We start from the raw sequence: 72089 nt of genomic DNA on the forward strand, positions 1-72089 counted from the left end.
GATCCCCACCTACCGCAGCCTACTGAATTTGTTCATTATAGGGAACACTGAGAAAGAAGAACAGGTACAAGAAAACAAAACAAAGCAGAAAGAAAAAACAGTTTAAAGTTTTATTGCTTGTGTCCACTTCAACTTTCTGAAACTTTCATTTTTGTTGATGGGGGAGTTGGCTTAGTTTGACTTCATTTGCCTTTGACTTCTGTCAAGCCTTTTATGTTCTTACTGTGGATTTTGGGTCACTGTCAGGGAGACTGGAAGAGAATGTGGAGGAAATTCAAATGTGGCTCTGTAAAAGGTAGAGGAGAATACTGATTGCCTGGTTTACCATTTGGGGAAATACAGCTGTGTCCTGAGCACTAGAGTTCAACTCAGCCTCTGGTGCCTAAGGAAACAATGTGAGTATATACTTTTATATCCATGTTAAGACCATAAATCATAAGAAACTGTTTGTTTTTCTTCCCACTTGCTTAATTTTAATTTTGTACTGTAATTTTGTATAGTACTACAGAGATACTTTGGTATTGATACAGAAATATTTAGAGTCATTTTAGTGCAATAGTGTCCTTTCTCTATTTGTCAATATTTAAAGTAATTGGAGAAATCCTTTAGTTGGCCATTGATTGGGCACCCATCGCTGCCTTAAGTTGGCACATTTTCCCCCCTTGAGGATTAAAATCTGTCAATGGACCCCACTGCTCCACATGCACACTCATACGCTTCACATACACTGCAGTAGCATCTCAAATCTCTAGTTCTTAGAGTACTCTGTATGATAGTGACTGGGCAAGCTTGGGGCTTGATTAGTGCAGTTAGCCCTTCTAAGGCTCTGGCTGTTTACAGTGGATTACAGGGAGGGAGGCAGGGGTTAAGTCTACCCAGGCACAATGCCCCCCCACCTGCCTCCACCCCACACCCCTACGGGAGCCACTGCAGCAGGGCTGGCAGCTCGTCTGGGCTCCACATCGCAAGGCCAGGCTGACAGGTAGTGGGATTTGGCAGAGCACTTTGCATGAGAGCCAACAAGAAAAACTGAACATGCCGGATTAGCTCGGGATTATGTTGTCAGAGTTAGCCTTGATGGACAAACTGCAGAGGAATAAATTGCAATCTGTTTGAGGAGAGCGCTGCCACGCAAACAGGAGAGGCATGGGCTTGTTTCACAGCCTGTCCAAAATGACAGGGAGGGAAGAAAATCATTAATAATTTATAAACAAAGTCCACTGCCATTACTGACATCTTCCAACTCTGGCTGGACAAGACGTCTGGTTGTCTAACCTCTAACATCAGGAGCTGGTTCATGTTAAATCTTAAAACCAAAAGTGACACGGGCACGTATGAAGATAACAAAAGGTCATACCGAGACAGGCTTCTAAGATGAACTGGCTACCACTGTGATTTGAATACTATCATTGTTTCTGATAAGGCAGTATGTGAGCAGCAGGCAGGGAGATGCACATTTACCCAATGCAGTCTCTAAGTTTAATATTCATTAGCTTACAATGACAGGTTCTGCCACCTGCCGTCCTAGCACAAAGTTTTGTCCAAGTAGCTTTTTTTCACAAAACCAGAAAAAGCTACTTGAAGCAAGTCCAGTATTTAGTTTCTCATCAGTTAATTATAAATGCATTTAGATAAATTTGATGGGTGGGTTTGGCATGCAGTCAAATATGGTCAAAGGCAACTTTTAGAGTGTTGTTTATGAACTGGACAGTTCTGCCAATTGTTGCTTTACTTTTTTATTTATTAATTGCATTCAGCATTCCTTGGAGAAAAGAAATTTTAAGCATTTGTGAGATTTTCATGCCAGATAAGACTTACAATGACACTAAATAGCAGCGCCATCTGGAAATTAAATTGTGTTGTTTCACACAATACCTGAAAACGTAACAAGATATAAAAAAAGAAGGAAAAGTGACTTTTTAATTGTTAATGTTTCATGAGAAGATAAGACCAAACTTTACAGTTGAGGAGGTAATGAGATGATAAATGAGAAACTATCGAAATATGAATTTTTTAAAAAGTCCAAAATTTCCACTAAAAGAGTAATCACACAACTATGGCTTTGTTTAATTTCTTTTTGTTTTCATCTCACACTGGAGAAGCTCTTTGCTGGGGAATTGAATTAGCTCAATTTGACGCTGTGCAACACCCTTTTTGTGATGAGGACTGACTGGCATGGTAAAATGTATTAATGAGCTTTATTGTATTCCACTCTTTCCTACATCATTAGGAATGCATGTCTGTATGTTAAACATATGAATATGCATCGGCATAGAGCATTTGCTCTCAGAGTTAGCAGTGAGCCAGTGTTGTGCCTTGAATAATAATCTAGCAGGGAAATGAAATTTCTTTGCCTTTGCTTCCTAATTGAAAAAAAGATAATATCAACAATTTTTTATTTTTTATTCTTAATGTCAAATTACATTTTGATTAAGCAAACTGATAACTGTGTATGTACTAATGTTTGCTCATATGATAAAAGTAAATTTCACGTTTCATGTCAAGATTTAGCTTCATTCGTTTAACCAAACTGTATATTTGTGATCACGCTGTATCGTGCAATACATTAGCAAACAAGTAGACTGAATTACAATCTTTCACTGTGTTAATGGGAAATATAGCAAGTAACAATGTAACAAGTTAAACAGCGATATATATTAGAGATGTTTCATTCCTGTCTGTTTTACTAAACACATCCAGTCCAGTTTTCCTACACACACAGTCAGCCTGAGGGTGAATCTAAGGTCAGCAGAGATCACTGGATAAAGGTTAACAAATTACCACTATGCCTCTCACACGCTTGATTGATGTTGAGTGGGGGAGGAGATGTGTGTATAGAAGTTAGGTCAAGATAAGGTAAGTTTAAAGCAATGCCATAAAATGTGCTTTACAGAATAAAATAAATAAAAACAAGTAAAACTGAAAAGAGGCCAAACTTTTATTATACATATATATATATATATATATATACATATACATATACATATATTATTGTGTATGCTGTTGCATTTAATTGCTTCATTATCTTTTTTTCAACAACAGGACACAACAATTCAGCAGTGGTATGTGCCCACTCGACTAATGAATGGCAAAGATGGAAAGAGGCAGATTTCTTTAGTCAAAGCTGTATTTAATTGATACACTTGGAATGCTTTTACATCTACTCTGTGTTCCAATGATGTGCTGTCATCATATTTGACCCAAATATGATGACAGCACATCTGTACACATCAGGCAGCATGTCATAGGAATGGATGACATGAAGCAGTAAAGTGAGGGAGGAGCCAAAGTTACTAATTTACTGACAGGGCAATTAGAAGGGACTAATCTCCTATCTGAGCGAACTATTCCAGATAGGACGGGCATGCAGCAGGGTGACGAACTCTCCAGGGATTCGAAGGTGGGGGTCTGTTACCCAGTGGGGCGCCACGGGAGTGTTTGTGTTGACTGATTTATCAGGGTAAAGGTGAAATTCGGATGCATCAGACTTCCTGCTGTCACAACTGAGCTCTTGTTTTGCTTATTGTGCTCATTATGACTCAAGCAATCAGACAAGATTTTGCTCCAAAAATAGCAACAGTCCTGAAAATCAGTCCAGATTTAAAATCCAGGAAGTTAAGACCCAGACATCGAAATAGTTTCCAAGATCGTCATAAACCATTTCCAAAAGGAGACTAAAACAAAAGTAGCAAGTTAATCACACAGTATATGCTGCTCATCTTTTCCCAATCCCCACTGTAAATACATAGATTAGCTACATCTGTACATGCAGTTTCTGACCTGCGCTGACTTTATTCCTTGAAAATTACAGATTTCATTTTGCTTTTCTTTGCTTTTTTTTTCTTCCCTTTGATTTTCAAACATTATTATCTTTGCTCTCAAGTGCAAGAAGGGTAAACAGTAGCGGTGGAGAGTCATATGTCTCTTTAAATAAATCGTATTGTCTGATGATGTTTTAATGGGCAAACCTCGATCCCCTGGGCAGTGACCCTTGACTGTGTTTCTGCTATGTACTCTGCACAGGGTGCTGAGATGTAATTACTGTGTACATACCAGGCTTTTCTCTGGTTACTACACTGCAAAAAATATCCAACCCCTTTACTATTGCATTTTCACTTGTTTCAGGAAATTCCTTTAAATCTTTAGATGCTTCATAACCACTTCTGGAATAAATCCAGAAAGATTCAAATTGGAGATAATATGAATAACCCCAACTCACTGGCAGGTCGATTTCTTCATTTTTGTCCCATTCATCATGTTTTAGCTATTCACAACTGAAGTTTTGAAAATCACATCATTTATCATAACCATAACTGGATCCAAGAGAGCAGTGTTAGGATTCCTCCACTGTGTAATGCACTCAACAGATGTTAAAATAAATCAAAAGTAACGGGGTAGAAATGATAATAAGCAAGATTATAGATAGATATATATATAGATAGCCATGGAATATGAGCTTTGCAGTGTTGTGAATAACTTCCATCCAAATGGTACAAAAAGAGCTTGTGTAGTTTTGCAGTGTTTGTGTGATATATAGGATGTGTTCCAGTAGGCACACCACAATAGCAAAACATATGCACCAGATGCTGTTGTGGAAAACTTTTTAAACCCATTAGTTTGGATTTGTTTTGTGTATTTGTTTATTTATTGAATTATGTAACTATTATCTGGCTATCTGCATTTAATGTGTGCCACTGTTTAATACACACATGTAATGTGTGTCTTTTATTGTGAAGGGCTTTGTGAAAGATGCTATTTAGTGTGAATAAAGAAATTTATTACCTACTTTTTACCTACTCCATATGTCCAGGTTTGTTGTGCATCATGTCCTACCACTCTGGGACAATTCATATTCAGATCTTAAATATCTGAATCATATTTTTCAAGGAAATTATTTTTTGTAGTGTCTGCCTGTACAAAATGTTCCTCCCACCTTTACCCCCTGAAGTCTCTTTCCAGTCAAAACAGACAGGGTGTCCACAGAACAGGCAACACATAACTTTGGCTGCTATTTTAGTGATGTTTTCTTGGGAAGAAACAGAAACATGTGCAAGACTGAGGGCATGACAAAGAGGATGGGAAACTTGAATGAAGGAATGAGCAAGAGAGCAAACAATGAGACAAAGTACCTCAACTCACATGTGAACTATTCCCACATTTTCCTTTTCCAACTAGAACTAATGAATTTTTGCAGACAGAGGAAATGCTTTGGGAATAGGTAAAATTTCATCAAACACCGGATGTGTGCTTTTGATTAGTCATTCAGACCAAAGCTAACTTTCGTAAGACAATATTATAAGAGTGCTCGAGAAAATAGCTAATGAGCAGCTAAGCTAACTTTATCTTGTTCCAAAGCATACAGTCATCTAATTTTTTCAGCACTGAGACCTAATTGGATTGTGAAGAAGTGAATCAGACAAAGAACATTTGTCTTTCACAATTATCAGGAATCCATATCTTGCGCAAATTTGCTGGCTTGCATTAACATTCGATTAAATTAAGTATTGATGAGTAGCAGAAACCAGTGTCACTCCAGTCTTCCAAACCTTAACACTCAAGAGATTATTCTAAATTTTCATATTACAGAAAACTTCAAAAATCCAATGAATTCAGGTCATCTTTTTACTTTTATCGGCAATTCACCAGCTTTTTGGCCTCTTGCTTCCTAGCGCCTGTCTTCTATTAGAGCTCAGTGACCACCTATTGACTCAGTGTACAGAGGAAGCAATACAGTGACGTGGTGGACAGTCTAGCATAATTCACGAGCCGACACTGAGGAAGCAGCCTGATGAAGACGTAAAGTAATATCCCAGCAGCACATGAGGTCAGCGATCCCCCTTTTACAAGCAGCAGGGAAAGAGGTTCGAGCATCGGTCACGAGACAGGGCTGGGTCCTTTTGTTTCAACAAGAGTTCATCAGTTCAGATAATATAACAGGGTGAGGTGGCTGCTGCAGGGCATTTCTAATGTAATTAGATAATATCACATGCATGCACTAAAATTTGCAGACACAAACAATGTTCAAAAGTGAGTTACGTCATTCATTGCTTGTGAACTATTTTCCTTTTTTTTAAATTATAACATAAATTAAAATTGTTCCATTTTGAAAGGAAAAGAGTTGCTAATCTGAGATTGGATGTTTCATTTATTTATTATTTTTTACCTTTTTCTGATTTTTTTATTTATTTTTGCAAATAGCACTATAAGAAAAATACCAGCATGTCTGTCTTTTTAAATTATTTAATCATTATATATCTGTCGTCACCGTGATATTTTGTCTTGGTGCAAAATAAAGAATAAAACACAGTATAGATAACACTGTCTAGTCTGTACTAACATTGTCCACGCCAGGCCACCAGTTAACCTCAGACGGATGGAAATCGCCCACATATAAGGCGATGTGAGGTGAATCACCATAACTTTGGTATTAGTCCCATAATGCAAGCTGACGGTGGGGATTTCAGAAGCAGAGGAGGCAAGGCCAGAGGGTGGGACTGGGGTCCAAAGGGTTTGTGATCATGGATCTTCTGTGAATCATGCAGCCTAGCGTGCGATCGGCACACTGCCCTCCTCTTGACTCCCTCATAAGCTCTGTTACAATAACACACTTGCCTTCACTCTGGTCCTAACCCTGAACCTTTCTATCCTAAACTCCCCCCTCCTCCCACCACCACTAATACTCCACTTCCCTGAAAAACACGAGTGGAAGAAAAAAAAGAAACAGCCCCGTACCTAAAGTTTCAAGATAAAAGCTTGATGGTATTTATTTCGGCCGCTGGCTGCCCTCTGAATTCCATACTGTTGTTAGCATAACTGTGATGACAAAGATAATCTTTGTTATTATTATTATTATTCCCCACTTTAATTAATTTCACCCTGGGGCTGAGAATGGTAATGAAGAGCAGACATTGACTGCTTCAGCACCACTTGACTTCCTTAACACTGAAAGCCCAACCAAGTATAAGTCAAGGTTAACAGTGCCATCTACAGTAGAGAGAAAAGTCCATCATGTGCTCTGATGACATGAAAGGAACAATCGTGGACAGATATGAAGTATCAGCTATCCTGTACTGAAAGGAATTTACCCATTTTAATTTAGGGTGGATTCAGGGAAAGTGGGCCTCTTTATTGCAAATAAATTGTTTAAACATGTTTAAAGGGTTTAGACCCTTAAACTGTGACAGGCCTCCCCTTTAGACATGAGTTGTAGGCTGAGAGGGACAAGTTGACAACCTGTGGCTGTATATGTAGTAGTTTAAGTTAATTATACTAAATTTCACACTAAATTATAATAATTTATACTAAAACCAACTACTTGTCAGTGTACCTTTAAAACATTTTAATTAAAAAAAAAACTCTAACAAAAAGTATATTTTATGTTGAACCCTGAAAACTGTGAACTAAATACACACACACATAAAGTTGTTGTGACTTGAGGCTAAATAAATACAACTAAACTGAACATACAGAGCTGTATGATGAGCTTTTATATTGATTTAGAATTCAGAAATTATGGTGTAATATATACAACATGTAATTGTACCACATATTTTGTGTCCAATATTGAATAAAAAATGCCTAATGCCAAAAATGCTACAACTCACACAGAGATTAAAAACAGCTGAAACAAGCGCTGAAAACCACAAGAAAAGCAGGACATTGCGCATTCTTATTTTTGATTATGGTCAGTCATGGCTTTGGTTTTTGTTTGCTTTTTTATGTTTGCTGTAGTTGCTCAGTTTGTAGTTTGTTTGTGTAAAAGAATTATGTTTTTAATCATCTGAATTGCCTGCACCTTACTGTCCTCGAGCAAATATAAAATTGCCTCTCTTTAAATTTCCCCACAGCCATGATAATGTTGCAAAGATCCAAAAAAGACCGTGGTCCAAGTGTCTCAAAAGACAAATTCTTCTTGATAGAGAAACTCACTCTCAGTCATTGCCTACTTTGTTACAATTACGGTAATTATTTCACAGCTGACTAATTTAGTTCATCAGTTTAAGGGACTACCCGCAGGAATCCAGAGATTTAACCATTTGCCTTGGCAAGAGAAAGACAAAAATGAGGCAGAAGACGAACCATTGATGTTTATCCTCAGCCTTATCACTGCTGGCGATAGGCTTGTAAATATTATCCTATTCTCTTTAATCCACTGCACGACGTCGTGCTCACCCACTTACCGGAAGCTCCGACATTTACCTCGGGATTTGCCAGGGCTTGGGCTAGAGTGGCTGTGAGTGGGAAAGTGCTAATCTACAAGGCCGATTCCGGATTAGTCTGGTGAGCCAGGTGACCTGAGGCCCTGAGATCTTATTGGCCACAGGAGATGCAAGCCTGTGGTCCGTGGTCGGGGGGGTGAATAGCTAAAGGAAAACTAGGAAAATGAGGAAGGGATCTCACTGACTCTAAAGTCTCTTTTTTTCCCTTTTCTCTCACTCTTCTTTTTTTCTCCTTTTTTCTCTCCTTGTCTCTCCTCCACACTCTTTCTTGCTTACTCTGTCTCTCAAGGAGCCTTGATGAGAATTCCACTAATCAGCTGAGGATTAACAGGGACTCAGACAACACTACAACTAATTCCCCCTTCACCGCCACTGGGGCGGCATGAGGCCTCACAGAACACTGCTGTACATCAGCACACTAGCACAGAATAAATCATTATGCATGCATATGAATTTTTCTGCTAGGCTCAGATATAATAGATATTCACCTGTTGATTTCAACATTGCTTTAAACACGAGCCTGGATTATGTTCAGCTACATCATTTTAGAAGAAAAAAAACTGTTGAATTGTCAACATGTTTAATAATACATTGAATAACTGTACTATACTAAACAATATGGAAAGTTTTGTTTTATTGTTTAATAAACAAAATTATATTTTTAGTCATTTTTTTTTTTGTTTCATATTTGGGAAAATGCATTTCACATTTCTGGCCATTTTTTAATCCACATAGCATTTTGAAAATTTGAAATGAAGATAATTAACTGCAATTTTAGAAGACTTTAAGCCACGAAGTAGTAGTTCCTTCCTTAAATCTGTGCAGCTGTGCTTTTGTTGAGCACAAATATGATGAAATATGCAATAAAAACATTTAACAAAGGAAAGTAAAAAAAAATATGTTACTACATATATGACTCATCTTGTCTAAAATACCAAAAATTGGCAAAGAATGTGTTGTACAAACACAGCACAGCTCGATGTTTTAATCGTAATGTTTTCTTATATCATTCATATTTGGTGGTGGGGATCTGTCTAAGACAAGTGTGTAAGCCTGCATGACTGCTTTGAGGGTAATCCTGTAGGCTTGGATAGGAACACGATGGTCAGCTTGGGTTTTTCAAAGTGACACTGGCATCAGGAGCTCATTCATTTTAATGTCAAGACTCATTCACTTGCTAGGTCATGCAGGCCCACCCACAAAGCAATTCTCATTACAAAAAAAATTGAAAATCAAAAGTGTAAAGTTTAACACCATAGAAGGCGAGATATGGTACATATTTTGTCACGATTTTTCGATTTGCTTAATTTCAGTGATGCAAACTGCATTTTGACCAGTCCGGAGTTCATGATAATAAATTAGAGGCACTGACGGTAATTCGGTTGCATTTTCAGTCTGGTTAAGTATATTTTGGCAGCAGTTCCATGCTATCTCAGAGACAGGTTGGCTTCTCAGCCTCCCACAGTTTTGCAGTAATGAAGGAGCTGTCTTACCCAAACAAACAGGCTCTCTGGAGATGTACCTCAACTACCTCCTTAATCCAGGAAGTCTCCTTATCTCCCCACAAATGGCCCCATAGTGAGCCACAGCACACTACAGTGTCATTCATCAGTTAAACCCCAGAGCGACGAGCAGGTACGATTGCTTCATGTTCGGAAAAGGAAAAGTGACAGTTCTGAATATGGTAGCATAAATCAGGGCTTCACCATTAGTTTTGTCAATATTGCCTCAGTCTATTTGTCACTATATTGAATCCTCACCGAATGATGTGCTGTTATAGTTCACTGGCAGACTATTAACGATCATCTAACCAAAGTCTACCTGGTGTGATGGTGCTGTTGTGTTCTTTCTTTTCAAAACATCACATCTTGGGCAATGAAATTCAGTTCAGTTTTTGCAGGTCTAATTCAGTTTAGCATTAAAAACTTTTTTTTAAATTAATAATAAATTAAATCAGTACATCCCTTTGTTCACATGTTCTTCATGTTAGATGAAGAATAATACAACAACTGTTGGACTGCTTTGATTTGTTGAACATATCAAGAAAAGCAGTATTTTTTAATAAAGGACCTGTCGATACTAGAACATCATGAGCCTTACTGAAACATACAATATATCTTAGCCTCACTCACTCCCATGCAATTATTTTCTTTGCTGGTTTTGGAAATAAATTAAACAAACAAACAAAAAAGGAAAAGAAAGGAAAGAAAGATCAGATTTCTGTAAGACTGCATAGGATAAAACTTCTATCTCGATATATTTGAGCAGTTTTGTTCACGAGCTCCAGAATTATGTTGACACTGAAAAATATATGGTTTACAGCCCTTAAAAAGTTAAATGTTCAAATTTGCAAATTTGCAAAGTGTATGACATCTGATAGAAATACACTGAAAGGGCTTGTCAAAAGAAAAAGGAGGGCCTGGAGGTGTTGACATGGAGAAAAGGGGGCACAAAAACAGAGGAGGGAGGACTGGAAGCAGAGTAAAGTAATTTGTGGAGGAGTGGTGATACTTGGCGCCACTCATTAAACAACTTCATAAAGAGTTAAAAGCTTTGCTTCTTGGACTGAATACACTCCCACACAAAGCTTACTGGACCATGTCAGAAACAGAGCTGTCAAATAACAAAAAAAGGAACTTAAAAATGTATATCTATGTATACATAAATATGCAGTATTTTAAGAAGCATTAAGAACTTGTTGTAAGGTTTTAAGAAAACAATAACATAGCTGGAAACTAAACTGACAAATTACATTTGATTGTATATAAATATGGATGAATATGGCATGATGGTTTGGTAACATTATAATTTCATATATTTATTCAGAAATGACACAAAATTAAAAAAACACTTTTTTTCAGTTAAACTGCTTTTCTGTTACCAATAACTACACAGTTAAACAATTAAATGCTGAAAATAAGTAAAATATAAATAGACTAAAAATATAAAATTGGTTATGATTTTGTTATTATTATCATTTTAATTCACTATAATGTCCCCAGGTTTGCTCTTTGTAATTTAGATGATTAAAAATGTCTGATTTCTTTTTCTTTTAACAGCTGTCAAATTTACCTAGAAAGTTAAATCAATGTAATACGAGACTGACTGTTTTTATTTCAACTGACCTACATAAAAAGTATTAGGTTTAAGTCTTATCAGTCTTTTTGCTTTTAGTTTGCTAACAAGACTTTAAGGTTGCTTTGTTATTTTGTCATGTATTAACTATAACTGCTGTATAATTTGTAAATCTTCTAATTTAATAAATTGCATCTGTGCAGTTCTCTCTTATGATTGAATTGTTGTCTGTGTTAATATGTGTATGTGTTAAATAGCCGAGCAGTTTCCCATTAATATCAATTACTCTGAGGCAGGTTTTGAGCTAGTTGCCACTTGCCAGTTGCCAGAGCTTTCATCCAGCAGTGTTGATCGTTAATACTGATGTGTACATTTTTCCAACTAAAGCTCTTATAAAGAGCTAAGACCATAAGACGGTGTTTGCGAGTTTAGTGACTACGCCAACAAGGCAACAAGGAGCTGGAGAGAATTGGAAACCGAGTACGCAGCCGGTTCAGAAAGCTGAAAACAGCTGTGTTTTTACAACCGCTGAAATACAACGCTAGAAAGGATTTTTTTTTTTTCCTCAGCTACCCATACTGCACCTGCCATTTCCATCACAGCCATGTGGTCACAAAGGGAGCAGTATATCTGTCAACAGGATCAAGTCCTCAATAGACCCCGCAAGCCACTCAATCCTTCAAGACACCCCCTCCACAGGCCTCAACAAAGCCTCAAAAACCCTCAACCTGGCCATGTTGGCCAAATTCATTCAGGATATCCTTCAGTTTTCTACAAGGAAGATACTTCCATCACCTGTCGAACTTGTCCAAACTACCTGGGGAGCTGTTTATTACCATTCCAGAGACCAGGTCAGAAGTTAGTAACCTGTTTCTGAGCTTACTTTGCACAATTTTGCACAGCAAAAATGTCTGTATTAGCAACATTATTTAGTGTAGGAAGAACAAGGACATGGAAAAATAAAAACTCACTAACCCTCATAAAGACACCTGTCATCATGGCTCAGCTCTGAACTCTCCATAAGCATTAAATAGTATGGGTCCTCAGTTATCCCCACAGCTAACCCAAGCGGTAGTGTGGGGTAGGCACCCTCCAAGGTAAAGCCCAAAAGAAGACGAAGAAAACGGGGATACTGGTTCGACCTGCTGGGGATTAGGAAGGGGTCACAGTGGATTGGCTGGGTTTTCCTCTCCCACCGAGGAGGGAAAACAAATATTAATCACCTCTAGCACTTCACACACAAAGGGCCCCAAGACACAAGGGCAGGAGGGCTAGCTGAGAAGAAGACACAGGCCCCGACAACTAATGAAACTCCCCCCTTAGTGGCTTTGCCATGGTGGGTCTTGATCTCAAGACACCGTGGAGTGTAGAGTATGTGTGTTTGCAATGTTTGGAGGCAAATGTAGTTGTCCTTCTACATGCATGTGATTACTGTTATTACTGAGTTATTAACGTAAAGGTAATAACTCAGTATTAAGTACATGTTTACATCTATGACCTGTATATGTTTTACATATTCCGTGTACTTAGAAAAGTAACAGAGTGATCAAGACAGAGAAGGAAAATGAGCGTGTGTGATAACATAGATAGCAGAAAATGTGTGTTTGTTTACTCTGTTCCTACTTGGCAACACGTTCCTCTTCCTCCCACACCTCCCAAAACTCCCCCGTCCTTCGTCCACGAGGCATCTCACAAGTGGTAACGACGAACCCCACCTGGCATACTGGTGATGGTGCCATCTGGTTGTGGCCAAAGCTCGCCATCGGGCCCACAGTCAGTACCCACAAGCCAGTGTGGTGTTGTTTAATGAGCGCATATGAGCAAACATTTGACTGCCAGGTGGCGTTGCAGCCACGCCATGCAGACCAGGCGCGGTTCTGCCATTGCCGTTCAAACCCGGGGGCATCAAAGAGGGGCCTTGGATTTCTAAAGTAACTAAGACATAATCCACCCCCTTATTGGTCCCATTCATATTGAAATACATGATCAGAGGAGCTGCAGAGGCCTTAATCTTGCCAATGAGCGGTCCGGCACAGCTGCAGGGATAAAGTCAGAGTATGAGACTGCCAGTATATTAGAAAAACTCAGGCCTTGCTGATTGGATTAGGGGAGACGAAGAAGGGGGGGTGTCTCGGGGGTGAGGAAATGTCATCTTCCAGCGTTATGTGTGGCGTGGTGGTCTCAGTGTTGGCGACCAAGGATCAGGAGGTGGGGCAGACACACTTTGTCCCAGGGTTCAGTGACCCACAAAATAGAAATTGGAGGGGGTGAGATGAAGAATAACGACAAAATGGAAAGCAAAGGCAAAGGCTGAGTGTGTGTAGTCAGGCCTTGATAGCACCACCCAGCCACCCAGCGTGAGCTCGTCTGGTATTAAGTTGTAGCATGGCAGTTTTGAGGAGGAAAAGAAAAAGAGAGTCAGAAAGAGGGAGAGGACTAAACCGGGCATTAGCTGTCGACTTAAAGGTTTGTTCTGGTTCCTCTGGTAGGAAGAGCCGCCCCGTTTAAGTGTGATTGAGCATGGCTTAGATGGGGATCAATGGTTATCCTCTTGACTGTTTTGTTTTGAGGTTTCTTTTCTGTATTTACTGTGAGGAAAAGGAGAAGCCATTTTGTTTCACAAAGCATGAGCCAAATATTTCCATAGTTGTATGTCTGGCACTGGCATTGTGATTTATTCATTTAAACTGGCAAATACATCTCAAACACACGCTTCACTATTCATTACTGTTGCACACTTAACTCCTCCTTGATTATCATCCTAAACATTGACTGTAAAAACTGTGGACACTACATTTTTCCTGGTGGTATTTTGAGAGTGCTTGTATATCACTTGAACACTCTGCTCGAGTTTATTTCTTGTTATTTGGCGAGAGTGAACATTTGACCCTTGCCCTGTTCTGCAATCTCCTGTGTAGAGATGGCTTTAATGTTTATCTAAAATAACAAGCTGTATAGGCTCAGGTTTCTTTTCTTTTCTCTTTCTCTCACACTCTCTTTTTTTCTTTCTTTCTTTTTTTAGGTGCTAAAATCTCCAGTCTCCTGAAACCGTCGATACAAACTTACAAACGTGGTCATTCTTACCCTATTTTCTACAGTAAAAAAATGATTAATTTGTTAATTATTCTCTCTTAAGCTTTTGGCTTGGTAAGCCTGCACAGGTTTTTATGTTCTTCTGTATTAAGCACATTGATTTAGCTGGTAATGAAATATGCTATTGACATTGTCATTGCCATTAAGCAACATATTTACTGTGCCTTTTTCAGACTTCATAATTTAAATTCTGTGACCTGGATGCAAGCTATAATGTTTGTCATTTAAATGATATAACATTATCAATATACATTCAGGGTTTAAAGCGCATTTAAAGCACACTTTGTATACATGTAATATACTAAATATAAGCTATAAGACAAACATACACAAAGACTCTACAGTATATATGCAAAAAAAAAAAAATCTTATGTAATATTTTTTTCTGCCAGGACATTTATTGCTGTAGGTGATTAGACTGATTCAGCATCATTATCTCCTTCAGACACACAGTTGGGAGCAAAAGCATAGAGTAACACGGCCTATATGCACGGGGCTGATGATGGATTTTTGGCTCATGGTACACCTGCCCAAGATATTTACACTGGATTGACACTTAGCCTGCACTTAGGAAAGTATTGCAGAGAATTGCATGACTCTATTTCACATAAATTATTATTCTAATTTGAAGATTTGAACAATTTCATGATATGATCGAATAATAATTTTTCCTAAACCGAGTGCAAAATAGTGCCAAATACACTTCTACAGAGAGAGAGAGATTTCAGGTTTAGGACTTTTAATAAATAAAAAGAAAATAAAATGTTGCACTACAATCTACATAAAGGGGTCTCAATACTTTCTGAATCCCCTCTGAAATTGAATTCATATAAATCAAAGTGTACTTGCGCAAATCATTTCTTATTAGCAGACCATATATTATTTGAATTCCACCAGCAATTATTATTGGATATATGTGTGCCTCGACAGACATATATATGCACAAACATGCGCATGTGCATAACCAGACACACAGGTGGGACATCTAATCTCAGTCATTCTTTGAGTTTGTAGACAGCAGACTTTCATGGAATCCCTTTGCAAATTTAACCAGCCACACTGGAAAAACTTTACCACTTCTTGTTTTCACTGTGAGAATACTATGCCAAGCACATTTCTCCATAACATGTTAAAGATAAACTTAAATCCAGGACAACATTTTAATCTGAGAGACGTATACACAAATAGCAGCTTTCAATTAAGGTACATTGTATTTTAGGATTGAGTTTAGATTCATTTTGAATCTGTCTCTAAACTGGAAGGTCAAAGTTTAAACTCTCATTTCCTTAAATTAGCTCCACATTGACTCCAGTGGAGCTGCTCTGTAGATGACCACTGATGTTTTTGACTATATTGTACTGCCCCAATACATATCCACTATATCTATTATATGTACTATCCTAAGGCATGGATATTTTTCCTATATTATTACTGAACAGTATTAAATATATATTTAAATATATATATATATATATATATATATATATACATGTATATATATATATATATATATATATATAGGAGAGAGAGAGAGAGAGAGAGAGAGATAGTCATATTATATAATGCACAATAGACATGAGAGATGTGCAGCGCAAATCAGAATTACAGATTAATACAAATGCCTATCAAATACAGGTATAAATTATAAATTTCTCAGAATGATGACATATTTCAGCAGTATTAATTCCTTTATATGTGCATTTTTTTCCTTTTTAAACTGTATTTATTCAATTTTGCTTAACTAAAATAATTCACCTTGAATTACTTAATTCACTGTTATTTCTATTAAATACATGGCTGCACCAGGGTTTGATCCTACCCAGGATATTTACTTAATAGCACTGCATTGCTGCATGCTCTCTCAAAGAAAAGTTGGTCATTGTATTTTATATTACTATAATCTTCTCTGTGGAGGTTTGGAACCTTAAAAAAAAATCTACCTCCGTTATCTATCATATGATGTCATACATCTGCACATGTACTGTTGGTCACTCGAGTCAAAAAACAAATGTCTGCTTTGGTCCCTGTGGGCTAAATGAGCTAGCTCAACAATGCTATTGTTCCTTCGGGGGATCTACAGTTGATTAAGTACCCTGTTGAGAGAGTGAAGCTGTTGCCAAACAAATACTAAAATGTCCACAGCAACAATGGTTGGTCCAGTGCCAGAGATAATTATCCACTGTGTGGATTCACACACCAATGGCGGCAGAGCTGCCAAAGTGCTCGCCTGACACTGAGCATTTAGGGTTCGGTGCCTTACCCGAGAACACAAAGGGACCTGGGATCAAACTGCCAAACTACTCCTTATGATTAGGAGACAACCTGCTCTAAATACAAACTTCTTACCAAGTGTGAAATTATTTTACTTATTTCATTTATGTGGCATTAAAGTTCAGTCTTGTTTACAATAACACAGTGAAACACAATGATGTGATTCAGTTCATTAAAAGATTCTTAAACATAAAGATAGAAATAATTAATTGACTGGCAGTTTTTTGTTTGGGTTTTCTTGTAGGTAGTTAGTCGTCTTTTGGTATGACACACCACAAGTATACTGCTACAAAAACTGAGTGTAAAGAACATGTTGATAGCCATTAATATCTACTTGTCTTATTTATAACTGCATATATATTTCCCTTCTAACGATTGCAATGGTGGCTATTCCTGCTGCTCAGGATAACAGTCTGTGCCAGTATGACAGACGGCAGCACGTAGCCCATGTGCGCCGTGGGAATTGACAGTTTGTGTCAGCTGTGTCTTCTACCTGTCGTCAGTAAGCTGCCACTAACTCTCTTCCTCTTTCTCTGAGCAGGCTTGTTTTCCGTCCACTTGTATCTAAAGGCTCCTTGCTGGGTGACATACCTCTGTAATGCCAAGGAGCTCCAGAGCTATTTATCTCCATCTCTGCACCTTTTGGAATTAGTAACATCGCATTTCAATAGTGATTCCTCAATCAACAGCCGAGTGCTTGGACATCTGGCTGTAGCTGTGATACTTGTATATTCTTACATGTTGAAATAGCAGCAAGTAAATGAGGGAGTTGGTGAGTGATTGACTGAGTGTTGAATTTGTCAGGGAAGCACCATGTTTAGTCAGTGGTAAGACCTTCAGGCATACAAACTACAAACAGGAATGTAATATCAAATCTCCAAACAACCACGGTTTGTGAACTTGTAAATTAGTGAAGCTGAGCATGATCTGGGATGTACTGTCTAAATAACCTTAACAATGAGCTGGCTGCTATTGTCCTATGTCAGAATTTTACCTGGTCTTTGGGCAGTGTACATATAAAATACTCTCAATAAACTGCAAGAGTCAATTATGCAGCATTGATATTTGTTCTACAGCAGCAGAAAAACATTGGTATGCCTCAGCCTGTGAGTGCTGACAATTTCATTTAAAAAAATATTTGTTTGGGTCTAAGAAGTTTCAGAGTTGACCACCTTATTCTTTTGCAATAATGTGCAAAAACTGCAGTGATAAAATGCATTATTATTCACTGTTAATTATTGAGGGAAGCAACAGAGTTGCACATGTTATGTTTTTAAATAATTTTCTATGAACTGCATCTTGAATAAACTCCAAAATTAATGGAGCTGTTTTATTACAGTTTGAACAAATCTCCAGAATACCAGCAACATCAGAGTGGCTAATATTGTTTTCACCCAATGAATTTGTGTGTGTGTTTCATTGCAGTAAAATATGGTCCACCTAGTATAGCAGAAATGACCACAAGATCAAACTGCAAGCTGAGTTTGAATGTGGGTATCAACAAAAGTACTGGGCCACCTATTACACCTACAGCTGCTCGGCCATAGAAACCCATGCTATGAAGCGCCCAGTGCACAGTTTTTGTGCTAATGTTAATGATAGAGGAAGTTTGGAAATATTGAGTACAATACTATATATCTGGTAATATACTATAGTTACTGAGTCAACAGAGCATTGCTCAAAAAAGATATTAATGCCCAAAATGCTGACTTTAAGTACTTTGGTTACATGTAAATTTTCCATGTAATTTTGTTACATAAGTACAATTTTTTTTAATAAATCAACCTTTGATTTTATACATATCAGTTGTATTTTACTCAAACATTTTTAGTTTCAAACTTACTGCTTCATGGTTATGAGGGCAAAAATAATTTATTTGAGTGCTGGTCGCTTTCAGCCACTATCCGGCTTAGAGCTCAGTGACCCTGTCTGTAACTTTATAAAGTCTGCCACTTTATGCCTGAATTGCTGTGGTTTCTAAGCACTTCCACTTTGCAATAATACCAATTAAAGTTGAAATATCTAGGATGAAAGAAATTTCACAAGCTGTCTTGTTGCAACAGTGGCATCCTACTACAGTCCCACATGTGAAATTCAACGAGCTCTTTAGATCAACCCATCCTTTCACAAATGTTTGTGAAGGCAATCTGAATAGCTAGGTGCTTGATTTTATACACATTCTACATTGTCCACAGTGTATTTGTAACTCCCCTCATGATGTATCTTGATCTGGTGGTATATTTCAATCAGCTTTGAATCCATCATGAAACAAATATTGCTTTACTCTGCTATGTCTGGTAACCAGTAATTTACCCAAAGCCTGCTTCTCAGCTGCTGGTTAAACATTTAAAGTGTATGTCAAAAAAAGTAATATGAAATCTTTAAATTGCCTGGTTTTGTCACTGTAGCTTCAGAATGATGATAAATTAAACTGAATTCTTCATTGTCTGTGGACTCAAAAGTCAACTCCATATGACAGGAACACTGAAAGAGCTCAATTTTAAGTCTAGGCCCTCAGATTATACTAATTATACGCAATAACAGACTCAGTTCTTTGAAGGTTAAGCCTCATTAACTTCTCCGTGTAGGCACATGTAGCAGTAAAAGATCATTGGAAAACCCCTGGAACAGTGTCAAAAAGTACAAATTCGGCTGTATCTACAAGTGGTATGTATTGTAAGTATTTCGGCATGCTGTACTTTCTGTAAAATATTCTGACTTCATGTTTTTTCCATTTTGTAAGTAGTTTTGTTAAAACCAATACAGTTTTCTAAACCAAATTAAAACGATTTGTGCATGTATTGTTTATCCAAGATCCATTCATTCACCTGACAGTTGTTGTTGATCTACTTATCAACTTCGGCTTAGTAAATTGTGTGAGTTTGACTGCAATTTTGTTAGGCCTTTTTTGTAAATGAAAAAAGACAAAAAGGTAATCTACTTGGTTTAACCTGAAATAAAGTTGAAACACACAACCCTAAATCCATCTGCTTCCTCGGTGCTGGTACAAAATTCATCTTAAAAACAAACACCTGTTTCAGAGATGCTCACTCCCCCAGTTTTAAGCTTTATTATTGGAGATGGAAAACAAACATGGTGTTTAATCGTTCATATTAGACATGATTTTGATAAACCCAAGATTTTAAAGTATCTCAGTGCACTGGCTCAAAGGTCACTGCCTTCCACCTAACAGAGGAGTCATATGGTAAGAGAATGGGCCCTGTAAAGGAGACCACAGATTTACTGTGTTTTCCTCATACTCATGCTTCGATGCCATAAAATTTTATGATGTATTTTCAGCAATACTTTTCAAGCACATCTATCCCATAAGGCAGAGACATAATTCACTTATGGCTATAGCTGAGTCATAGCCTTTCAAAGCCTGATCTAAACCTGATTTGAGTTGCTGACGCACACAAGAGCTCATCTACAGTGTTGTGATTTTTGGGGGCAAAAGTCAAATATTAGTACAGGTCGAAGTGGCAGCAGAATAGTCCATACAGAACGGATTTAAACTAATATAGCATGATGTTATGTATACTATTGTTATGGTACTATAATGTTATTGTTGATAGTTGCATCATAGCTGCACTATACAAGTCAGTGTCAATTAAAACTCATATATTAACCCTCATTTTATTTCCATAATTCACCTATTATAAATGGGAAAATAATTTTGGTAGCTTCTGTGGATATTTTGTCATATTGTTATGGTTATATTTAACTTGTGATTTTTTTTTTATTGAGTAGTAGTAGTGGTAGTAGTGGTAGTGATTTTTATTGATTGCTTCATTGTTGCATGTCACAATCATAAGTTTATACTTCTGTTGTCATCTTGGTCAACAAAATGCATCTTAAAAGTATTCCCAAATTTTTGTAGTGTGTGGATTTTCTAGACATAAATTGTGTTGCAAGCAAAATTAGTTAAAACTATTTATATTATACATGCAGAAGAAGAACATTCCCCACATTTTCCCACACTTAAGGTCATGAAAATGTCTTGAAGAAATGATTGCAATGGTGGCTATTCCTGTTTCAGAGGTGTCTTAACTTAGAAAGGAACCACTGCCACTTTTAGGCATGAAACTGTGTTATTTAAATGTACATGAAACTCCCATTAAATGTGATAGAATAAAAAAAATCTAAAGATAAACTTTATTAGATAATTACAATTTATTGCGCACTTAAAATGAGTCAGAACATTTCCATATAAGGATGTAAGACAAAACACATTCACGTCTGATGCAGACAAGCAAATGCATGCAATATTTAGTTTCAGAAATGTTACACCGTAAAGAGTTTTGGCAGTGAGGCTGCTCTAATTAAGCTTAGATGTTTTGGTTCGTAGTTCAAACTCAACCATTTTTATTTGGAGAGCAGTAAGGGTTCAAACTTGTCCTCTGAGTGATGTGATTGGAGGACACTAAATCCTTGTTCTGTTAAGGCTCAAAGAAATATTGTGGATGAGAGAAAATATCTTGGCAAAAAGCATCAGTCAGAGATGCTCATGGGAAATTATTGTTTTTAAGTTAATAAGTTGTTTTACTCTTAGCTGAGTGAAAGGGGATTTTAGGGATTCAAATCAAAACAAACAAAATGTCCAAATGAACTAAAGTGCAAAGGAAGAATCCTTGGAAGGAAATCAGTTCTACACATGGTATGAGCAAAATAAAGTCCAGATGTAGTGAGCTGATTTTCTGCTTCAGCTGTGTTTATAGGCATGCACTAACTAACACAAACACACACACAAACTCTCAAAATGGCTTGTCAGGAATAAAAAATTATGAAGGAGCCCACAATTTCTTCATACTAATCAAGATAAATAGCCTCTACTGTAGCAAATTGAACTCGCTCCATTTAATGCTTCTCTAATTTCTTATCTCAGCTGAGACACGGCATTAATACAAATTGTGAACACGAAGGCTTGGACCATATTTAAAAGCTTGAATGCAGCCACATGATTAATGTAGTAGAGTTGACAGATAAGAGCAGCTGTCATTTTAGCACCTTAACAGTCAATTTTAACTGTCTTCTGCACTTTTAGTATATTTACAATATAAAAAACATCTATAATAGCAATATAATTAACTTTCATTAAATGTGCTACATTTCATCTGGTGGACATAGTAAAGTTTTTTGTGTAATATGTATATTTTTTTTCTACCTTACACACAAAAGACACATTTTTCATTATATTATTAAATATATTATATGTTTTCCTTTTCAATAATAACATTTATAATTACAGTTAACAATGAACTCCTTTGCATGATGTCTCCCAGTTAGGGGATGTACTTTTCTCTCACTAACTACTGTTGCAACATTGCTCCCCCTAGTGGACGCACTTCTCTGCTGAATGAAGAAGAAAACAGAAATTGTAAACAACTTATTTCACACAAGCAAGACTAGTCATATTTCTTGATATCCCTGTTGATGATGTTGTTGAATTTACTTTGAACATGTCTGCAAAGCTACAGGTTTCAACTTGGGCAACAAAAATTAATCACAAGAGACAAATCTCTCCCTTAATATCTCCAAATATTGAGCACATCTCAAAGAGCAATGCTGTAACTGATCATTAGGCAACACTCTCAGGTTCAAGCTCTCTTTGAAAACAGCCCAATTAGCAAACAGAATGCTGATCCCTCTGTCACTGTGCTCTTCAATCATTAAACCGCCTTTCTTTATGAGTCCAGGGATGAGGTTTAGGTGCTAACAGAGCAGGATGCAGAAGGAGCAAGGGCCATAAAATCAATTGGCTTCCCATATCTCCATAAAGTCATATTTTCATGCTTCACACAAAGTTATGTTCTATTTGCCCAGGAATGAGATATACCGACTCATAGAGATAGACTGTTAACTTCATTAACCATGAAATTGGATGCTTTTTTCATGTCTTTTAGGTGTTCTGTACTTTTTGAACCGTGTTATGTGATACTGGCATTTAAAACACATTTTGAAAACTTAAAGAAGGCACAATTAATCATTTTGATTAATCTAAATGTTCTAAAACAAACATTTTATGGTGGTTGTGGGTGTTCCAAGAGCCCATGCAATAGTCTAACTTGTCAGGGCAGGGCAGAGCTCTGGGGTGGGTAAATCTACCTCCAGTACCCTGGGGATGTGGGATTACCCTGGGCCATTTGGCTGTTTCCAAACAGGTGAGGAGTCAGGTTAGACAAGACGGACTTTGTTGGGGTGTCCAGGGCTTAGTGGATATTACTTTAAAAGCAACTTGGTGGGTGTTCCCTTTGCTCTCTCCCCGTCTCTCTGGGTTGTTTGTTTGTCAGTCATTAGAGATGGAGCATTTTGTGTGGGTAGTAGGTCTTAATCCAAGTGGTAGTGATTATAGGGGCAGTCAATAGAAGCTAATTGTGTGCACTGCAGAGTTAATAACACAAACATAATCAGTCAGCTTTTAAACGATGAAGTAATCTTGTATTGTGCTGAAGGACTTTCCTTGCTGATTGCTAATGAATTAACACAGTATAAAAACTACTTCTGCACCTTCTGTTAAAATATAATCATTTCTATGTACAAATGCAATGACTTTTGACTAGGCTGCGTATTCAAAGTCTTTAAATTGAATTGTTACTCAACCAAATTGTCAAGCATGAACCCTACCTTGACTGGGGACTTTGTGTGCCTTAATAAAGTCCTAATAACTGGGAAGCATTGTTTATTTTCTGTTACACTGGCCCTGGGGCCAAACAAATTTAAACCCACTGGCACTGTGGCTTTACCTCAAAGCCTCACATATCCGCTAAATACCATTGGAGATCTGAGACTTTTCCTCGACCGTCCCTTTCATTAATGTTTCTGGTGACCTGACTAGGCCTCCCTGGCACTAGTTTCATTCCCTAATAGTGGATCAGCTATGCTTTTTCTGTTAAACATAATGGAGTTCATTCTGCAGGGAGATTTGTTATCGGTTGCCGAGACGCTGTGCCGCTGATTCTTTTACTCGTTATCATTTGTTGCTTTACATGTAATGTTTGCAATTTAGGATTTGTAGCTTGTTTTGCTGTTACTTTTAGTATCCTGGTTAAGAGCAGACATTTAATGCTGAGAAATACAAGAGGAATATCTCTAAAATATCAATGTAAAGCTCGAGTTCTGTCAAAATAGAAATACATAAGCGCTTGAATAATAGACAAAGAATATTTTGATTAACAAGCTAAATTCAAGTAAACATGGCAATCTGGTCTTTTTTTGTTGTACTAACTCTTTAAAAAGTTCTGTGTATTTGCAGTGGCAAACAAATGTTTTAAAAAGATTTGATAGTATTAGCTTGGAGTATTTATAATGTGGATGTGTGGATCTGGGTTTTTGTAGATAAGCACATCACCACCTAGTGGAGCTTATTGTTTTTACAGCTACAGCAGATGCATTTCTGCCTCAAATAAAAGGCAGCCAATAGAATGAATGAAAAAAGAAAACCGCTAAACCATTTTTTGTAGAAAATATCAGGCCATGTATGTCACTTTATTACGTCTCTGTATGTTGGGCATTTCAATGTAGATCTAAACATCCCATCCTGTAATCACTGACTGTCACTGATATTCATATCAAGGCCAGATTTTCCACGTTTGCTCAGGGAACATCCCTTTCAAGCAAATGTGTTTGCTCTTACACTCAAGACATGTGAGCTGAGGAATGAAATATCAAACAGGACAACTGTTTAATGGGATGCACGCATGCTCGCGCAGCCACATGGGCGCGCGCACACACACACACACACACAGTTATGCATGCAAAAACAAAGCAAATGAATCTCTGAGCGTACACTTGCAGACACTTCATACCTCAGTGTCCTTAATGATAATTAGTCCTCTATGATGCCCACCGAGTGATCAGTGACTGTTCTGTGGGTTTTGCATGAATAATTTGCAAAGGAGAGAGTATGACAAAGAGATTGAGAGAAGCAGTAGCTGTGTCCTGTTGTGTTCTGGGACAGGGGAAGGCTAGATTACCCATGTGCCAGGGGAATCTAATGCAATTACGAGTGTTTGCTTACACCATGTGTCCTCTTCCGTCTGCGCAGCGGCATCGGGACTGCACCCGCCACCATCCTCCCATTCAGCTCTCTTGTTTGTTTTCAGTATTTACGCCACCACAATTCCCTGCTCCTTCACCACCCCCTCCTCATTTGCCCCTGTTTTCAATATCACTAATTAAAGTAAACCAATAAGGTTGGGGGAGGGCAGAAAATAAGATTTGTTTGAAGACCAGATTGAACTCTACCGGCAACTCAGAAGTCAAAAGAGACATTGTGGGGGTTGTTGTTGGTGGTGTGTGTGTGTGTGTGTGTGTGTGTGTGTGTGTGTGTGTGTGTGTGTGTGTTTTGCTGGCAAAATATACATTATTTATAATGCAAGAAAGGAAGCCACAAAGGGAGAAAGGAGGTTTGTTTAAGAGATTAACATTGGCCTGCTTATTAGCTTTAGCACTCATCCCAGTCATTTGCCTGTTCTCCCATGCCATCCACAAAGATGGAGCCAGATTATTGATTAAAATCAACTTTTACATTTTAGTCTTAATTTGAGTCTCTAATAATGCTTCGCATATATCTGTACTTAGAGCAGTAGAGGTAGGAGATTGAAATGTTGCCCATTGTACTATATCAAGCAGTGGAGCCCTGGCTTGGCTGTGGATACCGTGGGACATGGATGACTTAAATTTTTGTGTATTAGCTCCAAGGATGATATTAAGTTAATCTGTCTATGCTCCTGTTTGTTCTTTGAGATTTAAGAAATATAAGCAAACATGAAGCACACAGAGACTCCAGCTAAGATGAGGGCCGAATGAGAGACTTTTGGTAAAGAGAGGGAGCCGAACTGTTGGCTTTCTCAGTGTGAGGCTGTAAGAACACTGTCCATGTTCAAACCTCCCCGGTTAGGATTACATATTTGATGGTTAATCCTTTGCTTAAGTTTAAATCTGTGTGTCTTGCTGACAGCAAAGTTGACCTTACAATGTGAACCTTCTTAAAAACTAACTTCCCAGAGGCATACAAGATTTAATTCAAGATCACTAGGAAGGGATTGCATTTTTCAAGCAATATGCAGTGAAAAACTGCATCTACATGCAAGTCTGTGTTTTCTTTATGTTGTTTGTTATGTTTTCAGTAGCAAGTCTTTACTTGCCTGTTAATGAGGAAGAAAAAAACTTGCTGCAAGTCCTACACTATTAGTCTTTAACCCCTTCACTGAACAGCATTATTATCATGCCACTATAAATTTTGTTCCTGTTGCCTACATGCTAGAGTACTCTTACAGAAACTCTCCATATTAAAAAACTCCATAAATCAATCTATTTATTTTGATAAACTGCAACCATTGATAGGTGATACAACTAACACTGTTCATCTCACTAAAGTGCATTACACAAGCTTTAGGTCGTGACATTCATCTGAATGTTACATGGCCATATAATTTACAATATAATAAAATACAATAATATTGTATCTGCTTTTGAACACCATTTCTTACTGTCTTAAATTTATTATTTAAATATTGTCTGTGCCCTGCTTTATTACTGCTATAATATAAAGTATAATACAAAAAAATCGAGGCATTAGTTTCCGGTTGCTTTAGCACGATATACATTTCTGTGTACATCGGTGAGATGGATTTATCTAAAACTGCTGAATCTGTTTGTCAGCTATGCAGACTCCTAAAGAAAAATACCAAAGTGTCTTTATAATTTAGACTTCCAGGTACGTACATATTTAAATACACGTATATGTGAATTCAGCATTACTCAGTTGAACTGCTGCTGCCCACGTGTAATTGAAACCGTGGGATGGTTGAGTATGAGTAATCTAACCCAGCCACCTATAATGGATCATTTCAGGTTTCTTTTCTGTTCACCACAATTACTATCCAAAGAAAAGTGTATCAACTGTGTGTGTTTTTGGGGATTGGCCCAGTCTTTTTGTGGACAGGCAGTTAAAAAAGGAAGCGTGATCCGGGTGCCTCAATTTGGAACAATGGTGAGTTGTTGTGAGGAAAAGTGGAAAAACAGAATGATGTACTTCACGGTGGTGGTAGAGCAAGGTTAACTATGGCCGACCACACACTCATCTTGACTTTTCTTGTCTTACCACAACCTTGAAACTCCTATGAAGCAATGTTCAACTTGGGAGCCATCAGAGCCAGAATATTTTTCAGGGCCAAAAACAACAAGTGCTTGTCTACCACTGAACTCAATTTATTTCACATGATTTTTTTATCCTAATATTTTATCTCATCATATTCTTGGGGAAAGGTGAACAAAGTTCTTTTAATTAAACTGCAGTAAATTTATAAAACTGTAACTTGCTTTAAAGGCATATTACTACAGCATATTAACCATTTTAGATTGTTCCATGTAGATACACAACCACTTATTTCGTATCAATTATGTTCTTACAGTCACATAAATAAAACGTTCACAAACCCTCCCGGGAATTACCTCAGCCACATGAGGCTGTGGGAAACAGGGGAGAGGTAAATTGAGCAGGTTTGGAAGAAAGGTAAATCTCCAAGTACTTTCTTCATGCTTGTGAGCTTCTCAAGGATTACCGGGTAAACACACAGGGTCTCAGAGAAATATTTCCCCTACCTCCATGCCATAACCACATCAAAATACTCTGTTGACTCAAAGTTAGCATACTAAAACAAAGAATAAGTGGCAGATGGGATAGGGCTATGTTCAAGTCTGTCATGGATAAGTCCTGTCAAGCCCACAGGGTCAGAAGTTATTCTGCCGTTTTTGGGGCACTACATTTAAGTAAAGTGACAATGAGTCACGGGTAAGAGCATGAACACAAATTATGATTCTCTACTTTTGCCATGGTATCTAATTAATATACAATAAAAATGTATCCTCAGTATCTTTAATACTAAGTCATAAGAGCTATAAAAAGCTAGACTCAAATTACCCCAGAGTATGACTCCTTCCCATGCCTGTTGGTGATGTGCTGGGTGACCACTATGGGAGAGACTAAACAAAGGAGTGCCATGATAGCACCTTAGAGCTAATCTCTCAATTACTACTTTACTGCTGCTGTTAGACAAAACACAACAAAAGCTTAGACCTGTCACGCATGTATCTCTGTATGTGTGTGTTTGTGTGTCTCTTTGGTAATAGCCATGTGTGGTCTGCCTAATCCTGCTCTTTGTTGCAACTTAACTATTAAACAGTGTCACGGGTTATAAAACACAAACATATGGTCATGCATGGCTCAATAAGGGGTGCATGATGCAGTTCTTATTAGGGTTAAAGGTTTTGTATTACACTAATGCCGCTGAGAAATGTAACTATGGATTTTAATATTGTACGAGGAGCACAGAAAAATGTAATAGTCTTGTATATACTTTTGTTAGCCATGTCATATGTCTTTTGCTTTTAGAGTGCTGTTGCATGGAAAACATTACTATAACAATACTAGTATCTGAATCCATTTTCAGTCACTTTATAATGCCAAATGCACTGTTATCAAGTCTTCAACACATGGCAGCCATAATTTCTAAAAATAAATGATAATACCTAGATAAAGTAGGCTTTTCACTTAAAAACAACACACAGTGCCGTGCCAGATATGTTACTGCACAGTTCACTAATGCAGCAGAAAACCAGTTGTCCTTCCACTACACTAAGTACCACATTGTGCTGTCCTCCAGTGAATCTGAGTATATTCCACTGACACAGAAGCTAAAGCTAACCGTGTCAGTGAAAGACCGGGAATGTCACAGGCAATGCCTGGCATTAGGCGTATAATGGCCAGGATTTGCTGATAAAACAGGGGCCTCACACTGGCAGTCTTTAGTGACTTAAGTGGGTCGTTCTTCCATAGCTCTGAGGCTATACAGTATATCTGCTTGGTCTCAGGTTTAGTTCTCACAGATATGGATATTGTAATTTCTTGACTGATCAATTTTAGTTTTACTTTTTGGATTTTCCAGTGACACGAAACAAGTGTGCAAGAGGTTTATGAAAACACAGTGATATCAGTATCGTATAGAAGTGAAGCCCTACAAAGCTGCTGCACTGCAAAAAGAACATATAAAGACTAATTCAAAGTAGTTAACACTGAATATTTGGACCACTGCATTTGCCACTGAAACACCTCAAAATATATTGTGTGTAGAATGGATATAACGCAGAATGCTTGCTACTGCATGTTCACTAAATACATCATCAACGTCCTTAAGGATTGAAAAAATGGAAAAGTTCACCTGATAGAAAATGTATTTGCCACAGATTAAAAAATCTCAACATTTTGTCAGACTTAATTCTGTCAGCCAGTGAAAAACAAATAAACCTGTCACTTTTTTAATGTTTGATATGAATTCTCACTGTATGACTGAAGCAACAATGTGAAAGGGGAACGAATACCAGATAAAGCCAAATATAAATTAGATGTGTATTAAATTATTATGGAACATCTAGTAAAAGAATAAATATTACTAGCAGTAGATACATTGTGTTGCTGTATTGTGTAACCATGTTGCTGAAACTGACCCTTTTTTTCCTTTTTAATTGTTTTAGTTTAGTTATTTATTTATTCTCCTTAATGTGGCAGAGAAAGAAAAATATTTAAAATTAAAATTAAAAAAAGCTGTTTTAAAGTGAAGTCTTTTACTTCTTGAATATACATAAATGTAATCATAAAAATTCATACAGCTTGATTCCAGGTCGAAGGAATGTGAAAATGATGGGGTGAAACAGCCAAACATCGGCTGCTGCTTTCAGCGAATCTCATCTTATTTATCGATTCGATGCCACTCCACAAGACAAATAATATTCAACCAAGTCCTTCTATTTCCATTACTAATTCTTTTATGTTCAGAGAAATCTTTTTCTATATGACTTGAAATAACAAACAAAGACCAATATAGAATATTCTTTTTTTAAACCCACATAGACTTCCTTTGGTAAAATAGGCTGTTTTCTGCCTACTATTCTTATATTCTTAGCATATATAATGTGCCATCATCCCGTCACACAGGAATATAGCTTAATAAATAAGAGGAAATCCCTTGATCCCACTCTAAATGTTGTGAAAAGGCAAGGCAGCATGTTTTGATTTTTTTTTCCAGACATACCTTTATTTGTGCCATGGCATTTACCTCAAGTATCGTGTCTAAAAGTCTCAGGAAAGTAATGATACCAAGAGAAAACGAAAAAAAATCAACAGAGGGGGGAAAAAAAACATGTAAATATCAGGGTTGGTATCTCTTATCACTATTCAACTCCATGCTTCTTCATGCTAAAAGGTTGTATCTGCAGAAAAGCTGTACAGATGAGTGAAAAATGGACAGTTAAGGCTTTTCAAATGCATACAGTGTTGAGGTTGTAATTCAGATAACATGTCCTCCCTGTGTCTGGTGCACAATGCTGTGACAATTCCAGAGGTTGCAAGGATCAAAAACAACGAGGGGAAAAAAAGAGGTAGGAGACTTATGGTCGTCACTTTGGATAGTTTTCCCATGGATGAGGCAGACATTTGGACACATGTCCGCAAGAAAGCCTTATAAATCTGTGAGCATGTCCAACATTTATAGATGACAGTGCCCAGTCACATAACCACCTGTCAAAACTTGTCTTCCTATTTCTTTTGATCTTTCCCTCTTATCTCCTTCTACTGCCGCATTATGTGCATTGTTATGTGTTCTATTTCTCAAAAACATTCTTTACTTTGAGGGTTTTTTAGTAACAGAAGGTGACCTAAATTGTATAATCTGTGATTGATAGCATACAGGCAGAGGAGAAGGAAAGGAAGGAAGAGCACCAATTTATTTTCCATTTTAAATAAAGATGGAAAAGTGAGGTAAGTGCCAAGGGTATTCATCTGATCTGAATGGAACTTCAATAAAACAAATTCCTTCGGCAGCTATTTCAGTTCTTCACTGGGAGGCATTCCCCAAACAACCTTTTGTCTTCTGTCCTGACAGCCCACAACTGTTATTCTAGCCCTTCTCTGTGACTCCCATTTAAATCAATATATAATATTACCAAGGACGAAATTTGGTAAGCCTGACCACATGAAGCAGATACTTCTTCATGGCTTATGACAGATTCAGCTACTTGGTTCCTGTGTCTTTTAGAGCACGTTCTATACAAGGGTATTTAATTACAACTATTGCTGTACATTGATATCTGGATTAGAATGACCATCGCTGCAGCTTCCAAGCATGACAAAAAGAATTTGCCCTGATGTTCCTGCAGATGCTGTATATTTATGAATTACAACAAATTACAAAAAAGAAGTAAACATTTTTGTGTGATGGATAATGATAAGCAAAAACAATAATCTCAGAAATCCACATGAATAAATGATTCTTTGCACATTGAAAACCTGTTTTTATTGAGATGATGCCTTTAGTGGACCCAAACGTCAAAGCTTTTACACGACTGCCATCTAGTGGCAGATGGTGGCATGTCATTTCCTACAAAGCCGAGCATGGAAAATATTTTAATTGTCAAACTAGCACAAAATGACAAAAACAATGCAAAATGTTATAAAAGTGACAGAATACTTCATTTTATGAGGCAGACATTTAAGGTTTATCCTTTGTTTAAGAATCTTGAAGGCTGATGACAGTGCGGATGCTAAGAAAATAAAAAGAAGAAGAAGAAAAATTAATACCGAAGTTTCAATTCCCAACAGAACCAAAACATCTATCCTGCAATAGAATTGCAATGTTTATACAATTAATCAATCCAGTGGACATTACTACAAACATTATCCAATTTTTTAAGCCACAAGTCACTGTTCTAGCTTAATCAATGTGAATATTTGGATGTTTTAAGGTCTCAAGGTAATCAAATACTTAATCAATAGAAATATTACAGTTTTTCTCAGTTGCTTTGGTGCATTTCTCACAACAGAATTAAACTTTGCACAATAGTTAGTTCAACCTCCACAACATGTAGTTGTTTTGGCACAACCTTGTGGCGGTTTCATGTTCATTTTGTCCAAAGGCAAATGCCTTTGGACATGAAGCAGTTGAGTAAGTACAAATATCTAAAGAATGGTCACTTTTGACTTGCTATTCATCACTATCTCCTTGCTTCTATCATGAATGTCACAATTATTTATACTTGTACCGGCTGAATAGTCATTGTCCATACAACTAATAGTCTTCATTTCATTGCTTGTGTCAGTGCACTCAAAATTGTTGAACATCTTGTCAAACAATTTGTACACCCATTTTGAAAACCCTATTTTTAAGGAGTTTCCATGAAAATCTCCATAAATTACCTTTCTCAGGTGAACCTGATCTCACACTAATGAAAATTGGTGTGTGTTACTCTTACTTGCAACCAATGAAAAGCCTCTTCTACCCAGTCATAGGTGAATCGCGTTACAGTATCCCCTACTCTACAAGTATATATATAATGTAAACCAACAGACAGGATTGGCATGAGGTGCATACTGAATCTACAAAAGCTTGTGATGACATCACAGCAGAGTCCTGCAGAGGATGGATTCGCCACTCCAGGAGATACTTTCCTCGCTGCATTGCGAGGGATAACATCTGTTGTGATGTAGATGAAAATATGTGGCCAGACAGACAGGAACGTCTGGATGTGCCAGAATGATTTACTGTACTGTTACATGTGCTGTTTATTGTTCACATTAGTGCACAGCTCTACCAAATGGGTGATTTTATGTTTACATGTATTCTACAGTGAACAAGTGACTGTAGCATATTTTTCTTTTGCACAATTCTGTAGGATTACAAACACTTCTACACAATGGAAATGTGAAACGTACGTATTCAGTGTCTCAGTTACTCCCAAGACTCCCATAACATCTACAGTGACTTCACTGCACATTTCAGATGGCTGTACAGGTAGGCCATAGTGCTGTCGTCAGCATTTTCAGGTGTCACCAATTGTTTTTGCAATGGGAAACACTGAAATTATAAACTGTCATAGTGGAAACATGACAATGCCATTTGACTATCTTGTTCATACAGATGGTGTCAAGACTTTTCATTTTGATGGCACTGGCAGTTTCATTGACATGGATACTTGCTTTTGCGGTATGGATAATCAATTCTGTGCATGTGACGTGCTTTTGCAGGCTATCCACTAGGTTTTGCAGTTTGCACTAATTGTTTTGGGAAATGCACTAACTGCTGTGCAAATGTTGATGGTGTTCTGAGAAACGCACCAAAGCGACTGAGAAAAACTGTAAGGTCACACTATACCAAATAGTATTTAAATTTTTATGTCCTGGGAAATAAGTTTCTGAAATTATTTCTAAAGATCAATCAAACTGAATCTAGTGATTTGTTTAATCAAACAGAACATGTTAGACAGAAGTTAAAGATTTGAAAATACTTTTCTTACATATAAACAATTTTGTCCCTAAATAGCAATTCAGTCCTGATATTTATGGCTAAGTAGACTTTTCTGTTGTTGTTTATGTACACATATGAAAGGTCTCACCTTTTACCACTTTTTAAAAGGTCAAAGGCCTTATTGATTTGAACCAGCGGGAGCTTCTCCGTAATAAACTCATCCAGTTTCAACTTGTGATTCATGTAGTCATCCACCAGTTTAGGCACATCCTTCACACTCTTCCACCCTTTAGAAAAAGTTAACAAGCTCAACTTGTAAACATGTTTTCATGTAATATGAATTGCACTGTTGTAAGACCGTCCTGTGGTCACATTCACAGCCAATTCGCTGCACATCAGATGTGAGTTTGATGTGCTCATAGTACATGAAACATATGTAAATTTATTGTTACAAATTGTAAAAGTGATTATATAGTTTATGTAGGATATACCTAACTGTCTGTCCTCACTGAACTTCTTATATACGTTTTGAACTCAGGAACCAAAAACTGTTGGTTATTTTGACAGAAATTTAGATGATTCATCGATTGTTTAATTTATTAACTGAGCACAACTCAAGACTTTTTACGTATTCTCATTTTTCTGTGGGTTATTAAATCGTACTTCAATAATATTTAGGTTCAGGAATGTTGATCAGAGAAAACAAGCAATGATTGTTTTGAATGCTTTACCTAAAAAAAATTAATAAAATAAAATTATATTACAACCAAAGCAGTTGTAATATAATTTTTAACACATTTTAACTATTAATAATCCAATAGCAAAGTTTTTTACCCCAACATGACATTACATTTTGCCCTGGCGGACAACATTAGGGACAGTTTTTCAGGATGATACACTCAATTTTATGTTCATCACTCAAATCTACATTTACACCAGAAATGCAATTAAATAATCTAATATGTATGGTAATTTTTGTTTACTTCACCTCCAAAATAAGTGCCCTTTAAGGTACGTCCCATGAGAAGCTTTTCAACTGAAATGCTCATTGTTTCTGTCTCTGTCCATCCAGCAATGACACAAGTACCCCAGGCATCTCTTGTGGACTCAAGTGCAGCATTCTATGGTGACAGAAGCAGTTGCTTAACTAATTATCATTTTGTATTTGTATCATTATCTAACTCTTTCACTTGTGTCACTTTTTGCAAAAGAGATCAAATCTAGGTTAACAAAGAAGACATTGTACAGTGTACTCTAATTATAGTCACAAGACTTAATTTGCATTGACACAATTGCATGCCAAATTTCAAATGAGGCACCCACCATGATAGCTGGACTTCCAACACACTCCAGCGCATAGTCCACACCTCCACCCGTCATCTCCACCACAACCTCTTGGATAGGCTTGCTGTAATCTCTTGGGTTTATACAGTCTGTCGCTCCAAACTGTCGGGCTTTCTCAAACTTGTCAGGGTTGATGTCAACCCCGATGATCCTTCTCGCAATGGCAACCTTGCAACCCATGACGGCAGCCAGCCCAACAGCTCCAAGCCCAAAAACGGCACACGAGGAATCTTTTTCAACCTGAATGCACAAAAGTTGGAAGCCAGTCAGCTAATAGTTCTTAAAGATCATTTCAGCGTTTTCACAGATAATTTTTACAGCAAATATAACATTTAGAGTACATTCCTTTAAACACATACATGAGATATTATCAGGTCTGTGAATCTTGATTAAAACTATGTCTAAATAAATAACCCATGCAAGGATTTCCACGCATTTTTAGTTGGTTTCTTTTTAGTAATGGAGTACAAAAGTGTCCTGATTTTGTCATTTTATTTATGTTAATGTGTGTGGACCTACTTTTGGCTGCTCCCTTATTCACAACGGGTCACCTCAGTGACTTTGGCGATTTTTAAAGCAGATTCCTTTCCACATGCAGCCAACACAGGAACATGTATTTCACATGTTATACAAATGTGTAAACCATTGCACTATGGAACTATTTTACATTATTTGAATTTGTGTAAAGTAGTTGACATGTACACCTTATCCAGAAAACTTAGTGGCACTCGTGTCATTTCTGCCCTCTAGTGTTGATATTAAATGACTACAGTCTTGCAGCATATTGTAAACATAAAAAAGCAAAAAACTTCCAGATACAAATATCACTATTTTTTCTTTTTTTTTTTGGTTAAAATATCCTTGGCTGTTTATATATTGTCATGTTCATCAATATATCTTTTGAAATTTGTTGCTTCGTCACATCTGTTCTAAGAGTATTAGTTTGAACCTTTCGAATTCAGTTTTCTAACCTTGCCTGCATTAATAGCAGCTCCATAACCAGTGGAGACACCACATCCAAGCAGACAGACTTTGTCTAGCGGTGCATCGCTTCTTATCTTTGCAACCGAAGTGTCAGGGACCACAGTGTATTGAGAGAAAGAACTGACTCCAAGGAACTGGTAAACCTGCTGTCCCTTGCAAGATATCCTGCTAGTCCCATCAGCCAAAACTCCAGCTTGCATATTTGTCCTAAAAGACACATAGAACAGTATTTACGTGAACACATTTTAAGTAATAGAGTAAACGTGGTTGTCTCAAAAATGGGGAAATAAAATCACCAGTTTTTCTTGCAATGATTTGTTTTTGGACTTAGACAGCGTTCACATTCCCCACAGTATGGCAGAAAAAGAGGAATAACTTTGTCTCCTGCGAAAACAACGAAACAATTATGTAAGTCTGAGAAGAAAAAAAAAAGAGAAATAAGATTCATAACAAATGTCATCTGACTGGTTGTGGTACACTTTACCCGGGGAGACTCTAGTGACTTCTGGACCAATGCTCTCCACTATGCCAGCTGCCTCGTGACCAAGTACTAAAGGGAATGGTCTGAATTTCATCCCTTTTCCAGTCTCAAACAGGTATTCCCAGTCTGTGTGGCACACACCCGTGGCAACAACCTGTACAAACCAAATGATGTGCCAAATGATGTGACAGTTTCAGGAAGTGGAAGTAGTCTGTGGTTAACAGTCACACTAACAGGAAATAAAATAATCATATGTAAATCATACTTATTGTTGTATTGCTGACAAATTTGAGCTGTGCCCAACCTTAATTCGGACTTCATGAGCTTTAGGTGGTGCCACCTCCACTTCTTCAATACAAAGAGGCTTCCCGGGCTCCCACGCAACAGCTGCCTTGCATGTGATCACCTAAAGGGGAAAAAAACCCAAACCAAAACAAATATGTTTCCAAAGATGAGTGACTGTGTTTGGGCGCAGTTACAGATGCAAACAAACAATGAACACTCTCCATGACAGAAAACTTTAGAATGAAAAGCAGAACCCCCAAAAGCAACAGTAGCTGTTTATAAGACAAACAGTAAAAAAGAAAAAAAAAAGCTTAAAAACAACTTTTTTCTTACCTTTCCATCTGTTGCCATTGTTGGCAGATGATGTCTTCATATAAAACAGCCTGTATTTGAACAAAAAATTTAAATAAAGGAATAATTAAATCTGCACTTGTCACCAAAACAGCTTCGAGTTACATTATATCAACATTTGAGTGGGTAAAGTTGAACTGACCGAGTCAAACAGCAGACAGGTTGCGCCCTCTTCTAATTCTAGTTTTTCTTCAATGGTTTAGCTCTGTCAGCGCATTTACGACACTTTCCGAGACCGCCCCTTGCCTTTACGGCACGTTATGGTCACACGTGTTGTAGTCGCATGGAAGTTGGCACAGCGGTCTGAAGTCTAGGCAGTCGGTCAAATTTGTGAGTAATTGTCTTTATCTGTGCAAAATCCGAGTTGCGCACTTTTTCGGTGTGTATATTTTTTCAACGACTACGTATCGTGTTGGTTTATGTTAGAAAACTCCGATGGATTTTCGTACTTTTAATAACTGAGTTGTGCTAACGTAAGCTAACCACTTCAGCTAGCATAAGCAATAGCTTCCAAGTCAGCATAGTTTGCCCGAATCATGGGCAGGCTAATTCATTCATAAGTGTTTAGCTTCAAGCATGAACTCACGTGAGCTGTGTCGTCTTTGTGTTTTTATAATTTCTTATTTACAGTGCATTTGAGGAGAATGTCTTTCAGAGGAGGAGGACGAGGTGGTGGAAGAGGTGGAGGTTTCAACCGAGGTGGTGGAGGATTTGGACGAGGTGGAGGAGGATTCGGTGGAGGCAGAGGTGGTGGAGGATTTGGACGGGGTGGTGGAGGATTTGGACGGGGTGGTGGAAGAGGGGGTTTTAACAGACAGCAAGATTATGGACCTCCTGAGTATGTTGTTGGTAAGCCCAGAGCTCACAAAACGCTAAACCGAGTGTTTCTTTATACACATGTGAAGCTAACCTTTTACCACAGCTTCGCGTGAATTCTCAGACAATGAGATGCAAGCAAACCGTCTTGATATTGCCAAAAAACTGACTCTGTAATATTACCATTACACAGTTATGGGGAAGTGGTGTGGCTGAGTAGGTAGGCTGTGACAATTTTGTCCTCATCAAAGATGGAGACTATCCCAAGGATATGGAAAACAAGACCTGTGTCCTGTTGCTCTTCTTGGTGCATTGTACTGTAAAGTCACCACGAACTAGTCTGTGCAGTCACAAAAAAACAAACAAACAAACAACAAAAAAGAAAGGCAGGCATGCAGATGTCCACACACACCATCTTGCCTGAATCTATGTAAAGGCCATGTAACCTATGTAAGATGACATTATCGTGCCAGCATTTACCATGTTAATTACTTTTGTGGTAGAGTCCTGGCAGTTTACATGTGGTGCCAGTCACGATAGAAACAAACAAAATACCAGAAAGTTTTTTTCCCCTTCTGGCTTGCCACTCTTTGCTTTGTCATTTTTATATTTGTTCCTCTAGTATTTCCACATCTTTGTACATTTCCCTAGTGTCCATTCCAATAGTTTTGACAATCTCCTTCTAGGAATTTGCTGCCATTTGTGAGTCCGTATTATGGTTTTTATTCCTTTAACAGATCCTTATATTATTATTCTGTCATTGATAAATTCTAGCACTGCATCAAAAAAGTAGCCAGAAATGCATAGGCGAAATCAACGGTATTCAACAGGCCAATCATGGTAGTAGTGGCAGTGTTGATGTGACATGTAATTATATTTCTATGTAGGTGCATATCAGTTTATCAGGGTAGGTTACATTATAGGGTTTCTCAGCGTCTGCTATGTACACTATTGCCCACTGAAGCATAAATTTCCAGTCAGTGTTAGCAGGCAACTCTAAAACAACGGTGGACCTTTGGGTGTGTGTGAATGGAGAACTTCAGTAAATATTCTATGTGACAAGAGTATGAAGTTAATACACCGTGTGTCACCTACATGAGGAATTCAAGATCCAGTTCATGTTAATTAACTTTAACTACATGTTTCCAAGTTGTCCTAAATACACCAGAAAACAATTATATTTCAAAGATGTTAAATAATATTAGTAATAGTATTATTAATATAATAGTAGTGGTGGTGGTGGTGGTGGTAGTAGTAGTAGTAAGAATAGTAATAATAAAATGAGCAATATGTAAGTGTTTAAATTCAAACTGCATTACAGACAAAAGATCAATCTTTTATATATTTAATGATCATCCCACAAAATGTGAATATAACATGCTGTACCAGGAGTTAGGTTGCCATCTAATATATTTTAAGTCCACATTGTAATATTGTTAAAGATGTATCTGTGTTTCTACTCATTGGGCTGTTCAGAAACAGATTTTTTTTCCAACTTATTTGATCTTTTTGTTTTTATATGTTTATATTCTAGTGCCTCAAAGTTTCTGTTTTAGCATATATTCTGGGTCACTTCCTTTAACCCCCATTTATTCCCCTGGCCTCCAAAGAATTTCAGACGTACAGAAACCTTGTGCTAGATGCCCATAAAGTGAACTGCAGAGCAGTCAAGCATATGCTGACTTATTATAACCAGACAGAAATTTAAATTGGTTGTCAGTCATGGTATTGCACGTCTTAAACTTTAACTGTTTCATTGTCTTCACACCCTTCACAGCACTGGGAGAGTTCATGCATCCATGTGAAGATGACATTGTCTGCAAGTGCACAACAGAGGAAAACAAGGTTCCCTATTTCAATGCCCCAGTGTACTTGGAAAACAAGGAGCAGATTGGGAAGGTGGATGAGATATTTGGCCAACTCAGAGACTTTGTATCCTTTCTATTGTCTTTGTTTTTCTCCAAACCTTTGATTGAACTGGTGGTGGGGATCTGTTTGACATTGTCAGTGTTCTTGTTGCTTCCTTAACCCATCTTTGCAGTATTTCTCAGTAAAACTTTCTGAAAATATGAAGGCGTCTTCATTCAAGAAACTACAAAAGGTACCAAAAATGTCTCAAAGTTTTCTAGTGATTAATTTAATACCTCAGATTTCTAACCAAAATGTTGGCTTTTAGTTTTATATAGATCCAATGAAGCTACTACCACTGCAGAGATTCCTCCCGAGGCCACCAGGAGAAAAGGGGCCTCCAAGAGGAGGCAGAGGAGGGGGTAGAGGTGGAGGAAGGGGTGGTGGTCGTGGAGGTAAGATGGCATTCTCATTTTAATTTAATCTTCTGGCTAAGTGTTTAGAATAGATAACAAAACAGACATTTGTGTTTTTGTTTTTCTCTAGGAATTATGCTCAGTTTTTGCTCAGTATTTACTTTTGTAGATTGAACATGGAAATAAAGCCTAATGCATATTTAGAGTATGGCATGCAAGAGTAGTTTGATTAATTTTACTTTCTTTTTGTCTCAGGTGGTTTTCGAGGAGGCAGAGGTGGAGGAGGAGGCAGAGGTGGAGGAGGAGGCCGTGGTGGAGGAGGCTTCAGAGGAAGAGGAGGTGGCGGTGGTGGACGTGGATTCAGAGGTTGGCAGGTTTTCTATCGTCTTACAATGTTATGGTTATTTCCCCTGGTGTGTAACATGGTTTGTTTATAATATCTGAACTTCGTTGTTCTTTTGTTTTCTTATAGGTGGGAGATGATCTGACTCTGATGGTTCATTGTGACGATCACATAATATGTTCACTCTCGCAGCTAAAAGGCTATGATCTGTGTCAGATCCTGGCCTGTTGGACTCATATGAACATCGTCTCTATTTGTAGAGTTGATATTCTTATTCTATTTTTATTTTTTTTATTTTTTTACCAGTTTTGGAAGATTGCTGGATCTTCAAGATTTGTATCTAAAATGTATTCTTGTAGCTGGAACCTTTTTGAGTCATTTGTGGGGATTATTGTATATTTGTGAAAAGAATGGTGTTTGAACATATTCACAAACCTCCATGTCCAAATTTCTTCATGTGCAGGATGTCAGACTTGTTTTCAGCTGAAAACATTGGTAGTTTGTAATATCGTAAAGAGTTACCATTGCTATCAAATGCCTCAATTAAAAAAAAAAAGGTGCTCTGTAATTGTGTGGCTGTTTCTTTATCATTCAGCAGTTTTATCCACAATAGAAATCAAAAGGAAAAAAAAACAAAACAGGCACAACTAGGTTTTTACTAACTTTGGGCATCTCCTTGCTTATGAGTCACATGAAAATATGCTCTATTTAACTCAAGTTACTAACCAGTGCAGGTTCTGTTTCAAACCCCCTTTAAAACAAGGCCCAGAGAATCCTTGTGCTCATACTGGGCTCCTTGTCATGGCAGGAAGACGTATCTCTTGTCCTGCATGAGTAGGACTGGATGACTTGTGAGATGACTTGGGGACAGTTCTGTCAGTGTTGTTTTTATAAGACAGAAGTGGGCAACTCATAAGGGGAAGTGCTCGTTATCATGTTCTTCTTTTGACTTGTTTTGAATGCACTGAGTGACAAAAACATAAATGTGTCTTATTCATTGATGTGTTATGGGCTTAGTCTGTGGTTTGCTCTTGTACATTGTTGGAAATGCTCAGTCTCACCTGTAAGACTTTTAGAAATGTCTCTTACAGGTCATCATATCAGTGTTCCTACAATTTATTAGTTATGTATTTACTAATGCTACAAGTTATGTGAAACTAAAGCGTACATGGTAGTGCAGTAGTGTTAATGGTGTTTCAATTTCTTTTTGGCATGCTTTTAAAAAGGAAATAATATACGTAAAACGATGGAGCTGATTGTGGTGGGTTTCAGGAGATCTAGGCTGGACCATCTGGCTTCTCCATACTTGTGCAGCACATTGAGGTAGTGCACTTTTATAAATATCTGGGTGTCCCACTGGATGACAAGTTCAACTGGTCCCTGATTACCGATGCTCTCTACGCAAAGGTGCAGAGCCAGCTCTTCTTGTGGAGGCTGAGGTCCTTTTGTGTGTGATGAGATTATCACAGTGGTGGCCAGTGCTCTCTCTTATACTACTGCATACAGACAAAACACCAAGTGGCTGGACCAGCTGGTAGGAAAAGCCAACTCTGTGCTTGGCAGGAGGCTGGACACTTAAGACTGTGGTTGTGAGGGATACATTGAAAAAATGAAAGCTATAATGGACAACAGCAGACACCCTCTCCACAGCTTCCTGACTGGGCAGCGGAGCGGCAGTGGCATACAGCTTCTCTCACTGTGCTGCAGATCTGAGTGGTTCAGGAGGCCCTTTGTCCTCACTGCTAGTTTAACTGGCAGTTTTTGTCAGTGAAAGATGTTTTCTTAGTTGTTTCCCCCCCCACTGTAGTAGGATCATTCTTTCCTTCTGATTTTTGCAGGTAAAAAATCAATAACTGAAACTCACATTTTTATATCTTTGTTATATGAGTCTGACATGTTACAAAAGCCAACTCAGCTTGTTCAGCGTGAATCTTGTTTCCTGCATCTGGGCACAATGTGTTGATCTATTTCTCAGACCCTGAGGGGAACCCCCGAAACACTCAGCTGGTTCAAGAACTACCCACCATGTGCAATCCAACATGTTACTTTCATGACCAAAAATTTCCTTCCTGACAGGAAATCAAACTCCAGTCTCCTATACGATAAAAACCACTATACTAGAAACAACATCTGTTTGCAAGGAACAGTTGCAGCATTAAACCCTGTGAGTTTCTCAGTCCTGCAGATGACCAAGTGGAAAATGACACAGAGTAACAACTGGACAGCATTCAATCAACCCTGGGTTCTGGATCAATCAAACCTACACAACTGAGCCTAAAAAGGACTAAAAGCAGTGCTAATAAATAAATACATTTTAAAAATGTGCAAAATGAATAATAAAGGTGCTAAATTGAAAACAACTACTAAGTAATTATTCATATAGTGCAGAAACAAATGGTTTGTAACTCTGACTTTTAGATTTATAATGAGACTTTGAAGAGCGTGCTGTACTTTGAAACAAGCTTCAACATATCGAAGATATGTTTTCCTTACCCAGTTTTTTTTATCCTAACATCATCATCAACATCATTTATATGAAAGAGGTGCTGCTGGCAGTATCTCACCAATCAGAAACAAGGACAAGACTTCTAGAAGTAGAGTGACTGATTTTAAAAAGGAAATTCTGATATTAGGAAAATATGAGGTTAAACACAGAATACAGACTGAAAACAGCAGATGTGAGGAAATGTCAAACGTCGTATATTTAGAGCCTGGTAGGAAGATCAGCTGTGTAAGGTTGGCATTTTGGCATTGCATTTTTTTTAAATATTTGTATGACAGGTCTATCATAAGTGAATTTGATAGCTCATAATTGTTATTCCAAATTAAATTTTAGATGTGTGTGAGACAGTATTAATTTTTATTGTTTCAGCTGCATGTCTGGTGCTGCTTAACTGCCATAAGTGAGTGAAAATTAAATATAAAAACAGAATTCAAAACACAAATTGCATTGATATCCTTCTCACTCTTTGAAGACACCTGAAGCATTTTTGGTCAAGAACATCATTTGTTATTGATGTTTACTGGAGCTGTTAACAATTGTCTAGTTTCATATGAAGTTCTAAGATGTTCAAGTTCAGGGTTAGTACTTATTCCAACTGTACAAATATATCAGTAAGTTTTTAAAGATAAACATAACATATTCTCCAGCATCCAAAATGCGAAAGTCCCCACTGTCAATGATGACATTCAGCAATGACTGAAGTTATTTCTGATAAAGTGTTTAAAAAAATGTTTCATTTAGTAAAAAAAACACTAAATGTTTTCATTTAGTAATATCTTTTAATCACAAGTATTTTTTTTAATGTTTTTTAAATTATTATCATTAGTAGTAACAGCAGTAGTACCAGCAGCACGCAGCTATTTGAAATTCTTAAGCGCCCTTTTTTGGCCTATTTTCTTCATTGCTCCCAAATGCGTCATGCGTACGCTAGGCGTTCTCGTATCTGATTGGTCCGAAGGTTAACTCCTTTACGCCTGCTCAGTGGCCCGTTCTCTTCTTCTCTAGAAACAACGAGCATGGAGACAGCTGGTAAAGTGAGTACTGTTCAGTACTGTGTAAGAAATATATGAAAAACAAACAAATAAACAAACATTGTTTCCGTTTGTGCATTAGTCGTAAAGTTGCCTTAACGTTCAAGTTTATTGTAAACCTGGAAAGTTCTGTAAGCTAGCATGCACGCATTAATTTGCTCTGAATGAAGTACAAAGAATCACTGTTCGATTACTTAACAGGGATCTTTGGTGGGTCAGCGGCAGTTCTTTGCAAGTAGCTGCAGCACTTAAAAGCCATAGTGATAATAGTGATGGCATGGTTTAAAAAGCATCAAGACTGATGGCGCTATTGGGACAGTTATGTAGGTTGAATACTATTAAAGCAAACATTATCAGGAAGAATCTTAGAGAAGCATAATCTTTGACAGAGTGCAAAGGCTAACTACGCTGGTTGCAACTAGCTCGATCTGCCACAGGGACTGTAAAGCTGGAGCCAACCCACAGCTGCAGCTACTCACTTGACATGGAAAAATACTGTCCTTTGCTTTCAGGTAATCAAGTGCAAGGCAGCCGTTGCCTGGGAGCCAGGGAAACCTCTTTCTATTGAAGAGGTGGAGGTAGCCCCAGCTAAGGCTCATGAAGTTCGCATTAAGGTAACCTAGATCATCATACTCGTTCATAAATCTAAAGCCTGACTTGACTGCAACTGAATAAAAACACAAAACAAAACGTTCATTTTAGATTCATTCAGTATTTGTGTATTATTTTCAGAGATGTGTTGTTATAGTCATGTGATAAAGAGCTTTCATAGGACTCATTTGGCAATCATTTGAAAAACTACCTTTACTATTCCCATAGGAATTAAGATGGTAAGTAGCAGCCAGGAGCTGCTAATCAAATGCACTTAATTAAAGGATCATCAGTAAGTGTAACTTCCTGTATTAAAGCAGATTTTTTTGGCTTTTGCTGGTCTGAAGTATTTATACAATGCTAGAAGTTTCTCAGGAGTGAATGCCCCAGCAAATTCACCCCAAGGTCAGACTACATCTCAGGCTCTACAGGCCTCAGTTAGTGTTAAATATTAAAGCTGATGAAGGTACAAAAGAAGCTGGACAACTGTTGCTGTGATTTGGCGCTGTATAAATAACATTGAATTGTAAAATGAAAGTAGACTTGTCACCTCAATACTGACAAAACTTTTGATAGGATGGAGAACATTTAAAAATTACTGACAAAACTTTTAATATTAACAGGTATTTCTTTAAAAAAATAAAATAAAGATCAGAACAATACTAGTCTGTGTAAGTGTATTCAGCTACATCTATAATTATTTCCTGTGCTTCTGGTTACCATGTTTTTGCTGTTGATCAAATAGAGGTAGGCTTCCACTGTTTCAGGGTAGTTGCTGACAGACTTTTCTCAGCTTCATTCTGAGACTTAAAAAAATATATAGCATTAACACTGCCTATTAACATTACCGATGGGCAAGACTGATATTTGCTGCCTAACTCCCACATTAACCTTATCATTTTATTAGCTGCTACCTGAATAATAGCAGGCTTCTAATGTGGCTATCGGGTAATTGCCAATTGTAAAACAGCTAATATTAAATTCTCATTCATATTTCAATGCGGTTGAAATGGGAGCCTCACAAAATTCCTCATAAAGACCTGGGTGTTTGGCTTTAAGAAGCCTTAAGTATCTGAGTATCATTTTTTTTAGAGCCCTAGAAGAAAGCCTCTTCTCCCTAAAAAGAACATAGCAGAACAGCTTATGTTAGCAAAGTTGTATCTGAATAAAGCACAAGACGTCTGGAACAATTTCCTTTTGGAGAGATGATAACAGAGTGAAGATGTTAGGTCACAATACACATCACCACATCTGGTGAAAAACAAACACAATATATATGCACAAGGACCTCATACCATCCTTCAAGCATGGTGGTGGGGTGATCATTTGGATTTCTTTCTTCTTTTTTTTTTCTTCTTTTTTTTTTTGTAGCCACTGAACCTGGGTACCCTGCAGTTACTGAGTTGACCTGAACTCCTCTGTATAACAAAGTGTTCTAGAGTCAAATGCGAGGCCATCTGACAGCTAAAGCTTGGCAAACTGGGTCATGCAACGGGACAATGATCCCAAGCACACCAGCAAAACTGCAACAGAATGGCTGAAAAGAAAAGAATGAAGATGTTGCAATCGCTAAAAGTCCAGACCGCGTCCTTAAGAGAGCTGTGCATAAACAAAGAAGAGTCCTATGAAAGTGTAATTTGATAAGCAGGAAAATAAACGATTTGTTTTGCTCTTTATTCTTTCAACCGCATCAACCTCAGGCTTTTGGTTTTAAGGTTTGAAACCACGTTAAATTAGTCAGGGATTTTTTTTTTTCATAAATAAGGTTTAAGTTCAATTCAACATAATGTTTTAAATAAAGTAGTACTAATATTACACTCTTCCATCCAGCAGCCATGCCTGACGTGAACTTTAAGTGACACTGTGTCTTTCAGATCTTTGCTACAGGCGTGTGTCATACAGATGCCTACACTCTGAGTGGCAGTGACCCTGAGGGGCTTTTCCCTGTCATCTTGGGACACGAGGGTGCTGGAACAGTTGAAAGTGTTGGTGAAGGTGTTACCAAGTTCAAGCCAGGTAAACAACTGCCAAATAAAACATTAAAACTTTAATATTTTACTTCTTGGTATACTTATGAATAAATATTTGTTGCATGTGGGTTGTTTTTTGTCTTGTTCTTTTTCTAAGGTGATACTGTCATCCCATTGTATGTGCCTCAGTGTGGTGAATGCAAATTCTGCAAAAACCCCAAGACTAACCTTTGCCAGAAAATTAGGTAATGTATGAAGGCCTATTTACGTAACCTTGAGGTGGTGAACTCTGCTTTTGTGATAACAATTTCATTAAAGAAAGATGCCCCACCACAGGCAACAAAAGCTCAGTCAGAACCTATTATGTTTTCTTTGCACATTTTATCATGCTAATTTGCACATTTCCTTCCCCCTTCACCCTGCAGAGTAACCCAGGGTCAGGGTCTGCTTCCTGATAAGACATCACGCTTTACTTGCAAGGGAAAGCAAGTGTATCACTTCATGGGGACCAGCACCTTTTCTGAGTACACTGTAGTGGCTGACATCTCTCTGGCCAAGGTGAATGAGAAGGCTCCGCTGGATAAAGTGTGCCTTCTCGGATGTGGCATTTCTACAGGATATGGTGCTGCTCTTAATACTGCCAAGGTGGGTATGACATGACGCTGCTCATCTGCAGAGACATCGTGCACAACATTAAATAAAGGGGGTTAGATATCACTGGACTATTTACAGTCTTTTTACATGTTTGTTACAGTGTCACCTATAGAGTAATAGGAAAATAATGATAGATTTTTTTTTTTTTTTAATTTGCAGTTTCATACAAATAGTTTTAGATGTGCTAGCAGGTCCTTCCAATTTAAATTATGTATTCAGGTCTTTACAGAAAAAATAATATAGGAGCCAACAGTTAAGATCCATGTTTCAATTATTGTGTGTTTTTAACCCCCGTTTTTTCCCCCCATACTTAAAAAAGATGAGAACAGCAATACATAAGCCAAATCTATTTTAGAGTTCATACTTGGATTATTGTTTTTATATGGTTATTTATCATGTAGGCACAACACTTAAACTTTCACATTTGTATTCTACCTCACGCTCACTCAGGTTGAACCTGGTTCCACATGTGCTGTGTTTGGCCTTGGAGCTGTGGGCCTGGCCGTTATAATGGGCTGCAAGGCTGCTGGAGCAACCAGGATCATCGGTGTAGACATCAACCCTGATAAGTTTGAAAAAGCCAAGGAGTTTGGAGCCACTGAATTTGTAAACCCAAAGGACCACACCAAGCCAATCCAGGAGGTTCTGGTGGAGATGACTGATGGGGGTGTGGACTACTCATTTGAGTGCATTGGAAATGTGCAAATTATGGTGAGACTCAGCCCCAGTAGCACTGTGGTTTAACTTTGTAAGTAGTGTACAAGGTAAGTTTAAAAAAACATTTATTTATTTTTGTTTGTTTTTTTTGTTGTCAGAGAGCTGCTCTGGAGGCATGCCACAAAGGTTGGGGTGAAAGTGTCATCATTGGTGTAGCTGGAGCTGGACAGGAGATCTCCACCAGACCATTCCAGCTGGTGACAGGTCGCGTGTGGAGAGGCACAGCCTTTGGAGGTAACGGCCTGAGTTAAAGAATTTATTTTAAAGTGCTTAATATTGTCTGGCTGCAGCTTTCTCCTTTATTTTGCGTATTTTTTTGTATAAGCATAACCTTTTATTAAGTGGAGTCAGATAGGACAAATTGTTTTGTAATGAAAACATCATCTATAATGGTATTTTATGAGCCTTATTGCTGTTGGCTAATGTGAAAACTGGAATGCATATGCTGTTTTTAAACCCATAGATTCAGCATGTTAAGTTTTGTAGCTTCTTTTAGTTGTATTAAGACCTATTATTTATCTGTTTTTATCTAGGTAATTGGTGCTTTGCCTCAACAATTTCAGTAAAATGGTTCAGTCATGCCTTACTGGTGTTTGCAGTTGTAAAACTGGTTTTGTTGTTCTCCCTCAGGGTGGAAGAGTGTGGAGAGTGTTCCTAAACTGGTGGAAGATTACATGAGTAAGAAGCTGAAGGTGGATGAGTTTGTGACCCACACACTGCCCTTTGAGAAGATCAATGAGGGATTTGACCTCATGCATGCTGGAAAGAGGTGTGGAAAAACAGTGCACATTAGAATTCAATTTATAGAAGTGGCTCTGTAGTGAATGTATTTTGTGTTGAACTGCAGTGCTTTGCATCCTTAGCCTAACTTTCTTTTTTTCCCCCTTCTCATTGCAGTATCCGCACAGTGTTGACTTTCTGAAGTGCCTGAAAGAAAAATCCTTCACATCCAGCCTTTAAAGAGTCTCCTGCCATAGTTAAAGCACTTATTTCTCAGCACTTGTTTTGATAGCATACTTTTGACTGTTAGATGTTTTTTACTAACAGTAAGATATGTTTGTCTGAACCATTTCAATTAAAACCTCTTTAACACCAAAGGTTTCTGCTTTTCTGTTGGTTGCATTTGAATAGTTTGCCATTATTTTTCACTGCTGCTCTTGAGCAGCCAACTGCATGTGTCTTTCAGTGACATTTAGTTGGTTAATATCAAGATAGCAATATTTAATAATTAATTTACATAACCACATCAATATTTGTTATATTTTGGAATCAATTAATAATTAAGAATGCTGCTTACATAATGCAATATGGTCTCACTGGTCATTCACACATATTTCCAGTTTTTGTGTATCATATAATGGACAATGGACGTCATGCTTTTTTCTATACAGGTACAAAATGAATGAAAAAATTGCCTTTGCGATATTCTAATGTCATGTCCATCAGGGTCTGTATAAACTGACTGGCTGTTTGGGTCAGAGGCACACATAGTTGAATAGTAGCACACTGGCAAATACAAGAACAAATACACACACATATATATATGTACGTAAATGCAACAACACATTTTGGGAATAATTGTCTATATCATATTGTTATTTAGAAAAACATCGACAAGTTCCCACTGCTGCAGTGAAATAGTCAGTCTTAACCATAAGATGATTCTCAGTTTTCGCGTAATGTAAATAATTATTATGAATACAGTTAATCCAGTGCGTTCGTATCACTTCAGAGTTTCTTTATTTCCACTAACCCTTGTCCACGTTATCAAACCTGAAGGAGGATGACGTTTTTTCCCCTCACACGTTGAACCAATATTTAATTTTGTACGTATTTCCTTGCGCATGCGTGTTGTACGTACCAGACGACCCAATCCAAGCTATTTTAACACACGGCGAAAAACTCAAAGTGATTTCCAGAAGATGGCGACCGCACTGGTGGTGAGTTCCTTTGCCAGAATAGGTTATCGAAGCCCGATATGTGCGGTTCTTTATCTTTCAAACAGCACTTTTATGGAGTATTTAATTAACCAGCGGTAAAAGACAACTAGGCGACAGTTTAGTCTAAGTAATAGAGAGCCTGAGAAATCCTGTAAACTTTACCTCTGACAGGTAACAGAACTCGCTAGCCAAGCAACTTAGCATAGTAAATTATAGCCAGTTGTTTTTAAAATCTTAATATCAGCAATACTGCATGTAAGACCGTTTACAGTAACTGTTTTTAAAGTGTCGTTTACGCCGGGTTAATACTGTGTGACTGGGTATATACCCCGGTCGGTGCCTTGAGTTGAACTCGGATACTTGTATGAATGAGAGGACACCGGTAACGACTCTTGTGGGTTCCAGCTAACGTTAGCTGGAAACCAAATGCTGGTCAGTGTGGGGAAATGTGTTTAAGAAGGAGCTAGACATCTTCTCTATAATGCAATTTAAAGTAGCAAACTATAATAAATGTTATCCTTTGAGAAAACGGATTTCTTTTCTCAAGTTTGCTATAAATCTGTAGATTCAAGCCATTTTACGTCAGCATGGTTCCACGGGGTGGTGGAGCACTTAACAGAGCTAAAGAGGCCCCTAAACATGTAGACACGATGGCTTAATGTTTTCACAGGCATGGGTTGAAACGATAAAATATCATAAGACGTTTAATTACTAAACCTCTCAGACACAGTGTGCACACACTTGGTTATAATCATTAAAATACCAAAACAACTTGCACTTCTTTTTCTTCTAGGCGTCAAATTCAGTTCCTGCAAATGGTGAAACTGAGAAATGTGAAACAGCTGTTCAGAAGGTTGTGAATCCTGAAACTTACATCAAACATCCATTACAAAACAGGTAAGCATTTATCCACGTCTGTCTTTTCTTGTAGAAGTATAAATCAGCTGTAGCCCCAGACCTGCTGGCCAAAATGAAGCTCTTATAACATTCATGTCTGATTCTGATTATAACAGTTGCAAAAATACTGAAGACAATTAAACTGTTATATTCCAGTAGTGTGAGTCTCCCTCTTAAATGAATTTTGCTGTTGTTATATAGTATGTTTGAGGTGGTAAAAGTTTGAGCAAGAACATACTTGTATTGCAAATTTTTCTTCACTACCAACCTGACAAATGTAGACACTATGCGGTCGTACTCTGTAGTAAAGAATCTGTTTTTTTTTTTGGTTTGTTTTTGTTTTTTGTTTTTGTTATTTTCAGGTGGGCTCTTTGGTTTTTCAAGAATGACAAAAGCAAAACATGGCAAGCCAACCTTCGTCTCATCTCCAAATTTGACACTGTGGAGGACTTCTGGGCGTAAGTTTTTGATACTTGTAGAGTTCATGCCACTCCATATCATATACTTAAATGCAAAGCTAGAATTATAGTATGGATGGGTTTCTGTTTTTGTTTTTTGAGCAAAAATGTTGATGGTAATTCCTGTTTGTGTTGGTGTGTTTCAATGAAATTCAAATTGGCCTATTCGTTGAGGAGAGGTTGCATGTATTCATATGCTATGCTCATTATAGTAAGCTTGGAAAAGGCATGCCCATCCTTAAACTATAGATCCTATAGTGTAGTCTCTGGGCCAGTGGTGACCCTTAGAAGTTATGAACCACTGTAAATTTTATTTGTCGCAGAGTTAACGCCTTATTGTGATTGTTTTGTTTTGGGTTTTTTGGTTTGTTTGTTTTTTGTTTGTTTTTAAAGAGCGAGAGATGCCAAGAAAGTAAAAGTATTTCTTGTGTTGTCTTCTGTTCCAGACATCACAACAGACTAAACCTTCCTAACACTGCCAAATCCAGCTTGTCACAAAATATGAGTCTCACAGTTGAAAAAAACAAAACCAAAAACGGCAGAGTACAAAAATGACATTTGACAACATAAACCACAGTTCTCCGAATAGACTCTCTACAACTTAACTAACAGTGTTTGATGTTTACGTTTGTCCTGTGCAGCCTTCAGTCATATGCTGAGTCTGTGAAATGGGAATTATTTTTTTTGTGTGTGTGTTGGTGCCAAGACGAGCTGTGGGTTGCTGGTGATGCATGAAATTACAATTCTTTCTTTAAAAAAGTGCTTTCTTTCTTAGATTATACAATCACATTCAGCTGTCAAGTAACTTGATGTCTGGCTGTGACTACTCTTTATTTAAGGTAAGAAGTGCTTTTCTGTACCTTTCAGTACTTGCAGCATTCCCATGTAAAATGAGATTTTTCTGTCATTTCCTATTCTCTGGTTCACAAAAGTTGTTTTAGTTAACACTGAAAGTGGACCCCACCAATCAAATAATCAGAATGGAAAGGAGCATCTTCTGCGTTAGGCTAACAAATGGCATAGTCCGTGTGCATTGACTGGTTTATTTCAGCTTTTCAGTTTATTTAAATGCTTTATCCAGCCTTTTGTTTCAATGGAAAAACCTTCCAAAATTTAAAATCCCACAATAGAGTATGTTGCTTTGGTTTGTGGGGTGTGTGTGTGTGTGTTGTTGTTGTTGTTGTGGTGTGTGTGGTTTTTTTTTTTTTTTTTTTTTTTTCTCTCTTCTTCTTCTTCTTCTCCCCGCTGTCATAGATGGGGATAGTTGTGAGCATACAAGTGTCTCAGTAATTCAGCTTCATGTGACTTTAGTTAATACATTAGTGGTCTGTTAATGTATTAATTTCTTGATGACTTGTATGCAACAGTGATGTATATGGTGTGGGCTTGTGTTTGAATGCAGGATGGGATTGAGCCCATGTGGGAAGATGAAAGGAACCGGCGAGGCGGCCGCTGGCTGATAACTCTGTCTAAGCAGCAACGTAAATCAGACCTGGATCGGTTCTGGTTGGAGACGGTATGTTGCGCCCTCTTGTATTATTGGTTGCTTTAACAGAGTCATCATTCTTCTCATCTTTTGGCCTTGTACGGTGTGTATGTTTTGACACATGACAATAGGAATGTACAGTGTAAACGGGTGTAGATAAAAGGATGAATTCCATGTAGCAGAATCCTTGCAGTCTTTTTTTTAAATAGCAAACTACAACTGTGACAAGCCAGTGAATGCTAAGTACACAACCTTTCAGGTACTAACTGCATTTAAAACAAAAAGATGTGTCCACAATAACAAGTCTTTTAAAAATTGATATTTTCCTGCAGCTCCTGTGTCTTGTTGGAGAAGCTTTTGACGACTACAGTGACGATGTTTGTGGAGCTGTCATTAATGTTAGAGCCAAAGGCGATAAGATCGCTATATGGACTACAGACTATGAAAATAAAGAGGCCATCACACACATAGGGTAAGTTGGAAATGCCACAATTATAGATGAGAAAAAAAAATCTGAGCACATTAGATGCTGTTGTGCACGGTTTGTTTGTTTGTTTGTTTGTTTGTTTGTTTTGTTTTTTCTCTCTTCTGTCGAGAAGTACGATTCAGAATTCTGTAGTATCATATAGTATTAGTCTTGGAGTAAGAAGCCTGTTACAGGAAGATATAACAAAAGTTGTTTTTTGTTTGTTTGTTTGTTTTTTATTAAATGGCTGAGTTTTGTCTCATAGCTACTATGTAAAATGTTTTTGCTTCTTTAGGCGTGTGTATAAAGAGAGGCTAGGCGTTCCGCCAAAAGTGATCATTGGTTACCAGTCACATGCAGACACGGCCACAAAGAGTGGCTCAACAACCAAGAACAAGTTTGTTGCCTGAGGATCTGAGGATTATCAACCAAGCCTTCCTGTGTTTCCAAATAGATTTTCTGTATTATTTTTTTAATCTTATTTTTTTTTAAATTGAATGTAACTGCCATCTTTGGAAAAACATTGGGGAAAAGGGATAAAATAGCTTCTTTTTTTTGTTTTGTTTTGTTTTTTTGTTTTTGGTCACTTATCACATGTTTGGGACACTTAAAGGTGATGGTGTGATAAGGATGCCTTTTTTTTTTTTCTTTTTTTCCCATTTGCATCTGAATACTTTGGTAAAGGTTGATTTGGTGTATTTTTAGCTATTTTTGTTAAAGTACTCAACATTAAAGGCATATAAAATAAAAATGTGTAGTTTAATAAACTGGTACTGTACTCCTATAGCAAATTTACAGTAACAGCATAGGGATTTAAAATGTTTACATTGGAATTGAAATTAAACAAATCCAAGTAATGCGTTGACATCAGAGGCTACTCACTGTAGAAGCAAGGCAATACTGACATTGTTGCCATTGACCCACTTTGGGTGTCAAGTCACGTTGTTGGTGCTTTTTTGAAACGCCACCCAAGCATGATGTGCAATACATATTTTTAATTTTCTTTTTTGGGAGGGGGTGGCATGTGAGTGTCTAAAGAGTTCAAACTTCACATCTCTGTATTGAGATCAACATCAATGTTCCATGATGGATAAAATTTATTTTCTTTGGCCAAAGCATGTGTTCGGTGCATGTGTTTTCCAAAACATGCGTGTTATACAGCCTTTGTTTCTTGAACTGAACAGCCAGGCTGTTCACGTTTTTGCAGGGTATTTGTTTCCAGAACATAAAGCTTTCTTAAACAATGCAAACAGTTTTTTCCATTCCACATTTTTGTGACAAAATAAATATTGTTGGATGAAACTGTGCCTTTAATGTAAAACCCTGCCTGATATTTCTAAATGTACAGAGCGGAAATGTAAATAAACTTGTACAGTGTCTTTTTTTTTGTCAACATAGTGTCTTCCATAACTTGTCAGAAAATGTTTTAAAGCCTCTACCAAAGCACGCAACGGTGGGTTAGGAGAAGTTACTTTTTTTCTGCACTGCAAATGTCTATTATGAAAGCAACTGAGATTTCAGGAAAAAGGTTTGATTCTTGTGTCCGAACTTAACTTTGCTGCTTCATGACGTTCTTTGTTTGGCATGGCGTTCATTCAGTGAGGAGAGAATTGTGCTAATTTTTTAAGAGAGACACTGCTAAAATGCTTTCAGTCTTAATTGGTGTGTTGAATGAGGGTTTTTTTTTTTGTTGTTGTTTTTGTTTTTTTGATCCTGTGATACCCTGTTCACCATTTAAAAAATAAAAATCACATGACTTCTCTGAGATCCTCAGACTCTCAGTATCCTAGCATTAGGATAAGACATTGTAAAAACAAGGTTTGATATTTTGTTCTTCAATAATTAAAGGTTTACAGGAAGCAGCTGTAAGTGATGATCATCATAAAGTTCCCCTTGTTTCTTTCTCTAGCATTGTAGGGTTTGTGTTCCAATTTTGTTTTGCTGGCTTTATAACTACAGTATATTGAGGGAAGATTAAGCGGTTTCAGTGGGAGCTGCTGCATCACTAATTTATGGTCCGTGCCTTTATTAGGCTGCGCAAATTGCAGTTTAAGGGGGTTTTAAGTAATCTATGACATCAGTTGACTGTTACTTTAGAGCAACAGCGGCTTAGCCCCTCCTGTCCATTTGAAATAAACATCCTTGTAATTGACACAATCTATCAGGTCACGTTTTCACACGTGACAACTTGGAGGAAATTAGAAGAGAGCTACAGAAAAGTCTCTCGAGGTTATAAGGAAAAGCTTTACCTCACCAAAAGTATTCCTTGTTGAAAGCTTTGGAGCATTTTCATTTTGCTCCCTGGTAGATATTCAAAACATTATTTGCTGATGTTGAACAAGTGAAGATAATTGAACACATTAAATCTCTGCTTTAATGCAGACCAGAGTGAATTGTAAATGTTCTGCAGTTACATAGCACTTTTAAATGTTAGCTGTGTTGTACAAAGCCCTTGACATTATGCTTCTTTTCCACTTATTCACATGCTTACACCAATAGTAACAGAGCTGCCATGAATGCTGCTCACCACTGGGAGAAACTGCAGGATCATGGTCTTGCTCACTGGTACTTGAGCACATGAAAGGGGCAGGGTATCAAACTGCTAACACTGCAATTAGTGGTTAGCTTGTTCTACAGCCTTTATATTTCATTTATTTGCAATGCAGACAAAAATACATATGGCCCCATAAATCACAGTGTCTGACCTCATACCTCAACCTTTGGATGGTGTCACCTTGGACTCTACTGCTACTCCAGTACTGCCATTTTGGACCAGGTTATGTCCTTTAGCTTACACACTAAACAAACTACTACTACCACTGCTTTCTCCAAGTCTGTGCAGGGCTGACAAAATACTTTTTGTATTTGACTGACACTGAAAAAACTAGTGCATGGATTTACTTCCAGGGTGGACACACACAGTAATTTCATACTGTCAGGTTGTCCTAAAAACTCCTTGCAGCAAGAGTTCTGACAAGGGACTCAAAAAATAGATATCTCTTCTCCAGTATTAGCTTCAGTGGCTTCAATTTTAATCCAGAATGGAATTTAAAATCATCTTCACATACAAAGTGCTGAATGATTAGGTCCCGTCATATCTTAAAGAGTTCATATTACCTCATTATCCCCATTTGGGAGACAGACACCCTCTCTACTTTTAAGATTAGACTTAAAATGTCCCTTTTTGATAAAGCTTATAATTAGGGTTGGAACTTGAATCATTTCTTGTGATGTTACAGGCTCAAGCGTCTGGCGGACCTCCTATGATACACTGAGCAGTTCTCCACGTCCCTCTTTTCATGTCCTATTTGTTTTCATACCATATCAATTTTTTGTCTGCTTTCTTCCTTAGCTAACTATAGGAATAGCATAGTCACCTGACAATCCCCTCAAACTTCAACCAGTTGCACTACATGGCTGCTACTCCTTGAGTCAGATTCTACCTGAAGTTTCTTCTTTAAAGGAAGTTCTTTCTCCCCACTGTTACCAAGCCATTGCAATTTATTTCCAATATATTAAACTATTGTAAACTCCATTCTTATACTCATGGCAAGCTGTGAGTGTGCCACAATAAGCTCTGGTTTTATTGTGTAGTTTTGAAAGAAAATGGTGGATGGGTTGAAGATCTTGTCACAAGACATTGTGTCAAAAGTTTTATAGCTGACTATGCATTAGTTTAAATGATATCCAACTGCATTTCCCAAACTTGGACAGTTTCAGATAGCAATGCCAGCCTTTGCAACTATACCAAAAGACTGCTCAATTTACTAATATCCCACTCTTTATTGTAATGCTGCAGTTATCATAAGTACTAATCAATATAACTGCCACTAAATGGAGCTTATGTGTATGTTCAATAAAAAGAATCTGTATTCATTCATCTGCCTGGATTCCTGGGTGTTCAGGCTGCTAATCTATTCTTTACATCACTTCCGCTTCCCCACACTGTCAGACTTGTTGTCTGATCCAATCAATTTCTTCCCCACCTTCTGCAAGTCAGTCCACCTCTCTTCTGTGTGCTTTAAATCTCTGTGCTCTTCTGTCATTCTTAAGACTCTCATTAGTGCAACCCACCCAGAGATCTTCCTTCACCTGCTTCATCTCTGACACCACCAGCATTTTGACTCCGGCAGTCCTGTCCTATTTCCTACCATCATTAGACTCCACTCTGCAATGTAGCTTCATCAGATTTTAATCGCAGAATAGTTTATTACTCAAACTCTGTATATCAATGAACCATTTTGACTTCCTTCAAATGATTCCTTCTTCTCAGATGCTGTTCTTGTATGACTGATCAGTGAGATCATTTTCCTCTTTATTGTATAAAGGTGTGTCTTTCTTTGCTTGCTGCGTCTCCATCACACAATCCAAAGACACATATGTTACAGTGACTGTTGATTCTGTAGGTGTGGATGTGAATGCTGTCTTGGTTATAATGTTTGCCTGTGATAGACTTGTGAATAAATTGTGAGTTTACCACACCCAGTGTCACTGCCTCTGACTCAGTGCCAGCAGGGATTGGATGGATGGATGGATGGGATTTAATTGTCTCTTTGGACAGGCAAAACTATGATACAGCATCCAATAAAGTATCTCGAAAAAGCTATATTTCTTTATTTTATCAAACATGTCATGTTGTTTTTAACTTATTATTATATATCTGTTGTTACCAGGATGTCTGCCTTTCCTTTATTTGGATCATTTCAAAGCAAATAAGATGCCCGATGCTGCATCATGATCATCTGTTAGCATATTTAGTACGAGTTTATGCAACCTGCTTTTCTTCATATGCCTTTTTAGCTGATTAGCACCTCTTGTGCTCCTCTTGTTTACACAGCTGACACCTGAGGTCTGTGGATTTCATGTCTCTGATGCCTTGACAGATGGAATTGCTAATCTGATCTGACACCTAAAATTGACAGTCACAACATTAATGTGCTTCCCATGAAAATCAGGTGCAAATTAAACAGGAGTAAGGATAACATATATTTCCCTTCTTTTTTTCGATTTGTATTTTTAAATTTTGAGTATCCTGTTATCATTGTTAGAAAATGCTGGAAATATTATTCATGTCATTCAAGAAAAATATTTGGAGATAAGCTATTAAATACCTAAATACTAATAATCAATAATCACTTCCTGCTTATCATCATAAGTTAATGTTATCTATCTATCTATCTATCTATCTATCTATCTATCTATCTATCTATCATCTCATTGTTGCTATGAGTGTAATTATTGATGATGAGCAGTTATGTTGCCATGTGAGTAAGGCAGAAATGTTCTTGTCGTTTACTAAACTGTCCACCAGGAGGCAGTATAGCTACACACTTGACTTCAGCTTTCACTCTTGAATCCCCCATAAATGTTTTGGTAAATGAAATTGGGATTCCACTGAGTGAGTCTCTGTTGCACACACCAGGGAAAGAAGATATCTGTAAATAGCAGCTGGGTGCCTTATTTATTTATATATCCCCCCAACCAAGAAACCCCAACTCCCCCTGCCCCCCCACCCCTAGTTGCTTTAGGCAACTGTCAGCCTCCTGTTCACCAGCCCACCTCATATGCACAAGTGCAGCTATAAACACAGTGACATGACACCACGTTGGATGAAGCTGCAGCATAAAAGGTTGCAGATAGTTCCTTGCATCTGCAGGAGGTGCTGATTCCCTCTGTGTTTCATGACAGATGTGTCACTGAACTACTCGTTCACTGTACCTCACCAGCGGCTGCTTTTGAGGACTCTGAGCTAGTCTCAGTAGGTAGGTTATTATCCATGGTGCTGCTGACAGAGTCCTAGAGTCAATAATAATCTTGTCATCTTTCTGTGTGAACCAGAGGGAGGGATCCACTCATTTGCCAAGTAGTATATAGAGGGCTTCATATCACGCACACACATATAAGTGTGTACAATTACACACAAATGCACAAGCCCTGGAGTTCTGACTGCATAAGACTCAGGTCCTGTGCTTTCAGATCAGACTCACATGCAGGCTGCTTGGTGTTTCTGTCTTAGAAGTAGTACATGAGAGACATATATTAAGCCCCCGGCATTGATAAAAAAGGGAAATATTTGAGTTGACTGCAGTATATTATAAGTATTTGTCCCCTTCCTTTTTTTTTTGCATTTTGACACACATACATTTTAATATTAGACAAAGTAAGTAAATACAAACTAATTAGAAAATGCAGTTTTTAAATGATTATTTAATTTATTAAGACAGAATCCAAACCTATTATTACCCTATGTGGAAAAGTAATTACCCCTAAACCTAATAACAGGTTGTGCCACCCTTGGCAGCAAGAACTACAATCAAGCATTTAGAATAACTGGCCACAGTTCGTGTGGTAGAATTGTGACCCACTCTTCTTTGGGTAGTTGTTTTAAGCTTTGTTTTGCTCCTCAAGCAGCATTGGAGCATTTTTGAGCATGGAAAAATTACAAAATCAAGAAGGGGGCGAATACTTTTTCAGGACACTGTTTACGTCAAAATTTAGAGTTTGTCACATAAAAAAAGTTTTAATATTATAATTTCACATTACGCACATCACGTCACACAAAGGTAAATGTATATGTGTCTGTTTGCTATACCTGTGAACGGTGCTTATGCATTCTCTGTTTTTCATCCTTTGCCCTTAATTAATTCAGTAACGCAGAAACGTTTTTTAAAGCAGTAATATAAATAATTTATATATATCTTAAATTGTTGCAAAGAGAAAGGCTGTGGGGCTAACACCAGCACAAACTAGTTTCGCTCATAACTGCTTCAAACAGAACTGTTTCCAAGTATGGAGAAGGTATTTTACTACCCAAACACAAATCAACTTGTGGAAGTACAAGCAGGATTATTCAAATGATCCATTTTCATTCAAATACTGATCACTGTGCCACTCGATTGTTACTCTTTCCAAAGCAAAAATGTCTGCTACAGTAGTTTCATTATTCTTCGTGTAACAACAGTACATCAGCAGCTGATCACAGAGTCTGAATATTTTTAGACATTACCCTAATGTGTTAGAACAAGGGGAAAAAAATGTCACGTTCTGTCACATATTTCTCAGCCTTTTCTGTGAACAGACTGCAAAATGGCTAACACTAATGTTAATAATAAGCTGCCTGTACCCTTCAGCAGAAGGATAGATCATGTGTATCTGTGCTTGCAAAATGGCATTACTCAATGAAGTGAACAGCCACAGTAAGCTAATTTATTTAGCAGTTCACTGACTTGCAGTGCTAGAATACAGTATGATTGTCCTCAGCAGCTACAGTTGATGTAATCTGCATGCAGACAATAGCTTATATGCCAATAAGCAAAGCAAACAAAGTGAACTTTAGCTTTTTATGAATTTCTTGAACTCAAAGTGACATGAAAATCCATCTAATTATTTGAACAATGGAAATATACTAAAAATGGTAAAAAACAACAACAAATGGAGATGGCAAAACATGGGATTTACAATGCAACACAATGTAATGTGAAGTAAATATATTACTGATCTGAAACCTCATGACTTCCTTCTGGATCAACAAAAATCCAAATAAATAGCAGAATTAAAGGCTTTACCATCATTCTTATACCCCATACCTGAAATTATAAATGAACAATTCCTTTTTTGGTCAGAGGACTAGTTCTGTTACCACAGCTTTCCCAGGCGTTGTTGTATTGATTTAAATTGCATTCGTGCCCTGAACAAAAAAGCAGTACTAGAATCAGCAGGCTGCTGACAAACATCATGCCGCAGAGAAATAAAGAGAAATAAAAATCACTTACTTGTGAAGAGTGAAGTGAAAAATACTATGAGTCACCCTTGAAAACATCAGCAGTCAAAAAACATGGATTCTGACTAATCAAAGGCTCTTTTATTAATCCTCTGAACCCTTTCTTAAAGATTTTAATCATTTCAAAAGAATCGCAAATCATCCTTAATTTTAGGAATCAACTTTAATTTTCTATTCAGATCACCAAATTTGGTCCACCAGAACTTCTTTTTTAAATCCATTCAGTTGGTTTTTGTCTTGCTTTGTATTTTCTTCTTGACACAAATTAGAAACTGTGTTGAAATGTGATAGCACTGATTTTTGCATGTCTGCTGGAAAAGTCTTTCACTGTGCAAAACCTAGTAATAAGCAGTAACACTATCTGATTAGAGTCTCCGAGGGAAGGAATTAACCTATGTAAAATGGATAAAAAGTAGTTAGGGAAAATAATCCTCAGGTCTTTATTATACAGGAAAAGTAAACAAAGTCTTTTCCACATTATAAGCAATGCTCCCATCCATGCTGATTTGACCTTGAGCAAAACAACAAACTCCTACCTGCTTCTGGCAGTTTTATGCACTGACCCAGTTGGTGAAACAGTAATGTGTTTGTGTGTAACACAGAGGGCAACTAGCTCTTTTAAAAAAGCACTTATTCCCTTTCGTCAGTTTTTGTACATATATTCAGTTTGACAGTTATTTAGCTAAATGAGCTTCAGCAGTAATCACTAGTGTCACAACTCCAGAATCAAATCTATGTTAAATTCGTTCCCCAAAGCTTTGGGTATCATCCATCTCTTAGCTTCCTTCTGTGGACAGGTTTGGTTTTATGACCTAGTTTTTGTTTCTTTATTTATTTTTATCTGCAACACATTTACATCAGGTAATATCGTGGCAGGATGAGCTGCTGCTTCTTATGCAGAGTTTGATCTCAACTCTGCGGTCAGCTCATCGTGGCTAAATGGTGTTTCCCTGGCAACATATTCCCTATAAGAAATGCTGATGAACGCAGTGGAGTGAGTGGATTGGAGATCTCTATCTGGGAAATCATTCACTGGTTGCAAGAGCTTGTGATGATGATAACAGATCACTAATATTTGGGACACAACTGAAACACTTTCAAGTCAGACATAGTGCCTGTTTAAAAAACAGAAACATATACATATATATTTATGTATATATATTCCTTTGGACATGCCTTTGCCACTCATTTTCCATGTAGCATTTGTAACCTGATGGTTTCAAAGCAATGTATTTTTGTTTGTCGAACCATTTAACACTTACCTTATTCAACTGTCACAAAAACGCATCACTTGTTCCCATTTCTTTAGCTGAAAACCTCAAAGAGAACACAAATATAAAATGCTATTTTTGCACCAACAGGGTGATTCCCAATGAACTTGGTATATCTCAGCATGGCGTACAATGATTTTAAAATTTTGAGGAAACCGGAGGAGAAAAAAAGCAGTGGCAGGATTAACCAAAAAAAACTATCAACAGCAAATGAACAGTGAACAGTGAAGGTGTGACACAGGAGCTGAGAGATGCATCTGAACCTTGATCCATCTACTGTTCACTGAAGCCTCATCAGAAATGGTCTCAGTGGAAAGGTGGCTGTCAAGAAGCGGTTCTTAGGGAAGAAAAAGGAAAAAGGGCCGAGATATGCCAAGTTACACAAGAACTGGACTGGAAATTAGTTGCAAAAGGTCTTCTGAAGTGATGAATCCAAATTTGAAGTTTGTTCAAATTGTGGTTAGTTTGTATGGAGGAGGTCAGAAGAGAGGTACATCAGTGAGTGCCTCCAGCCATCTGCACAGTGGTGGCTCTGTCATGGTTTGTATTCAGTCAGTGGTGTTGGGGATCTTGTCAGGCAGCCAACATCCAAAGAAAAGCCGTGGAATGTACTTCAAGAAGCCCAGAGAATTATTCCCAAAGACTAATTAAAGGAATTACAAGAAAGCTATAGAGTTCAGACTCTGTTGTAGAATAAAGGTGGTCATAACATATTTATGACTTTTAAGTTTATTAGTAGTGTACAGCCTTTGGTTTTGCCTTATATACTTATACAGATGTACTGGTAGATATATAGATCTGCACTTATTACCAATTTTCCTAGAACAGTTTAAAGATAGCTCTAAATTTTTGTACAGTGCTGGATATTTGATCACGCTGTACTGACCCATCCTTTTCTGCTTGAAATATGTTAGGTTAAATCAGATACTGATATGCCACTTCATTTGAAGCATTTGCTTTTTTGTGATGGATAACTGGGGCGTGATATTGTTTGCGAAACAAACAAAAGCTCGCTCGCTATCTTCTTCGGGACAAAGGTTAATGCAACAAATCTGGCATGGTCTATATTTGTAAGTATACAAAACTGCCTCTAATCCAAATCTCCAGCATTTAGGGAAGTGCCTGTGATTTCCAATGTGTGTACATCGATTTGTTAGCTGTGTAATCCTCGATTGTGACAATGGTCAGCGAGATTAGGGGCTAGAGCCACAGCGTCGGTCCTTTTAGGCGGGTAATGGGCAAAAAAGCGTGTTAATTGCCCTTGACTGTTGAAAGTAAATTAATTATTGATCGCTCTCTCGACTCCTCTTCTGTACTTACATACCCTTACAAATCCTTTTATCTCCGGCTCAGAGTAAGAACATTTCCTCTTTTCCCATCATTATGCAGGGTGGTGAGCAAGAGGACCACTGGCCTACCTCTTCAACCAAAGCCATCTTGAATTTTGTTCCCGCTTGTAGTTGTGTAGCATGCTGAGCAGGCCTGTCAGAAAATCTCACCTCAAAAGACGCTTACCTTCTTCTCTGATCTCTTGCCACCTCTCTCACTCACACCTCCTCTCTCTTTTCCTCCTCCTCTCTAATTTTCTAATAGTGTCTCCTTCATGTTCTTGCTTCTTCCAGCTCACACGCACACATACTTACAGCCCACATACTACGCACATGTCCCCATATACCAGCAGTGGTTGGAAATAAATAAGCGAAAATGAATAAAAACCCGGTTTGAGGTCTAAAGGCTGCTTAAATTGATGACAGTGAACATAAAGGCGTGGAGGCAGTACAGACAACAGCATCATTATTCTACCTATTGATTTTCTCCGACTGCTACTAAAAGGAATAAGCCACCTTGGACTTGAAATGAGATATAAACAAAGTCCAACATGATACAGCTGCATATTTTTTTTTGCTGCAGCAGTAGATGTCAAACCCCTCGCTTAGCTTTAGCTTGATAACAGTCTTGTGTGTTGTATCAGTATATATATGTATAACTAATGTTGAAATGTAACAAATTAGAGGGAGAAATGTGTCAAACCACCAGAGAATGATGTGAGAACAGCTTCAAAGCTCCTTGATATTGGGTCTACAAGTTTAGAACTTCACTGAACAAATAGAGGGCCATACTTGTGAAAGTTCTACCCACCTTTGCAATGGCCATGATGAACATTGTGTTCAGGGTCATTAAGCCATGAAGTGACACACTGTGACCTATGGATTTGGGCTTTGTCACATGAAATAGACCGCTCCGGTCATGAAAGACACGTGACAAAATAAAGGTGATCGGTCTGAACAACTTTGCAATGATTTGCAGTGACCCTTCTGTCAAAAGGGACAAGTGAATTCAAACCATACTCACTGCAGGTGCGCAGGTTCAGACTCTTCCTTTATCACATGTCTGAATGTGTGTTTGGGGATGCGTGAAAAATGCTGTTATGAAATATACCAATATTTTATCAGCGACCGAAATGCATCTCAAATGAAATCAGAGCTGCGTGACAGTGGAAGTAGCACAGTTAGATATTATGTCACAATACAAGATTTTCTGTATGGTCCTATACATCACTAAGTAAGTAATTTTAATGCTTTAGTTTGTTAATGATTTAAATAAAAACAAAAACACAAAGGAAATAAGCATAAATTAAAATGTGGGTCTTAAGTGAAGGTCTCAAGGATCAAAGGAGTATTGAGAGATCTTAGCTGTGGTTGGAACAGGTTATCTTCTAGTTAAAAGTTGGTGGTTTAATCCCTGTTTCTCCAGTCTGTTTGCCAAAATATCCTTGGTGGTTTATCTTTAATACAGGAATTGTCACCCTGACTTTGTGTACCAATAGAACACTGTGAGACCTGGTCTGTTTCTTCTTGGTTTGGTTTTTTGGTAAGTTAATTGTTCTAGGGTTAAAGTACTTAATTAATGCACAGATATTTTAAGGGTGTTTTTGCAACTGCTGTTTTTAGTCCATTTAAATCGAATCCTAGTTCCTTTTCACAGTTGTCGCAGTTCATTTGCGCAGGTATGAACACATTAATTGCACTTGGGTGCAGATCTTAACAACCTCACGGAAACGCGTTGGAGGAGGTGGTCTCGGAGGAGGTACAGTTTCAAATGAACACCAGAGGAGTTCATTTAAATAAATGTGATCCGAACTAACTACCACCTGCGCGTTACAACTTGGAGCTAAAAGAACATTGCGTAGCTACGTATGCTTTGTTCTCTCAATGTGGGAAGCTTATAGATGTACAAAGGTCTGTGCGGGCTAGCAGCTAGCCCTAAAATGAACTTAAATTCTCAATTATCTCCACTGGTCCAGAACAAAGCACCTTTTTTCTGCATTTACTTTTGTTGCTCTGACCCCAGACACCTCTGGCCAATGAGTGGACTGAACAATCTCATGTGGTTTGTAATTATGCAGTTTGGCTTGCTTGGTGAAAACTTTCTGTCAAAACAAACCAAACCATGGAAAAAGCTACAAGTTTACAAACTTATTAACTGATCAGGACCAGGGTAAACAAAGTATAGGTGTGAAATACCTTAGAGGTATTGATTCTCTTTGAAAGCAAATAACCAAATTTCCCTTAAACATCCATTAAAGGTTTGTCCTCTGCTGATTTCTTCAATTAAATTTTTTTTTTTAGCAGTTGACAGTGCAAGTTGGAGCCCATTTTATTAACCTCAGCAGCAATAATTTCTCAAGACTGAAGTTAACATTCATCTTAACAACCACGCACATTGACATTGGGTAATTAGACCTCTGGTTGCTAAAATTATGTTTGCCTGTAATGATATGATGTCACTAAATGTAATTAATGATGAATATGCTAATAGGAAAACTTAGCTGGTATCTGTCATGCACCGTGAACTGCCATACATTGCAGAGATCTAATGTGGCACAAGAGTTTAAATACTTATGTGTGATGTATGAAGGGTTTATGTGAGGCTGTTCACATGCTTGGCATAACCAGGAGATCCAAAACAGCTAATCAACATGGTGCCATCTAGCTTGTAATGATGTTTACCATACAACAGCAGAATAAAGGCCATTCATTTCCATGCATTTTAAAGGTGTCCATGCTGTCAGCTGGGGGATTTCTGCATCACAAATAAATGTCTGTATTTGTGTAGCACTGCCTCTGGAGGCAGGATTTAAAAAATTCTCTTCTGTTTCTTTCTTTTGGCTGGTTTTTGTGTCAGGAAAGTAACTCCAGCTAAATTTCCTCATAGCAAAAATGTTTATTTGTAGATTCTCTGAAATGTAATGTGTGCTGTGTTGCCACACAGAAAATAGCTCAGTATGATGTAATGTGACATATGTCTGACTACAGAAATAGAAAACCCACACTCCAGAAATTGAACACAGAAAAACATCAGCTGGTATTCCACGTCTGACTCTGTCCTGTTGCACTTTAACTGAGGCTGTGTTGTACTTGAAGTTGCACTTGCTTTAATGTACCCACATGACTTTGATAGTCGCTTGCTGAATGTTCCCGCACCAATGTCACACATAAAATTCAACTCACATTCATTGGTCGTGGTGACTTGAGCTATTCCCATCCTGACATATTTATCATTGAAGGACCTTGAATCCTCCTGTAGCATTTTTGCTGTGATAATTGAGAGAGAGATTTAGACAGATCTCAGGCTTTTCTGTGCCCTCCTGTTGGCAGGGTAGTGTTCATCTCTTTGAGGCTGGGATCTTTATGGTGATCTAATCTCTTGCATTTAGGGTTTTGGTCAGTTGAATTATATTCTCTCACTTTCTGAACAAGAAAGCAATTTCTTTTTGGCCAAGGTTTATGCACTGAACCATTTCACTGACTTGCTTTAAAGAAAGTTAGAGGCAAAGTTATCTGTGTGATGGCTATGTTATTTCTGTTCAATCATGTGTATTTTCATTTTCTTTTGTCTTTGAAGACAAAAGAAAATGATGTGAACAACGTATAGAAACTTGATAAATATAACAGCAATGCCGTATATAGTGCAGTAATCCTTTTGGATTTAGGTGATCCACCAAACAACTGATAACAACAACAGTGCAGATCCAGCAGACTAAGCCACTGAGTAGAGCATGTGTGATTATTTGTGAAGAATATAGTTTTATATTAGTATATCTATGTTTATTAGTGACAGTATAAACAACACTGGCAGTGATTATAGTGCGATGAAAAACACAATCCCAATTATACAAAGAACATTAACACTGCATTTTGCATCATTTTCCAATCTCCTCTGTCTGTTAGACACAATTCCCGAAATATTAACGTGTCATATTTCTGTTTTACACATTTAGCCTGGGATTAAGATATTTCACAGTGGGTGACGACATATAGACAAGATGATATGCGTCGACTTAGAGCATTTTACTGGATATATATCTATGAATATTTACCTGTGACATGTACGAAAACATTGTGAACCAAAGGATATGCCGGTACATATTTACATCTATTCCCTGAATCTTGTTATTCCATGGATGTTTGTTGGGTAAAGGGTTCTCTTTGTCATTCGTTCTGTCATATTTTTCCATTACATGACCCATGAATGATTCAGGAGCCACTGTGTTTGTTGCAAACAGTCATTCATTTTTCATAACAGCTGTATCTTGAAAAACCTCTTCTGTCCTGGACCACCCTGCTAGAGCATGGTTGCATTTTCATCACTGGTGAATGAAGTGCAATGCAGGCGTTCTTCTTTTTTGCATGCTCAGATTTCCAGATGCAAGATTTCTCCTCTTTTTTTAATGGCACTTCTACACATTGCTCACAAGCTTGAAATATTCACCTCTTTGGCAAAGACGATACTCTAAGTTTCACACACATAAACATACGCAACGCATACATAAATATAAATTCTTACTGTTTTGTGTATCTTCGTCAGAAAACCCACATGGTTTATTTTGCCCTAACCACACATGCAAATGCTTTTCAGTGGGAAGACAAATGCATATGCATCAGTAATTGACTGTGCGTGGATATATGCTCTTAGGTGTCTGTTGAGTCAGCCTCATTTGAAGCCATTTCCTGTACAGCTGCTCTGGATAAGTAGCTATTTACTGAATGACCAAAATATCAAATGATATAAATGCCTTATATAAGAGGTGCAGTGTTAGAAAGAGAGCCACAGTGGATTCTCAGACCTAAAGCTATTAGTCAAGGTATAATACAACCACACATCAACTTTTCACGGCTGTGGCTTATCGCAAAATAAACACTATACTGAACTGAGACGTTTATACTGTAGTGTAATTGAATTTTGACCTCAGGAACAGATATAGAGCTGCAATGTAGAGGCGACCTAAGAAGAGAAGGGATTGTGTGCAGTGGAGCCATCCAAAAAAATCTCTGCGGGGCAGAAAATAAATAAATAAATAAATGGAAAAAAAAGAGGCAGTCATGTTTTGGGGAATTGGTGTGACTGTGTCATCGAATGCAGCACTGTACATATGTGTGTCTCTCTTTGCAGTGATTTCCCGCCAGCCTAGAGGGAACAGTTATCTCCTTGACTTTTCTTTACCTCAAGTCAGTGGCAGACTCTCCACCCACCTATATCTGTGGCTGTGCCAGGTGAGAGTGGCAACCTCATTTAGATAAATGCTTTTCCTTTTTTCCCCAGGAACTTCAGGTTGTAAAAGGAGTTCAAAGGAAAGTTATCTTGTCCTTTCCTTACACCCTACCCCACCGCCCCCCCAACACACACACATACACACCAATCCTTTACCCTTTCCATTCTTTTTCTCTGTTTCTTTCCCTTCACATCTCAAGATTAATAATGCGGCATAACTGATCCCCCCCTCCTTATTTTATCTACACCAGATAGTGCTCAGACAGCACAAGCTAATTTTAGAGGATGACACTGCTGAGTGCTTGCGATAAGGAGCTCACAATGAGCAGGACATTATTTTCTCTCTCTCTCAGGTTCCAGTCCTTCTCAGGTGGAAATCACCGTAAACACTGCATGTCCCAGATCTTCAAGATTACTAAAAAATTGCAGAACATATTTTGCATCATTAAGCTTTGGAGACTGCATCTGGCATGCATCCTGTGTTACAAAATTAGCGTTTGGCTGTGATGTCTGCACTTATTCTTCTTTATACGTACGGCTGTTTGCATTTGAGGGAACAAACCGCAGACATGTGCAGCTGTAGAATAGGCACAGTAGAGGAAAAGTGACACAGTCTTTGAGAAAATCATTAATATTTCATTTTAAAAGGACCCCATGCAGTTTTTCTACAGATAACACATGCTTTAAAGTGACATATTTTTTAACAATTAACAAAGACGTCGAATAACGGCAGGGGGCTCCAGATCCTTGGCTGACATAGCAACCTGTTTAGCATTCTAAGCTTAGAGCCCACAGTGCAAGTGTTTATCATACAAAATGTATTATTAATTTTCAAGCCTTCAGAAATATCGACCTCAGTATTTGTCTAACCTAATCATGTTTATTTTATCTTGCCCATAGCGTGTAAATCATGCTAAATCAGCTCTAATTACACTGGAGTGGAGTTTGTCTACAGTTGAGGCGGCAGAGATTAGATTCAAGGACAGGATTATTTTATTGCTGCATTTTTTGTTGCCTCCTGTTCTGGATGTGTATTGCTACACTGACATGTGGGCGTGTGGGTGTTTGTGATCTTATCTTACGAGGTAGATAATTGAAATTTATAGGAGGTACTAGATAACATGGATGTACATCCAGCCAGCAGACGACATCAGGAGGAGCAATATATATCCTGTAGCTGCTGTTCATTTTCAGCGAGTGGTTGAAAATGGAAAACCAGCGACTGGGTCCTATGGTAGACTCTGACATGGACTTTAGTTGCTGCACCTGACATTTTCTCTTTGGTATGAATTGGTAAACCACATGCACCGAGTGTTGGTATTACTTACTTGTAACCTGGTGGATTCAAAAACAGCGTCTTTCATGGTCTCTTATGGTTTGAGAAAATTTTAGCAGCTGTTTTTGTTTTTTCATGTTCAGTGTTTGACAGCACTACCAGAAATGCATCGTAATAATAATAATGTTTCGTTAAATTACAGTCAAAGGCCAACACTAATGAGAACATGCATATGCCAAAAAACAAAGCAAATGTGAAAGCTAACCCAAAGAGACTTCAAAGAGACCACCTTTGCAGTTATGCTGTAGAAACGTGTAGAGGTAGAAATGGAGGCTACTGCAAGCCTGACTGCTCATCATTACCTCTGTGACCTGTTGAAGATCAGGCTCTGGCTCCTGTGCTGATGTCAGCGTGAACTCAGCAAATACTTGTCATGTTGTGTTAGCAGTATAATGTAGTTGATTCTGTTGTGACCAGTTTACATTTTACCATAGCTTTCTTGTACGTTTCATGTTTTTCTTTCCTATAAATCTGCCCATCCTGTAAAGCAAATAACAACATAGCTGTAACTGTAACATGATTACATATATATGGTAAAGGCACAGCTGTCAAAAACATCAAAAACTTCAGCGACCAAATTACCAGCTTATTAAAATATTAGGCCATGTACATCTTATTATTATTATTATTATTATTATTATTATCATTATTATCATTATTAAATGGACTACAAATGCAATATCTCATATTACTTATCTATGTCCAACAAATTATGTTATATTTTATTTCCAGTATTTCCAGTAGGAAATTCTTTTTTATCCCCCTAAGGTAATGCCATAGTAAATGATAATCTCTGTCACTGCAAAGTGTTAGAGGAATGCACGCAGAGATTCTTGTCATATTCAAATGAATGTTTGACAAATGAGTTTCTCTTGAGGACATATGATACATTATTAGCATTTTATTATTACTAATGATTGTGGTGATCAGGATTATGTAGAAAAGATCAATCATTTCCCTTCCTTTCATTTAGAGAATGAAAATGGTTTATGACACTTAGATGAGCATTAGACCTGGGTCAAAGATTTTGATGTTAGTGGATTTTAAAGGAACATGTCTACTTGGGCCTTATTCTCATAGTTTTTAAGATCATGACCGTTGATTGTGTTGACGATATCACCACTTCTGTCTCTCTGGAGCTTCTAGATGAGTATCACATGCAAAACCGAAAGAATGACAAACATTAAAACACAAACAAACCTTGCATAATTGCTTAATTATGTCTGCACCTGCAGTGAGCCATGATAAAAGTTCCTTATTCTGCAGCATATATATTGGATTAATAGGCTATGGTGTAACCATTGCAGAGGTCTCAGCTTCTTCATCTATATTGCATTTATACTGCAGTGATAAATCCAGCTCTTGACATCTACACTGCATTAATGCTGTAATAATAGCAAAAGTAAAGGTCCCTCACAATGCATCTATCTTACAGTAGTCTTGCAGGAGCTGCTTCAACCTATTCTTTTAAAAATGTGATAAAGTAGAGTTGAAGACTTGCAGTGTGTTGCGACAGTGACCTCATATCTCAAACAACTGGGTACTGAGCCATTCCTTATGCCTGACAACTAAAAAGAGAGAAAATTAGACTTTTTGACTGTTTCTGTAAAGGCTGAAGTAACACTATAAAAGTGGCAAGTAAAAAATCTTTGATATGCTAGAGAGGGATTTGACCAGTTTTCTATGGCTCGATTTGAGGCAGACTAATAAACATATAATGCAGAGACAGTATAAAAACACAGCCCACTCTATCATTCTTAACTATTGTCAGTGTTTACAATCAAGGGTACATTTTATCCTCAGTTTTCTGCGCAGGACTAATGTCCTCCGAACCGTACAGAGAGAAACAATTCAGGTTAAGTGTGGCAGCGGAGACACAGAACTGCCTCTGTTTGGGGATTTCAATTTGCATTCAAGTCTCTGGCCCCCCTTTCTTAACTACTTCTTTTTTTCCTGCAGCCAGTAAGAGACAGAGTAAGCACACACATCGGCCTAATTGAAAGAAAAAAAAAAAAACTTTGTGCAATTTCTAAGGTGGTATGAGCATGTGTTAAAGTGTTATTTTTTAAATTGTTTGCCACTTGGCATTAACTAAAAGGAAGCTAATTTCTGTAATTACATGGTGACCACCTTTTACACGATGTTCTTGATGATATTTCTTAAAATATAAAGTGACCATGCATAATGTGTACTTGTGCAAATGAATTCATTCAGGCCTGTGAGCTATTGGCATAAGATTAACACGGTGGAAAAATAAATGTTTTTTGCAGCTTAGTTGTTACCCACTTAAATTCCAAGTACCACACTCTTGAGCTCTCAAAACCTGTTAACAACCTATTGTTTAATTTGAAATGCCCTTTGCCAGCAAAAGCAAAATAACACTTTTGTCTTACTTTACACTGAAGTAGGTTCCCCACACCGCGTTTTCATGCAGGTGTTCTTTCCCATTAATGTGGTGGAATGAACAGGTGGACAGTTTGTTTTATGGCTTATTTCACGAATCCTTTCATCCTGCTTTGTATGTTTATCTCATGGTACACTGCTCACCTGCGGAACCTTTGTTGATCCAATTTGCAACCTGCTTTGTATCACACTGCTTTAATATATGCCTGA

The 72089-nt window shown here is 37.7% G+C and overlaps 4 protein-coding genes across 6 annotated transcripts; 3 read left to right on the forward strand and 1 right to left on the reverse strand.

Moving 5' to 3' along the window:
* Positions 1-30983: 30983 nt before the first annotated feature.
* Positions 30984-36633, reverse strand: LOC100706008 (alcohol dehydrogenase class-3). 3 transcript variants are annotated; one of them, XM_019364134.2, is made up of 11 exons: positions 36544-36633; positions 36384-36433; positions 36070-36171; positions 35769-35919; positions 35581-35668; positions 35272-35491; positions 34280-34540; positions 33945-34077; positions 33105-33243; positions 31184-31256; positions 30984-31093 (listed from the first exon to the last, which is right to left on the reverse strand). In XM_019364134.2, exons 2-10 carry the CDS (start codon positions 36399-36401, stop codon positions 31223-31225), a joined length of 1146 nt encoding a protein of 381 aa, XP_019219679.1. In that variant the 5' UTR covers positions 36402-36433; positions 36544-36633; the 3' UTR covers positions 30984-31093; positions 31184-31222. The 3 variants fall into 3 exon arrangements, with proteins under 3 accessions (XP_019219679.1, XP_003443446.1, XP_019219677.1); XM_003443398.5 differs by having other exon boundaries at positions 30984-31256; XM_019364132.2 differs by lacking the exon at positions 36544-36633 and having other exon boundaries at positions 30984-31256; positions 36384-36537.
* Positions 36592-40392, forward strand: gar1 (GAR1 homolog, ribonucleoprotein). Its single transcript, XM_003443397.3, has 7 exons — positions 36592-36731; positions 37032-37250; positions 38995-39149; positions 39259-39318; positions 39394-39520; positions 39737-39847; positions 39954-40392. The coding sequence occupies exons 2-7, from the start codon at positions 37046-37048 to the stop codon at positions 39962-39964; spliced, it is 669 nt and encodes a 222-aa protein (XP_003443445.1). The 5' UTR covers positions 36592-36731; positions 37032-37045; the 3' UTR covers positions 39965-40392.
* Positions 40393-43218: 2826 nt separating this feature from the next.
* On the forward strand, positions 43219-48387 carry LOC100695823 (alcohol dehydrogenase class-3). The gene is made up of 9 exons (XM_013270306.3): positions 43219-43361; positions 43871-43972; positions 45824-45965; positions 46077-46164; positions 46345-46564; positions 47024-47284; positions 47389-47524; positions 47921-48059; positions 48188-48387. The coding sequence occupies exons 1-9, from the start codon at positions 43344-43346 to the stop codon at positions 48210-48212; spliced, it is 1131 nt and encodes a 376-aa protein (XP_013125760.1). The 5' UTR covers positions 43219-43343; the 3' UTR covers positions 48213-48387.
* A 689-nt stretch (positions 48388-49076) lies between these two features.
* On the forward strand, positions 49077-53980 carry LOC100695556 (eukaryotic translation initiation factor 4E-1A). The gene is made up of 7 exons (XM_003443441.5): positions 49077-49230; positions 50024-50127; positions 50490-50585; positions 51361-51424; positions 51988-52101; positions 52404-52543; positions 52833-53980. Exons 1-7 carry the CDS (start codon positions 49135-49137, stop codon positions 52945-52947), a joined length of 729 nt encoding a protein of 242 aa, XP_003443489.2. The 5' UTR covers positions 49077-49134; the 3' UTR covers positions 52948-53980.
* The last annotated feature ends 18109 nt before the right edge of the window (positions 53981-72089 follow it).

The sequence above is a fragment of the Oreochromis niloticus genome, linkage group LG2 (assembly GCF_001858045.2).
Source record: "Oreochromis niloticus isolate F11D_XX linkage group LG2, O_niloticus_UMD_NMBU, whole genome shotgun sequence".
Lineage (NCBI taxonomy): Eukaryota > Metazoa > Chordata > Actinopteri > Cichliformes > Cichlidae > Oreochromis > Oreochromis niloticus.

Coding starts and splice junctions, on each gene's coding strand:
- LOC100695823 (XM_013270306.3), top strand. Junction 43,973..45,823: donor CTCATGAAGTTCGCATTAAG/GTAACCTAGATC, acceptor TGTGTCTTTCAG/ATCTTTGCTACAGGCGTGTG. Junction 45,966..46,076: donor TGTTACCAAGTTCAAGCCAG/GTAAACAACTGC, acceptor TCTTTTTCTAAG/GTGATACTGTCATCCCATTG.
- LOC100706008 (XM_019364134.2), bottom strand. Junction 34,541..35,271: donor CTGCTATTAATGCAGGCAAG/GTTAGAAAACTG, acceptor TTGTGCATTCAG/GTTGAAAAAGATTCCTCGTG. Junction 33,244..33,944: donor AAAGGGCACTTATTTTGGAG/GTGAAGTAAACA, acceptor CTTTTTCTAAAG/GGTGGAAGAGTGTGAAGGAT.
- LOC100695556 (XM_003443441.5), top strand. CDS start 49,135: ATGCGTGTTGTACGTACCAGACGACCCAATCCAAGCTATTTTAACACA. Junction 50,586..51,360: donor ACTGTGGAGGACTTCTGGGC/GTAAGTTTTTGA, acceptor TTTCTTTCTTAG/ATTATACAATCACATTCAGC. Junction 52,544..52,832: donor GAGGCCATCACACACATAGG/GTAAGTTGGAAA, acceptor TTGCTTCTTTAG/GCGTGTGTATAAAGAGAGGC.
- gar1 (XM_003443397.3), top strand. CDS start 37,046: ATGTCTTTCAGAGGAGGAGGACGAGGTGGTGGAAGAGGTGGAGGTTTC. Junction 39,150..39,258: donor TTGGCCAACTCAGAGACTTT/GTATCCTTTCTA, acceptor CCATCTTTGCAG/TATTTCTCAGTAAAACTTTC. Junction 39,319..39,393: donor CATTCAAGAAACTACAAAAG/GTACCAAAAATG, acceptor GTTGGCTTTTAG/TTTTATATAGATCCAATGAA.